The sequence below is a fragment of the Ciconia boyciana genome, chromosome 3 (genome assembly GCF_034638445.1).
Source record: "Ciconia boyciana chromosome 3, ASM3463844v1, whole genome shotgun sequence".
NCBI lineage: Eukaryota > Metazoa > Chordata > Aves > Ciconiiformes > Ciconiidae > Ciconia > Ciconia boyciana.
This window is the reverse complement of record NC_132936.1, coordinates 10,424,580-10,485,527: the sequence shown is the minus strand read 5'-3', so window position 1 is coordinate 10,485,527 and position 60,948 is coordinate 10,424,580. Positions and strand designations below refer to the sequence as shown.

The window sequence follows — 60,948 nt, the reverse complement described above, 5'->3', positions numbered from 1 at the left end:
GTTTCCAGGACCCGAGCTAGCACCTTTGCATGGTGCTGCTCTGTGCTGTCAAAGTGTATCTGCTGCCACAAAACTTGTTTGGGTATTTGTAAACTGGTACTCCACTGCTTCGTGTATGTAACCAATCATACCATGGGATGAAACCAGACTCTCTGTTTTCCCATTAATGAACAAGTGACAACCATATTACAGAGTGAACTGATTGTATCAAAACAGACATGTACACAAAAGTTCTAGTGTCGTTTGTTAAAGTTTATTCTCAAAGAGGCAACATTATTTCAGCATGAGCATGCCTTTCTCAAGGACTATCTATATAGTATTTCAACAGCTGAAAATAAACCATAACAGGTCCACACATTTTCCACTCAAAAGTAGTCCTATTTTGTGAGTGAATTCTTCAACATTATTTAAATTCATCTTTAAATCGAGTATTCATTTAAATGAGGTCTAGGCTTCAGCCTAGGAGACTGAGAGGAAAACTTTTTGACTCCCATCATATACAGTGATGTCAGTGAAACTTCAACAGTTAACTAAATTCATGATAAGTAAAAGTCAGACAATTTGATGTGAAACCAGAAATATAATGGGGAAACAGGTAAGAAAACCCTGTATTTCTGAATCATAAATTAGCCAGGAGAAAGAAAACCCATCTAAAATTCTTGGCATAGTTTTCTGAAAACTGATACATGCATAAATTTATTTTTCTTAACAGAACATTGATATTATTATCTGCAGTTTTCCAGGAGTCAGATTTCTATATATGTTTATATTTCTATGTTCTTTTTCACTTTTTGATGTTATTTCCAGAATTCATTATTTTTTTTCTTCGTATTTTTGTACATTATTTTTTCCTCTTCTTTTTCTCCCAAACTTATCTATATGGAGGTATTTCTATGCTGGGAAATAGATGTGTTTCCAAGTCATTCTTCAACTGGCTTATGAATGTGACCTTTATCTTAAAACCTGTTTATTCTATGTATTCCATAGCTTTTGTGACTATTTACAATATGTATTGCACATTATTGGCTTGATCCAACATACAGTGAAATCAAAGCAAAGACTTCCCATTGACCTTGACAATTGTTGGATTAAGCCCTATGGTCCAAGTAAAAGTAGCTGTAATGAATGACACAAAAATGTAATAAAGAACTCATTTATTGGGTTATTAAGCTATTAAAATAACCTACTGTAGATTATTCAGTTTTCATTTACAAATTCAAACAGTATCTACCTGAAGCTCCAGTATGCCAATTGCTGTTATTTTTAAATACATTGTGGTACAAACTTATTACTTCTCCTCTTCTGCATGTCCATTTAGGTCTTCACGCGCTGCTGTATATTTTCCATAATCTGCTGAAGACTCAGTTGTTCAGTGGCAAGTTGTTCATCAATGAATCTTTGCATTTCTTCCCATTTCCTGGAGCCTTGCTCAATGCCTTGCTGAATCAGTGTGCGTGTTAGTTCCACTTTTTTTCTGAGTGCCTCTCTGCTTTTTTGGGGCATTTGGTAAATGGACTGCCAGTCAAATGGCTTGGGCACATCTATTCTAAGCTCTCCTTGACGAACAGCTATATACGGCTTTATGCTCTCAGCTGTTATTTGCTCAAACCAACGAAGAAGCTCTGAGATATACTGCAGGAATGCAGAGTAATTTTCTATAGTTAGATCAAGTAACCTTTTGGCCTCACTGATTAGCTTTTCTTGGGAATGACTAAGCTGCCCATAGATTTCCTGGAGTTTTTCTTTGACTTGCTTGTTATGTTCATCAATTTTCCTTTTAGCAGCTGCAGACCAATATCGGATTTTTTCCTGAGCAGCAGATGAGAGCTCCATGACCTTCTCTCTTCCTTTTCCTTCAACATCAGTTATAAGGTCATAATATTCCTGGCTGTAGTTTTCCACCAGTTCTCTTACTTGGTCTGTCAGGTGTGTAACCGAGTCAGCAAGATCTCCAACATACTTGTTGTGCCAGTCCACTAGTGTATCTATTAGATTCTTCAGCCATCCTAGTACCTTGTCTTCCACCTCATAGTATTTCACTGACCATCCAAGTGTAGTTGGATCAAAATATTCCTCCCGCAATGCCTTTACATAGAGGAGCAGCTGGTGCAGCTTTTCTGACAGGTCCTGGAATATCTTCTGGCTAAAATCTTTAAACTGAGAAATGTATTTTTTAACATATTCTGCCAAGGATCTCAGTTTCTGTGCATAGTCTGAAGCCATTGCATCTTTGTACAGCTGTTGTGTTTGGACTTTGATGTCTTCAAAATTTTTGGATTGCAAGCTTCTAACCATTTCTTCTACCTTCTGAAAAACTTGTTGCACTACTTGTTTCAGTTGCTTAAGCCTTCCTGCAAAGTCAGCTTCCTGGAGAGTAGCAAATGTCTGCCTGATTTTTTCCTGCAAATGTTTCAGCATTGCTTTAATTTGATCAAGTACATTACGACCTCTAAGAATTGTTTCAGAAGCAGGAACTCTGACTTCCAGCTCATTGATAGCTGCAATCAAGGCATCAAAGTACTCCTGAAGTTTTAAAAGGCATAAATCAGCATTTTTTGCTACCTTCTCTGTAGTCATAAGGTATATTTCTTCACCAGTGTACTTTTCAGATAGCCCAGGGACCTGGAATTTTGTGGTCTTCAGGAATTCAATGGCTGAGTCAATTAGGTGTTTTATTCTCTTGTGATACTCTTCTATTATGTCAATTGTAGCATCCAAAAGCTTTGCTTTTATTCTTTGATAGTCAAACTGTTCAGCTTGATCTGCTGCTTTTTGATATAGCTGTTTAGCTTTGACCTTCATCTCCTGGTATTTGCCAGAGGCCTCATTGGTGGCTGTGCGAAGCTGAGCATCTATTTGATCTATTTGTTTTACAGCAAATGTGTATGCTTTGTCAGCATTATTCTGCATAATATTCTTCATCTTTAAGGTGGCAGCACTAATTTCCAGTCCCATATGCTCCTTATGATACCGATTAACATACCTATAGACTGCGTTTGTCATTTTAGGTACTTTTTCTTTCAGACTCAACAGCAAGTCTTTGGCAGCATCCTCTTTCCAGTTGAATTTCATTTGAATCAGGTCAGGTTTCTTGAAGGATATCTCACTTTTTAATATGTCAATGTCCTTCTGAGGAGCAGACTGAAAATATAGAACAGGATAAGAAAAAGGTAGCTTGTATATAAAACAAATCCGATATTATTTATGAGTGTATTTCAACATTCACATTTTGCATCTTTAATTTTATTATATATTAGGACAAATACACTACAATTTTTTGTCTACTTTGCTCTCATCTTGAAAGGTTATTTTGGAGGAAATTATATTGTATCAAGGTACTTTGTGCCTCTTCAAACAGTAGGACCAGAACATAACTTAGTCTGGTCTTTTTTAAAATTTGACTGCAAATAAGGTTTTTCCTTCCTTTGTATTAAATGCCTACCATGTCTCATAAGGCATGTGAATTACTTGGGAAAATGAGCCTTCTACTCATTCTTGAAATCATTTAAAATGAATTCAAAAAGCATTTTCTTCGTATGAAAATATTAGAGGATTTCATTTTGTAATCATTTAAATCAATGAGACAATTTAGAGAGTTACTCAGAGTGAAAGACCCTCGAATGAGAATCTATTTACATAAACAAATTTTCCAGTTTTCAGTAGTAAATAGTGAATTATGAGTTGCTTGCGATTCCTAAATTAGTATATAATTTTGGAAGGTAAGATTTTAAATTTGAAATTGTTGTAATAGGCCAATAATAATAGCATGTTTTGTTAGCAAATCTAGTAAGGTTTTTAATTCTTATAATGTATTGTGATATATCAATGGATTAAAAAAGACACTCTAAAGATGGTCTGACCTCTTCCAGTGGCCTGAGTCATATAATAGCCACTTTTGTAGTAATTGTAAGTAGCCTGATGGCTATACACTAAACCTGATGGGTGGCTTATCTAAAACTGGCTTTGTACTTTCTTCACTTTCAGTGGGTGTGCCTTCTTGATCATAGGAGAGGGCAATATTAACTGCGTGGAGGAGCTGAAACAGCCTCTTCACACAGATGCTACTTTTAGTATTGGAAAGGCCAGTGTAGGAAACAAAAACTTTAATTACTGATAATATACTTTTTCTTTGGACAAAGTGTGGTTAATTTATGTCTTAACAGAAACACACACAAACTTTAAAAGGGAACTTTTCCTCTGACCACACCCAACCTTTTTGCTTTTTATTGCTTGTATTAAGCTTACCCGAGTTCGGTAGTAAACTTTTGCCGTGAGAATGTCAGTGTCCAGTTCAATGACATAGCCCAAGGTCCCAGCAGAGGGTGAAGATACTGAGCTGGATAAGGTCCTGTCAGTCTTTTGATAACGCATATGAATGTCTGTAAAAGTTGGGCTGATGATATCTAGGGATGCAGTGTTGCCCATGACTCTACAACAACAGTGAATACACAGCTATGAAGGAATCCACAAAGCACAAGCCTAATGCAATATGTCTAAATACAATGTCACTTATTATTTTAAATATATATGTATGTACACAATGCCTTTGTCATGAAAAGAAAATGTAGGGTTTTACTATCCACATTTCTTAGGATTTAGCCTAACAGTCAAAACTTCATGTCACTCCAATTTTCCTGTTTTAGATAAAACTATATTGAGCTCTCTTGAGAATTTTCATTAAATTAGGGCAGCAAAACAAAACCTGTAGCTGTACCACTGTCAGCTTTCTACAGACTTCTACAAGCTGACTGCAATTTTTTCCACCAACACAAGTATAGGCAGTATTTTTTATCTGCATTTGTACTTGCCTTCATAGACTCTGTCCCTTGCATATATCAACATAACACTTTCAGATCAAAACAGGCAGTTAGAAGGCCAACTCTGTAATCCCAAATACTTGTGAATAAAAATTACTCTTTAATGGCTGGTGACAGAGGCATCCAGTGAAAAGAAAAAAACTATGTTGATGGTCAGATCTAGAACTGCTCTGATTATAGAATACTGTGTTTATATCTCAGCAGTCTTCTGAAATGGGGCTGCTGAGAAAAGCTATTCTAGAAATGCTGAGAGTAAACAGCTTTCCAGCTATCTTGAGAGGGAAAAATGCACAGCCGATAATGACGCAGTAGCTACATAGGTTCTTATTAATTACAGCAAAGCACTCTGGGGCATCACAGATCAAAGCAACAATACATCATTGGCAATTTTGTCTATTATAAATTATATTAGAGCAAATCTTTACCTAATTCCAGAAACAGTAAGATCTTCCTTGTAGTTTGCGCTCATGTCACGATGTGAAAAGCTGCCAGTTGTCTTCATAACAAACATGCCTTTGTCATATTTGTAGTTTGAAACAACTGTGAAAAAGATTTCAAATGTGTGCATTTCCAGAACTTACCAGCAAGCAATACAAAATACATATCCAGTTGTATGTTAGATGGCCAGTTGTGGGGTGTTTCAGTAGGATGTAAAATTATGCATCAGGAAACTGAATGCCCATAATGCCCCAAATAAAAAGATATGAAAATATTTGTTAAACCAGAGTATTTTAAAATTCAATTTTTCTCTAGATTTAGAACAACATGGATATAACATTTTGCATTCAGGCAGATCATAAATGGGGATTCTAATTTCTTGACAGTAGAATTTTATTCTGATGTATATTTTTAGTATTATTATAAAGAAAGAAACTCAGTGCTATATGGGACTCCAGAGTTTTCTGAGTTGAAATAATTTTTGAAAACAAATATGCTTAGTTCCTAAGGAAAAAGATAGGTATTTCTTTTATCTGAACTGAATCAGATAAAAAGTCATCCTGCGTTCTCTCCTTTACATGTATTACTGTAAGTAATGGGGGAATGTTATGTTGTTCACAATTTAAAGTAAGAAACTGCTACACAGAAAAGAGATCTTTTCCATTTTTTTCACAGTATGCCATTAGTTATACATATATCTAGTCATTAACCTTCAGGGTGACTGAGACTGATAATAATTTATGAAAAAATGGTGCTGATGATAAAAGAAGTATAATTTAATGTCAATGCGAAATAGACAGCAACATCTTCATATGCAAAGTCCTGGAAAAAAAAAATCTGAAAAAACCTGGTATACAGTATTTCCCCCAAAATTGTGGCATATGGAATTTTAATGTCTTACCATTCAAGTCATATTCCAGGAACTGCAATGTTGAGCTGCAGGTAGAGTCAATGGATTGTTCAAAAGAGTCCTTTTTGTTTGTTAAGTCTGTCCTCCAGGTGACATTGTACAAAGGGGAAGCAACTTTGAAAGATCCAGTCAAGGCACCAAACGATGGGATGTAAATTCCAGCAGGCAAGGATATTTTGAGAGGGGGGATCTCAATTTTTTGTTCAGGAATTGTAATTGTAGGCAGATCAAAATCTGCAATCTTATTAGCTACTTCATCCAGATCTACATGGAAACTGCCAAGAGAAATACTCTTTGGAAGAGTGAATTGAGACACAGTTATTTGGTATTCAGGTATTGTCACCTCAAAATATGGTATTTTATATTCTTCTAATGTAATATAATTGGCTCCTACATCCACTTTGGGGAATCTTAGTTTTGGCAGTGTGGGAAAATTGACATCAAATGGCATTGTGTTTAGTGTCTCTGGAATTTTTATGTTGCGCAAGTCAATGGTATATGCTGGGACCTGGAGAGTGGTGAAAGGAACTCTGAACTCTGGAGTGCTGAGAACAGGGCTTGGAGCCTTTAGGTGTAACTCAGGAATACTGAAAGTGAAGCCATCGGTCAGCTTATTCACAGGAATGGGGAAAAAGTAACCATCATCACTCTTTGTATACACAAGGGATGCTGAGCCATTTAAGTACTGTTTTCTGTCAGCACTGGTAGTGACATCCAACTTCAAGATATCCCATAAGCTTTTCTCAGCAATGGGACACTTTATGTTTTTGAGGAAGTCCACGTATCCTTCCAAAGATCCAGAAATATCAAACTTTGCCTTTGATTTTTCATTTGATAACTGCATATCATGACTGAGAGATAATGACTGAATTTGGCCTTCACCCTTCCAGCCAACTTTCTGGTTTGCAGTACTGATTTTCACTATGACAACTTGGTTAACTGAGGCTGTGTCCAGGAAGGAATTTGGCTGAGTGGCTTGAATCTGAAGATCTGCTGATACACCCCAAGGAGCCAGCTCTAAAGTTGCTTTGCATCTCTGAGTCCCTGTTGTTGTGAAAAGAGGTGTATATCGTGCATAGTTCTTCCCATTGTGCTCCCAGACTGCATAAACACGACGGGTAGATGCTTCAACTGCAAGTATTTCTTTCATTTCACTGTTCCAGAGTCCATCTACTTTGGAGTGGGCCTCAAGCTTGAGAGATGACCGAGCTCCATTAGCATTCAGATAGGTGTTTGCCTCATGGTCTAGACTTCCAGAAAATGCATTTCCAGTGTAAAATACTCCATCAATATTCCCATTTGTAGAAGTTTCTACTGATATATAAGATGTAAGGCTCTCTAAAGCAAGTTTGTGAGCAATTCCTCCCTTAGCACTGGTGCCATATTGAGGAATATTAAAATCATACATTAATTTTAGCCCTGAGGAAAGAGTGGGTTTAGACTTAGTATTTCCAGAAAGTTCTTGGCTGAAATTAATTTTCAAATCTGGTGTGTTGATTTCTGCACTTGTTGCCACTGAAGCTTCCAGGTTCCTCTTTGTAAGACTAATAGTGCTGTCATGATTTCCTCCTAGATATTTGTTATTACTCAGGGACAATGCTGTGGCCAGCTTCAACCCCCTTTTTCTTGTCAAACTTGTTGAACCATCCACCCTAAATTGCAGTGCATCAATGACAGAAGAGGATGAGACACTGAGTTGCCCAGCAATATCTGACTGATTGAACAGCCCAGCATTTGCAGTTAAAGTGATCACACTGGATTTAAATGAGAAATCGTAAGTAATGTTTCCCATGGCAGGAATTAAGATGTGGTTTGATGGGCTGTTGATTCTGAATCTAGGAAGCTTTAGAGTGCGTAGATCCTGTGGGACATGAAGGACTGGAAGCTCCAGAGAAGGTAAGACTAGTGTGTAAGATGGTACTGAAAAGCCAATAAATGGGACTGTGAATCCTGTTGTGCTTATTTCTTTTGGGAGCATGTAACCAAAGGCTGGCATCTCAGCAGTAAAAGGAGAAACCTCAATATTCACAATTGGAATGGTGTACCCTGGAATCCTGAAGGTCCGGGGTAGTTTGTTCAGTGATGTCTGTATTCTGTACTTGTCAAATTTTGTTTTGGCTTCATTATATGACTTTGTGAGAAAATCTAAAGCGGTGTTTCTTCCTCTCTCAAAATGCTTGTTGAAGACAATGATGTATTTATTAAGTGCTTCATGCACTGCTGCTAAAGGAAGTGGGATTACATGCATGTCTTTGTTTTTCTCATACCGAGCATTCAAATTTAAATCAAAGGATTGTCTTGTTGTCTTCAATAAATCCTTCAGGCCAACCTGTTCCCACAGTGAATAATCTTTTAGCTGAGGAGTTCTGATTCCAGTGTAGGGAACCTGAAGCTGAGGAATGGTTAGAGGAATATTTAGGAAGTCCAGGTTGGCATCTCCATTCATTTCAACATGAGCTTCAATTCTGTCATCGTTGTTGCCAGCAGACATATTATGGGAATATCTGTACTGATTGAACCTGCCAGTAGCTTGCCAGTTGACCTGCTGAACAGAGGAACTGAGTGCAAAACCATAGTTATTCAGGAAGTCAATTTTGCCAGTCAGTTTCATTGGGAAGCTGATTTTCACATTTCCATCATTGTTTGTTAATAGACGAATTTCAAAAGGCTGTGCCGAGAAGGAAACCTCATTATTTACAGTTCCAGTAATTCGTCCATTGAGCCGCGCATTGTGAGAACCCGTTAATTCTATTTTCATTCCTCCAAGCTGTCCTGTGCCTTTTACATTCAGAACGCTACGTCCCACACGCTGTGACTCAATTTCAGACTGAATCTGAAGTGTTGCATAATTTAGGAAACCACATTCATATCTCATAGCTTGATTGACTTTCAGGTATTTATCGTTTATTCTGTTGTTGGCTGAAAATGTAATAATGGGGCCCTCAACCCTGAAAGTGGCATGTGAATCATGAGTGCCTTCATCGGAGAAATTAGGAGAAGCCCATTTCCAGTTTCCTTTACCAGTGGAGGTAAATAATATGTGTCCTGCTTCTACCTCTGTTGTCATATTATTGACCAGATCAGCCTGGCTGGAGAAATCAGCTTGTGGAATATTCAGTCTGTGGGAATATGCCGTTCCACTCTGCATCCAAATTTTTCGTTGCAGCTTGACCATTAAATTATTCTTTAGTTCTACTGAATTTTTCGTTGTATATAAGTTTGCTCTAGTTTCAGCTTCACCTTCTACTGAAGTCCCTAGAAATACTACTTCATTGGTGTGATCAACTTTAAGGAACCTGTGGTTGACCTTCATAGAATTTTTGAGGTTCAACTGCTTCATCTCAGGGGCCAAGAGACGTGAATCTGCAATAACACTAAAAACTAGGAAATCTAATTTGGACGTTGTTTGAGCTGAAAGGGAGGTCACAAATTCTGGACTGTTTGGAGATGTTGTAGTATTATGAACCTCAGCTTGTGTAGACAATGTAAAGAATGGAGAGGTGACTCTGAAAGCACCAGACAATTTGCCAAATGTAGGGACAGTCACAGTATGTGGGATACGTGGAAGCTGGAACTCTGGTATCTTCATGTTAGGAATCTGGAGCTCGTTTAGATTTAGCTTTGGAACCAATAATTCTGGTATTTGAAACTGAGGCATTTGTATTTCTGGGAAAGAAATGTCGGAAAAAGGCATATCTCTCATCTTCAGATCTTTAAAATACAAATCAATTGCTGGCAACTGAAATTCACCAGACATGAGTTTGTCTATTGTTCTCACAATCTGAAGTTTAATCTCATTCAAGTCAATCGTATAGGGAGGAACTTTAAAGGTATTTAGAACTGTAAATTCTGGGGTAGTAAATTTCATTGGGATTTTCATGTCCTTTAGTCTCTTAATATTTATCTCATAGGAGGGGATATGCAGATCAGTCAGTGGAACAATGAAGTCTGGTGTTCGAAATGTTGCTTCCCGAAGACTTCGGAGACTAACCTCAAAGGCAGGTATAGTGACTATAACAGTTCTGATCTCAGGGACTTTAAATCCTGTTTCAACAAACTGGTTTAAATTTTCAGCCCAATGTTTTAGATCATACTCTTCAGCCAAAGCAACAATTTTCTTAAAAGCTATGTTCCACTGGTCAGAAATGTATATGACAACAGAACTGTAGAATTGGCTTATCTTCTGAAGATACCACTGGAATTCCTGGGAAATATCCATTTCAGAAATCCTCTCTCGCAGGTCTTCCAGATGTTCATTTACCTTGGCTTTCAGATTAGCAAATGTTGTTGAGTTTATGAGCTCCTTGAACCAGTTAATTATTGCAGCAAGCTTGGTGTCCCTTAGTTGTTCCATGTATTTTGAAACCACAGCTCTAAAATCTCTCATATACTGTTTCAGTGCTTCTGCTTTCTGTGGAAGTTCTAGATTTCTGAGTTCCTCATTTATTTTCTGGGTCATTTCTCGGATTTTGTTATTTGTGTCATCAACAAACTGGTTATAGTCAAAAGACTTGAGCTTTTTAATAACCATGTCAAGGAACTTGTTGACTTCCTTTATCATCATTTCATAATCAAAGGTTTGCACATTCTTGACAGCATCATCAATAAAAGCAATAACTTTATCAAACCATGACTTCACATCAATATTTTTCAGGTAGATGGTCAGTTTCTGGACAGTTTCTTTTATTCTGTACTGGTTAAGCAGTTCTATCATTCTGTCCATTAAAAAATATACCTGCTTATCAATTTCATATTTTACAATCAGTTTGTGCATATGACCTCGGAAAGCGCTGATCTTCTCAGACACTTCATACTCCTCCATCCAATTTAGAATAAAGTATTTGATTTGTTCAAGAACTTCATTAATTTTTTCAATTGGTAATGAATGCTTCAATTTTTCTAAAACTTCTTTAGCATCAAACATTTTAATCTGCTGTTTCAAATTTTCTGCAATGCGTCTGACATCAATATTCTGAATTTGAATCTTGAGTTGTTCTAGGTTTTCCTGTATCCTAGCTGTAATCCGGTATTCATCATCTACATTTTTAATCCAAGCCAAAGTGCTGCTTCCAATTTTGCTGGGATAATATTGGTGAAAAAAAAATTGCAATTTTTGAATAGTGTCAATCACAGTCATTCGTATCTTATATTTGTTATCTAGAGCTGTCATTGTTTCAACTATTTGGTCAAGAAGCTGTGCAATAAGAGCTTTAATGTCGTACTGCTCATAATGATCTTTGATGTATTGCTCAATTTGTATCAGACAGACCTGCAGCTGAGACAGTATTTCTTGAAGATGGTCCATGGCTTTTTCCAGCATAATTTGGAGATCATCAGAAGTTATTCTGTAGTCCTTTGTGAAAGCAACCAAATTATTTTTCATGCTGCTAACTCTGCCTTTCATATCTAATTTGTCCATGTAATCATTAATGTGCTGTGGGAGTTTATCCAAAGTTGCCTTGTATTTTCTCATATGTTGTTCTATGTTAATATTCTTCAGGTAACTTTGTATGGCCTGCAGTGTGGATAGAATGGTGCCTCTGATTTGTTCAAAGTAAACTGGCAAATGTTCCAAGAATGGTAGGTTAATAACATGCATATCTTTATTTTTGTCATACTTCACAAAGCCAGTGATGCTGAATTCTTGAGGCTCTGACACACTGTCCCTGAGGCCCAATACATCAATTAAATTAACTTCTTCAGATGTGAATGGTAGTATGACTGATGTATCCATTACAGAGAGATCTGCTAAAGCTCTTCCACTAAGTTCCACACCACTCTTTTCTGCATCATTGTAAGCACTGAGATCTTGTGAATATACATTATTGTTTAGCTGACTTTTCAATTTCCAAGCACTTGACTGCTCTGATGGAGTAAAAAGCATATGAACTTTGTTATCAAGCAGGGTAGTGTATCTTCCTCTAGACTTCAAGCTATGACTGGTAGATCCTCTGTAATCATGGGAGAAAGTGAAAGCAAGAGGCTCTGCTTTAAACAGGAATTTGCTGTAAAGGTCTCCTGTGTGTTCACCCATAGCAATCAGCTTTCCATTACCATTGGTATGTATGTCAGCAGTGATAGCAAATGGGGCCATAGTGGAACGCACCGCATTGCTGAAACGGAGAGATTTGGAATCACAGTTTGTGTTCATAGTAACTGAGGAAGCAAGTCCTGCCACATTCAGATTAACTCTGTGACTCACTGCTGTGCCTTGAACATTTGCAACTGTATCTGTTTTAAAGTTTGCAGCTAGATCAGCATATGTAATGGTGTAGGTATGCCTTATTTCATCTGCCCCGTAGGCTCCTCTGACATTGCCACCCAAGTTCAGCTTCAGAGGCTCGAGAAGCAGTTCTGCCTTGTTGGAAACTTCTGTTTTAGTGTATTTAATATTATTGCTCAGTTTAGCTGTAAGTGAGCTAGGCTGCAGTTGTAGGTCAAAAACATGCTTGTGGAACTTGTCAAAGCTGAAGCTGTTGTCTAACTTCGAAGCAAATGTTAAGGATAAACCAGGAATATTCAAGTCATTTGTGTACTCCAACTTAATCTCTTTGAACGATCCTTGCAAATTATTTGAAAACTTGAGTCCTTCTCCATTAACTCTGAAGTTTAAAACATGTTTGTTGTCCATACCCAGAACTGTACTCTGATATTCACTTCCTAGTGTTATTTCTGCTAGGCTCACTCTTCCACCTAGATTGAATTTTGCATTGTTTTTACCATAGCGCCCAGAAGAGGATAGTGACATGGAGCCTCCAGCAGTATCAAGTTTGGCATTCATTTCACTCTGCATTGTCAATGGACTAAACTGTACATTTGTGGTTGCGCTGCTGGCTAGACCGTACTGATTTATATTGAGTGATGACTTATGTGCAGCTCGATTCCTTTGATCAGTCATAGAGATATCAGTGTTGAAAACAAGATCCTGGGGATTGAGAGAACCTGCAAACAAGGCATAATACTGGGTTTGCTTGTAAGTGGCTTGGTACTCAGACCGAAGCGCTGCCATCTTCTTTGACAAAATTAATTCAAGCTTATTGACACCTGCAATATGTCGATACCTCCCATTTGTTTCAGATGTCATTTTCACCTGGCTGTTTTCATACTTCAGTGAAGCTGTGTTCTTTAGTAGTCCACTTTGTACATCAGAAACTGAAGTAATGGAAAATAAATCATCACTGTATCTGCCAGATATCTGATTGGTAGCCTGAAGGTAAGAAGAATCCAACTTCAGATTTGATTTTCCTTCTAAAACGCGTCTCTTTTCATTGTATGAGCTCGACAGAGTGTAAATGCTTCTTGCAAAGACAGAAGCCACTTCCAGCTGCCCTTCCATCTTGACGTTATTGATATTCACATTATTTGTCTTTTCAGAGACAATATCACCGGAAAATGAAAGGTGAGGACCCAGAGTACTGGATGCCGTAAGTGAGATGGTGCAGTTTGCAACTGGAGTAGGTTCATAAGTCTTTGTCCTGGCCAACTTAAAAACTGATGTTAAGAGTCTGTGCTTCAGGTGATTTTCATATGCACAGGTGAATCCATTTCTATTATATGATGCTTCTCCAGAACCTGAAATAGGAAAAAGGAGACAAAAGATAATGGTGTAATTTATATCTTTTTGGTTTTAAGACTTTGTCTAATGCCACTAAGCTTTTATGTTACTGCTTGAATTGAAATCACTGTTATTATATAATTTTTCTTTAAAGGCCAAAATGTTTTGGTAAATCCTGAATATTTCTGTAAAAATTGTTATTATTTTGATATTTGGTGCTAAAGTTTTGAACTATGAAGAAATTAAATCTCTACACTACTCTACTAAATAGAATTATGTGAAACTATAACTACCTGAAGTTATGTCATTATTTAAACTTAAATTAAGAAGATGGACTCTCAAGAATAACCCATATCTAACATTCCTGTTTTTTTATGTTTTCTTTATCATGCTTCATTTATGGTGGGGAGTTTAGAAAAGACTGAAGTCAGCTTGTCCTTTTGCAGTTTGAGAACTCAAACTGCCATTTTAGAGGAACTAACTTAAAAATACCAGCCTTAAGACCTATCCAGTCTGAGTCTGGGATAACTGCTATGTAGTTATGGCAGTATATGGGCATATATAAATGATAACAAAATTATATATCCATATATATATTAAAATAGAGCAAGAAATAAACTGTGGGCATACCTACACATACACCTGCACACCTGATTTTGAAAACACTTGACTTGTCAGATACACAAGTGTTTGTAGAATCATGCCTTCATTTTTGAAGGACATTTTCTTCAGTAGGGAATATCTAGGATAATATGGACCTTGAAAGTCTTTATTGAATTAAACTGACTTCACCGTTAGTGCCTGAATAAACAGACTCACATAATATCTTTAAAAAGAAAGAGAAAGTTATTTGAGATTATACAACACCTTTCTTTAAATAAGCAACAGGAAAATGAATGTGCTGTACCTGATACATGGAAAATAAAGTAATTAAAATAGTTTTGCCAACATTGCAGTATTAGCACACATTCTTACCTTTCACACTGTAGGAAAGTAGCTCAAAAACTGAATCGGTGTTCATGGCATAAGTAGTTCTCATGCTGGATGCTTTCTCTGTGGTGCTATTAGCCAAAGTGTACGCTGCTGTCCAGTTGTAATAGTTGCTGTACACGTTAGCAGAGACCTCTAAAGTGCCAAGTAAAGGCACACGAAGAGGATAGGATTCTGGAACAGTAAATGTTGGGATTCTGTATTCCTGAGACGGCACACTTATTCCCATTGACTCCATTACCAGAGGAGGTGTTTTAACAGTCTGTGGCACCCTTATGTCATGGGATGATCTTCCACCAAATGGCAACGGGATATTAATTAGAAAACTGTTTTTATTTAAGCTGTATCTGATCCGTCCTTCACTAGAAAATAAAAGTGACTCTGTTAGAAACTGTAAGTCCATGAAGCATATACAGAAATTTCCATGATTCCTACTATTCCCATGATTCTGAGCTTACTTAAATGCTTATATCAATGTCCTGACTTTAGGTTTAGAGAGAAATGTAATGATCATCTATTATTATCAGCATTTTTTAAGCACTCATCTGTCAGAATTTACTGAAACCACTTTCGATATCAGTGAATTCTGTCAATGTTTTTTCCCCCTATTTCATAATCAGGAGACTCATAGGTCAAGTACTCCAGAAACACATTCTTTTTGTAAGACCTTGCATTAGAATTCAGGGGTTCCTGATTCTTTGTTCAGAGCTTAACTAACTTTAGCTTATAGGTGGAGAGTGTAATTCAAGGGGCTAAATACACAACTGTTATGAATCTTGCATTTGATTTTCTACTCTGAGAATCCAAATCTGCTTTATGAACATTAGTGAAAAGATGTATTGGCATGAAAATGATCCCAAAATGAAGGAATTGGAATGAAAATAGCTGACATATAGGAAAAAAAATCCTCCAGAAACACTGCTGCACTTGTTGAATATGGCATGCTGAGTCCCAGAAAAAGGCGATTATATTCGTCTTAAAAAAGTGATGTATTCTTATAGAAATGCATGAAAATTCTTATTATCATTAGAAGTTGTAAGAACCTAAATTATAAAGAATGTATCTTTCTGATGATAAGCGTTTCAAAAGTCTCATCCAAATATTCAGCATTTATTTTATTCTGAATAAAAATAAATAAAAACCTAACCATTTGACCAGGAGCTAGGACTGGAAAAAATGGATCATCAGCTGAAAAGCTTGTGGGGAAGAAGTGTCTTTATGAAAAGGGAAAACAGGAGGAAACTTGGCCTTAATTTGTGCATGAACAATAAGCTGGCAGAGGCTTTTCTTGTTTCCCTAACTGGTCTTTTATATTACAAAATCGTCTTTTTTTAAACTTAAAGTTACATCCTAAGATGAAAATTAAGGAAACATTTTTGAAATTTGTTCCTTTACATCAAATGGTTAAAAAAGCAACATCACAGAGCAGTAGAAATTCCTATTATTATTATTATTATGTGCACTGCTGATAAGAACATAGGAGAAAAACCAGTTTTTTCCTTGCTTATGCTTAGCTTGGGAACACAATGAAAGCAACAGAGATGTGTGTCATTAACACACAGTTTCATATTACCACAGGGAAAGATAGTACATGGAAAAATAGCGCTAAGAGAGATAAAATGCAAGACTGTTCTCTGTCTGTTTTTGTCATCCAATCTTACACTAGCTTCTGTTGTCCTTTACATTCATTTCAGCCATCAGTATTTCCCTAGCTCATGGGAAAAATATACAGACATGTTTCTATTTATCACAGTGGTAGCTGTGGGTGTATTCTGAAGGTACTACCAATCAACACTGTTCCTTGAATTCTTATGCACAGGCAGAGCAGCAATGTGATATGAACACTAAATGGCAAGAACCATATGTGCTAGGAACTGTAATGAGAGCAAATTCTGGCAGGTGCATGAGCATTTTAAAGTCTAGATCCACTCTGCCTGACTTACAGTCTAATTTCCTAGAAACAGAAGAAATATACTATTTATCTGCCTTCCAGTCTTTCTTTTTGTTTGTCAAACCCTACTTTTTAGAAATTTTTAACATATTGGATGATTTCTATCAAATTTGACAGAAGGATAAAAGCCTCAAGGGTAATTACATTCATGCAAGTTCTGTGAAACTCTCTATTAGGTGGAGGAGATGGGCCCAAACCAGTTCAAGCATCCAGTCCATATGTGTACAACCATGGCCTCTGAGCAAGTGACAGATGGAGTCAGACATGGGAAGAGGTCAGGGTACTATACTGGTGGAGGTCAACCAGTACGTGCAGGGGAATGGGAAGAACTGTCCAATAGGACTGCACAGGAAAAAGTAGAGATATTACAGTTATGGCCAAAGACAAAGGGTCTGTAGGGATGCAGGACACAAATCTATGGGAAACCTGGCTTCATTAGTTCTGTGGCTTAGAGTAAAGATTGTTGAATGCTGTATTTTTGTTCAGTTTTCATTACTATATAACACAATACTTCAGGATATATTAATATACTGCAGGAGTGATTGCTTTAAAGTCAAATCTGTATTAAAGACATGCATCATTTCCTCCATATAATTTCATCTCTTTTGTCTTAAAATTCTTTGTTATGATTCCAATTTTATGCTAATGTTTACAGCAATTCCATGCTGTTTTATAAAACAAAGTAAAATAAAATAACACATAAATATGAACAAATACCTATTTTCAGTTTTCTGTGTGAGTATCCTAATTTCTCTCCCTACCTTTTCAGGAAAAGTTCTTCAGGAATGGTGATAACAGGCAGGCTAATTTTCTGAATGTTCAGTTCCTGCAGCCCACTTAGTTTGTCTTGCAAAGTCTGGGCATACGGGACATCTTTTGATGCCTTCTGCAGCCAGGTGTTGGTCGCCTGCAATGAAGAGACAAGTTTTTCAAAGTAAATAACAAGTTTTAGGATTTCCCAGTAAGTTATCTGAAAGCCATTGTAACTATCCACATAATGAGCCCTAGGCATCTGATAAAGTGACTGGTTCGATCAAAGTTGGAAATACACATCTCATTCAATCTGATGAGTGCTTTTACAAGTAGTTCCCATTTTGGCTTCCATGGGGGAGGCAAGAATTCACCAGGGCTATGTGGTCAAGCTGTAATATCTACTGCAGGTTGAAACATACCACAATAAATTGTGACACAATATGTCGCAGTGTCATATCTGTATGAGCCACTTTCCGATCCAGCAGTTCATTGGCATGCTTCTCTAAAGTTTTTGGGTAGTCTGAGAAGTCAAGTGGGAAGCCAGAAGACATTTTTTTCACAGCAGCACTGGCACCTGAATTCCACTCTAGCTCAACTTTCTCAGAATCTGAAAATCATTAATTTAAAAGAAAAGGGTAAAATTAGTAATATTCTTATTCTCTTTAGGGATATACTATAAACTAATGTAGCAAGATGTTTAAATTTATAGGTTGTACACATGGATCATGGTTTTGCCCCTACCATATCTGAAAAGAACTCTTTCTGAAATTGAGTTTCCATGAGTTGTTGCAGCTGAGCTTATCTGAAGATATCCTTTGGTTGGTGAATAATTAACCAATGCTTCAGTTCTAAGTTCAGTTTGCAGGCGAGGAACAGAAATGGTGCCTCTTAACATTGCCTCTTCCATTCCAGCATATCTGTGAAAGCAAAAAGTAAATGTGAATATAAAACATTTCACTCTACTTTTTCACTTATGTTTCAGGAGCAATTTCAGCATTTAAATCTACAGTAAAGGCATAATAGGTGTTATAAAAAATAGATTGAATCAAACTTGTAAACTCTGTTCCAATTCAATGAATGTTTTCAGCTTCTGCTAGTTACTTTGGGAAATCTATGGTAAATTATTATAATGCTACTGTGCAGATACACACAATAATAATTCCATATTAATTTCATAACACTGAAATGGATGGAAAAATGTACCTGTCTTGGTAAAGTTGTACCTGAACCAAAGTCTGAACTCCTTACTCAAGCTGAATGCTCTACTAAGGATACAGACTGTGGCCATGAATCACATAGAAACAAAACACTTGACAAAATATATTATGCCACTGGGCTTCATTTTCCTTTTTTCACATTTATTTTATATCTCTGTAACTTTGTTGACTTGAGCAAACTTCTAATATTATGTTAGTGCAAATGAAAGGGAATTGAGGTCCCTGACATCCATCCAAAGCTCCCACTGATATCAGAGGCAATTCTGCATGAACAGCAAAGACAAAGACTCCCCGGGGCACCATCAAGATCACAGAATTCCATGGAAGATTGAGGTTTATTAAAGAATGTGATCAGCTCATTTCACTATGGGCTTGTGAGGCAGACAATTTTAGAAACCCTGGCAGGCTGAACATTTTTGTTAGCTCCCCTGTAGATGTTCCCGGAAATATTCTCATCGTGAAGCGTGGGAATTTTTACAGGAAGCTCTCAGTTATTTTTGGTTTGTTGGTTATTGAGTACCATTAGATTTCTTCATGGGGAGATGTAATAACTTTTTTTAAAGCCGAACATATCCAGTAAAAGATAATACCTCTCTGAACAAACCTTGCCTTGTTTATATCCTTCGATTATCACACCTGCAATAACACTAGTACAATGTCATTCTTGTAGTCATGTGTGTGCAAACATGGAAGAACTAGCTCAAGGAACTTGTAACACAAATTACATATATACATATAGTAGGAAAGATCAGTTGGTGTATTAGATGTATTTATTTGATGTATACATTATGGATTATAAATAAAATACTTCAAGGGTTTTTAAAGAGGGTTTGAATGACAAGTTTGTATGTCACTATATATAAGCAATGTCTCCAAAATGGGATAAAATTTCCCAAAATTTTCTACCTTCAATAAAACCTTCAGCTATCTTATTCAAAGGTACCTGTAAAAGTCTAAGTGGTTTTCTGAGTTACCTTATCTGGCCAGTAAGAGTAACTTCAGAAATCTTCTTGTTGTTAAAATCTAAGACAAAGGTATACACTTTCTTCCCAGGAATGGATTCATCAGTAATTCTGAAGTTTGTACCAAAGTCAACATCAACATCTGGAATGTGGACATCACTGGTCAAAATCTTTCTGTCTCTGTTGTACCTGAAGGTCAATGTGGCCTCATGCTGCTTTACACCTGGAAAATACAAGGTACTTTGGTTATTTGCAGCTATGGAATCTCTTTGGTCTTTTCTTAAAAGGAGAATAAAAAAGGATCAACTGGAAATTATATCACCCTGAAGATCTAATGCAACCTTTGATGAATATGAATCAGAAACTGGGTCAACTTTTTTCTCCTCATTTTCTAAACCCACCATGGGCTGATCCACTAATCCTGTCAGTACTTTTGTTACGTAAACCTGCCATCCTACAGATTCTCCCTTTGAAAAATTTGCTGTTTATGCAGTTCTTCTCAATTGGTATGCTTTACTTCCATATTTCATCAGAAATGGTATTTTTCTCTTGCATATATAGAACCCATTAACTTCTCCTCTTCCTTGCTTCCATTCACCAACATCATACTTTTATTTAAATCATGGGCTTTGTATCCAACAAAGCATTTTTTGGATATAAAATCAGCCTTTGATCATGAAAATCTTGCACTGGGATTGCATACATAAAATGAAATGCAAGTTAAAGTGTTGGCCTGTTTGGGTGTAGAAATGGTATTCTATTTCATACTGTAAAGAATTCTATTATGATTTATTCATGCAAATCTTTTTCCCATTAAATGACACAGTTCAAAACTGAGCTAAACCATATTGGTTTTTCAGACTCTTACCTTCTGCCTGGACAGCAAACTTTAAGGTGTCTATCAGGTCATTTCCCTCTCTCTGCAGGTCATAGTTTGCACTTGCAGAGTATTGCTTCACTTCAGCTGTGGACACTAATTCAACTTCAAATCTAAAGGAGTAAACAAATGCGTTGTAAATAACTATTTTGTCCATGACCACAAACAGAGGAAATCATACAGTTCTCAACAGCTCTCTTTCTTTGCTGCTCCTACTAGTCTGTTTTTAAAGATTTTTAAAGGTAAGCTTTATGTGAGAGTGTGCTGTAGATACTAAGCCCTAAGAGGGAAGGTTAGTTAACACAAAATAATCATAGTTAAAGCTGATATGACTTACCTGGATTCTCCAGTCAAGGGATAATATGGAGCTGCCTCTGTGGCACTGGCATTAGAGTACAATAATTTGGTGCAGAAATTTAGACCAGCAATGAAAGGCTTGCAAGAAGTCCAGGTTTCTCGGTTCTCGATCAGAGGTGGAATCTCTTCAGTTTTGGCTGGAGACACCAAATACAGTGTATTGCTGGAACAGAAAAGTGAGCCATTTATTCCCAGGACAGGTGTTCAGACAGTGTCCTATTAACAAGGTTATCTTCTGAATAAAAATCACTTATTAAGGTAGGGGCTTAATGAAGTAACATTTGGTGGTTAAATGATCAAGTGGTTTATCATTATAAGTATTATTATTGATAATTATAATTCTATGTATTGAGCCATTTACTCTCTCTAAAATTAATGTAAGTAGTTCATTTAAATTAAATCTAAAAATAGGCATTGCTATTATAATATTTTTATGTGAAAGAAAACAAAATAATAGAAATGGTAAGAGTCCTGTTGAAAAGTTCAGAAAATAGTGATAAATTAAAGAATCTGTAAGCCATGACTCCTAGTCGCCACTTATCTGGGCTATTTGCTTACCTTACAAAAAAAGTTATTCCAGTTTTTTTTTTTTTTTCTGAACTGAAAATTTCTGCATGCCTGCCCTAGCCTCTCAATTCCATCACAATAAAAACCAAGAAGAGAAGGGAAGAGCATAGCCTTGAAAGTTCTCATTCAGTTATCATTACCTGATACTGAGGAGCTTTGTTGGAGTCTTTGGAGCAGGAATGCTGAATTTCAGCTGTCCAGCTTTCATACTAACATGTGCTTCAATTCCAGACTCATGGAATATATTAGAATTCATCTCAATGCCACTTCTAGCAAATTCAGGCATGTTTATTCCCAGGTGTGTTACAAACTCAATTGCTACTGAAGGTTTAGCAATGAGTTCTGCTTGCATCTATTTGATAAAAACACAATGGTGTATTTATTTGCCCAATACATTTCTTGCTGGTTTTATAAAGCAAATGTAATATTCTTGATAATCTAGAGGTAAGTTTTATATAATTGATTTTTCTATTCAAAAAATTTGATTCCTAAGTCACATAAGCAGAGGGACCACATAAGTGGTAACTGTAACATAACAAATACAGAGGATAACACCAAGGAACCTTACCTACTTTAATGTAAAAATACTCATGCTTCAGATTTTGTACATGGAACTACTTGCATGTATTTTTAAATCTGAAGACAAGAGCCAGTTTTCCATTGTAAAAAAAAAAAAAAAAAGGGCAATTAAAAAAAAAAATGAGCAAACTATTTGACAAAAAAAGAAATGGATCCAAGATTTGAATTTCTTTCAACAGAAAACAGCTTATTTTCAAGCTTTTGGTTTGGCCATTACAGAAAGAAGAGACAGAATGCAAAATTCTGGAAAAGATTCCAAAGGTAACTAGAAGGCAACCAGTACTAAATTTGAGGACTTATTTTTTTATTTTTACTTAAATCGTGTATATGGTGGAAAATTAAAAATTTAGATGAACTGAAACTATTGAGAAATGTATATAAAATATTTACTAAATTACAGCAAAATAGTTATTAAAACTGTAAAAAAAGAGGAAATATTTAATTGTTTTTTTTTAAACTGGATAATTAATTTTGTGTCACATGCTCTTTAATTGTTATGATTTTAAAATGTTTCCTTTCAGATCAAAAAATGTTTCCTTTAACTTAATTTTCAATATTTCTTTTAACTGAAAATCAAAATTTTCACTTTGAATTGGCCACATCAGAATTTTTTATTAACTGTTTGGTTTGAACAGCAAATTCACATGCTGTAGCTTTTGTACGAGCAGGGAGAGATAAATAAACAGAGTTTAAAAGGATTATTTTTGAAAGGGTGATTAAAATACTTTTAATTCATAAATTTTATTAGGTCTCATACTTAATTTATTATATGTATTACTTCTTACTTTAATGTAAATGTCATCCACAAATTAACTGGAGACCTCTAATAAGTAACTTGCTTTTTCATTTCAAGAGTATTTTGTAGTCTTTAAAATTCTTCTGGTGTTACAGTTTTATCCCTAAATGAGACTATAGATTATTAGGAGGAGACAAAATATAGACAGCTGTTGAGACTTACGCTTTTTTGGTGAAGCTTCACAGCTACTTTGGCCCCAGGTGTTGCTATTCCAGACAAGGCAAACTTCAGTTGCAAACCTGCTCCAGTTGGGAGCTCAAACTCATTGTCCATGAACATGTAGTGGACAAATAAATCCCTGTCAACACCTTTTGAGATGGCTTGTGCAATCTGTGAATCAAACAAGGAAATGAACACTAACAAATCTACACTTTGGAATACAACATTTTGTACTTTAAAAATTTATCATGGAATGATTGTAACTGTATAATCCAAAAATTAATTTCATATAGAGTACAGAATCTAATTTCTGCAGATTCCTTGCTTCAATAAATGTACTAAAGACTGTTTATCAAAATCTCAGCTTTAAACGAATACTAGATTTTATCACCTGCCTTGATACACACAGATCATCTGCCTTGACATAGACATACCAATGTGAACTGGTTTAGTTAACATTTAACATTCTGACTTCCTCAAAGTCAATGGCAAAGCTTTCTTTTACTTCAATGAAAGAAGGGTTTTGCCAAATATTCCTAAACTGTACTACATCTTCTTTTCTTTTTAACATGATGAATTATTGCTTAATATTAATATACATTTTCATAATTAGAAATTTAGTAATATAACATAATGGCCAACACTAAGATTTTGGGCATTGTTCCAGTAGATATCTCAATCATACAATAAGATCTGAACCTTTCCTTTTTCCTTCCTATCACCCATCTTCCAGGAGGACTCCACTTGGTTATTGAGGAGTCTTCATGGATTTCTCAGAGTCCTTCAGACTAAACGTGGATATTTTTTTTTAAAAAAATTTATTTTCATGCTGGTATCAAATGCCCATTCTTTACATAATAGATAAACACAACCTAAATCTTTAAAAAATCTTGTAGAAAAAAAAAATTAATAATACACATCGGTGCATCAGAAACATACCATTTCGGGAATAGTCTGAAGAGTTTTAACACTCTTTAAAATCATGTTTCCCAGCAATTTGAAATCATTGAGTTTCATGTACCCAAGTTCTTCTCCCAGGATTCTCAGATATGCTCTTCCTTCAGGAGCTTCCTTGTTGCTCAATTCTTTTATCAGTTTTTCAAGGTTAAGTATTATTCCTTTCATGACATCCTGAAAATTCAGTCAGAAAGTAGTAGAACAGATTTATGAGAAATCTGTAAGATAATATATCTAGAACAGTTACTTAGTGAATGTCAGCTAATCTGCACATACACTTCTTAGAGATTTGTCTCCAAAGGCCCCTCCCACATACAATTAAGAAAAAAACACTGTTAAATAGCATTAAGGATTTCTATTTTAGCTTACCAGAAGAGGAGAAGGCTCATATACAATAAAGAGGGAAGTGCTGTAATTATTGTGTAAAGATAGGAAAGCTGTGCTGCGCAGAGAATGTTTTCAAGCAGTACCTGATCCTGCTTGCCATCCTGGGAGTAACCAAAATAGTCAAAAAGCGCCTTGGAAACCTGCTCTGGCACTCTGCCATCAACCCAGTACAAGGCCTTGCTTGCAGTGTCTGGGAAAAATCCCTTCTCTCCAAACAAAGCTTCCAGTGTTGGTTCAAACCCCTTTCCATCCAAGCCAAGCTGAAATGAACAGGACAATGCAATAATTGAGCCAGTTTCTCCACTTCTTGGGAGCTTTAGAACAAACAGACTTTCTGGGGGACAAACAATGCATTTAAAGTGTATCCTACAAGTCTATGATTCTTAAGGGAAGATACAAAATACTAGGTCTTAACAATTAATTTTATCTCTGTGGTGAGGTCCAACAAAAAGCTTACACATAGGCTGTATCTCACTTAAAATCTACTATGAGTACTTCAGCGTGCCAGTAATGATTCATTAGCATGAAGTCAATTTGTTACAGATGGGTTCATTTTACCCTAGCTGAGGCCTTTAGTAACTCCAACAGGGTCGTCCATCCAGTCAGTGGCAAGTGACATCACATAATGGATGGCTTGTTCTAAAGCCCATTGAGATCAAATGAAAGTCCCCTTGTAAGCATAGTGATCTTTAGATTTCTCCCAAAGCTTGTAAAAACAATACATTATTCAGAGAAAGTTGTTATAAGAAAACAGAAATGAGAAGGAAAACAGATGAATACTAGCAAAAGTTTTTGATACCTCAAAGATATCGCTTGGGCCAAATCCATACACATTCAGAGTGGTTTTTAGCATAGTCTCTTTAGGAACATAGCTGTTTGGATCAAATACCACATTTCCTTCTACTTTGGCAGAGATGGGATCAACTCCAGGTACAGAAACTCTTTTGGAAATCTGATAATTTTGTGAGAATTTTCTGAAATCTTTGGCTGTTGGAACCTGGCTTCCTTTCAGAGCTTCTTCAACTCGGCTTTTTAGACTAGGAAAGAGGATAGCAATGCAAATATGATTAGTATAAATTCCAAAACCTCATTTAGTCTTAGTTGAGGGATTTCTTGTGTCACTTGCAGACATTCATACAGCTGCGGTGATTGTAAATGGCTAGCTCTCTGCACATATTAACAGTAAAAATAAGACTTAAGGGAAAGACTGTAAGCTGGCACTGCTCTGACAAAGCCATAGATTTACTCAGCTGATGTGCTTGTTCAAACAAAGAAAACAAACAAGCAAACAAAAAACCAAGCAAAAAATGCACTGCTAAATAACTACCACTGCAATTATGGTTAGAATTTTGTTCCTCCTAGGAGCCAGTATATAACTAAATTTTACTTACTCTTCAATGCCTACTTCTTCAGAGTCTAGGATGTTGGCAATGTGTGAGGCAATAAAGCTTTTCACTTGCTCGTTCTTCTCCTTTGTGAGGACTCTCAAAATCTTTGTGAGATCACTTGGGGAAGCATTTTTCATCAGTATGAGGTAGGCTGCTAGACGTTTGTCTGTAGGTGCATCCCCTTCTTGGAATGCTTTCAGAAGTGCTGAACGGTCCTATATAAATAGAGAAAGGTTTGCACTGATGAGCTGGCTAGTAGATGATATTGCTAAACTCTTTTGGGAATATATAGGGTGAAATAATTTCCAGGACGTAATTTTTTCAGGACCACATCACTATTTCTATACCTTATTTCTATAACTGACCAAAAATGTTTCATTGAAGCTATTTTGATAACATTTCTTTTGATAGAAAATGTCATAGAAATTATGGTTTTACTAAAACTGATTTTATTATCCTGTATCTGGCAGGTTACTTTTTTGTTTAGAATACTGAGTTTTGATTGTTGGGAATCAGAAGTGTTCTGGTCTGCAGACAAATTCTCAAATTTTGGAAAAAAGATCATTCAACTTAGGAAAAGAAGGTGATCAAAATCTGCTGCAGGAAAATGAAAAACATAGTTTGAAAATAAATAATAGTAAAAAAAATTAAATGCTTTAAATTAAACTGAATCTGAGGATGTGAGCTCCAGGTGTTTCCAGGCTCCCAGACTCGTTAAGCCTTGACCGGAAACAAGAGCATGTCTCTTAGAGTAGAAACTTGTTGATATTGAAACTATTTCACTATACTAAGCTGAAGTGCTCTGTATAATGACATCCATTCATGTAGCAGGTGCTTTAATGTCACTGTAATGTAAACATAAATCTAACCAGTGCTATTAATAACAATGACAACAAAATGCCCGTATAAAATAGGGACCTGATTTTTTCTTAGTTAAATCCATTTAAATCTGGAGTAATTTTTAACTTAAAACCACCTTTAAATAAGTAGAACCCCATTTAAGTCACTCCAACAGGAACAGATCCAAACTTCCCATTTAAACTGAGACTATCTATACAAAGCAACTGCATCTCAAAAGACTAACACCCAGTAAGTCAGAAGTCTGCAGAACTTCTCAGATGTGTATAGAAACTGAACTAACTAAAGGATTTCTAAAAAAGCTGGAGAAGCTAAAAGTGAGATAGCAAAACTATGAAATAATGGGAATGTTTTTGCATATTCAATAACTTCTGTGAACAGTCAAAGTGAAATTAAGACAGTTTATGCTGGTTCTTGTGACACAATTTACCTCTTCAGTAACAGTCATTTTCCTGAATGCCTGGATGGCTGCTTTCTGAACTGAAAGTGATGCAGCTTCGTTTCTGATACATGTCTTAAGAAAAGATTTCAGGTTGGGTTTAGCTTTCTCCATTACTGCACCCATGTTTCCAATAGCCTGTCAGTGATGAAAGACAGAAAGATGATAAACATTTTTTCTCCACCAAGAGAAGTAGAGTAATATATGAGCTACAATTTAAAATAATAGCCTGCATAAGGGAAGAGGGAAATAAAAATACCCGAAGTGTGAGGTATGTGAGTTCATCTTCCCCAGAACAATCAATGCCAAGCAGTGATACCATGAAGTCTGCAACATCTGTTATTTCCTCTGTCACAATCATCTTCTCATTGTAGAACCTAAAGAAATAAACACATTAGAAACAAAAGGAGAAAATGGGAAATGTCTATTTATTTTTTATTCCCAAAGAGCAAATTCATGAGAATAACAAAAAATCCTCAAAAAATGACTACTCTTAGGGTTTACTCTAAGCATTGTAATGTTTTCTTGAGGTTATTTTGTACAATTACATGCTATCATTACTTACTTAGTAACAGAATGACTCAAGCCGTAAAAAGAAGCTCTACTTGGCTGATACTGGGCCATGTTAAGAATTTCCCGTATTCTTTTTGGAGTTGGAGAAGGCAATAGTCCCAGGGTATATGTGACCAGGTCTACCACAAGCGGATTCACGTTTCCAGTTCTCAGTATTTGAAGGACTGCACTGTAGCACTCTGGAGTCCCACACTGAGTCAGGGCCTGAACTGTGATGGAACTAAAAGGAAAAGAGATGACTTTGATTAATTAATTCCCTGTTTGCAGTTATCACTGCATGTTGCATGTTTGAAATAAACATTTGACAGGTTTATTAAGGTGTTTTAATATAAATGACATCTCCTTATGTGTGACTGGAAGCAAATCACACAATTGCTTATCAAAAAGAAGTTTCTTAGTTTTACAAGTTATACTAATAACATGATTAGCTATGAACAACAAGACAGTATTAACAATAATATCATGACACAGACATATCTTTTTTTTCTCCACAACAGACTTTCCTCCAAGTATTATAATATAATATATTGAACCAGACTGAGGCTCTAGTCCCTCTAGAGACTGAGGACATAAAGTATGTGTAAACTGACTCAAGTCCAGCCAGGACAGAAGAGTAAGGGTGGGGAGGGGAGGGCAAGGCCAGACCAAAGAATTGTGCCCTTCCATGTCTCCAAAAATCTCATTTTCAAAACTGTGTTCTTTGCTATAAGTCAGACTTGGGAGTTTGGAATTACAGTCATTGTCCTTGAGCAAAACTGCATTAAACATATTTGGCTATAATAACATCCACAGGACTGCATCTGGCATACACGCTTGGGATGGTGGTGGGGAGAAAAACCCTGTACTGGGCTGTGTTATACTCTAATTTATAGTCCAGCTTCTCCAATAAGTTTGGAATATTTGATGGGGGAATGATCAAAACAATACTAGTTCTTCATAGAAGGCTACAACTTTCAGATCTATTTGAATTCTTATACTGTTCTCATACATTTAATGTTCAAGTTCCAATTAACAACTGAGCATTTTTGATGGAAAAATGTGAAATCCACAATACACAGATAATACACAAAATACACAGATAATTTTGATGATACTTATCTTTCTAAAAGACACTCTTTACATCTAATTCACCTCTAATTTAAAACTACTTGCATCAAATGATCAACTTTAGAATGGATTTGCTATGGCATTGACATGTGGTGTACTTGCACAATGAACTGTTATAACATACCTTGAAGTTTCCATCATCTTTGGTACAAGAGAGCCAAGAGTGGTGTTTTGTAAACTTCTAAGTCCAGAAACAAATTTGTAAAAGAGTCTTGCTCTCTGCTGGTTCTGCTGGGAAGCTGTAAGTTTCTGCAGTTCCTGAAGGATTTTCAGAACAGCATCCCCCTGCCTGGGAAATTTGGCATCTGTACTTTCCAGTGCAAGTCCCTTCTCTTCCAGTTCATCTACCAATTTAAAAAATTGCATTCTTTATGTCTTTATCAAGGACCTATGTTCATTTTTATCTTCTGTCATACATTCAGTATAAATATAAACTCCGTAGATTATTTTATGTGATAACTGTTGAAGTTTAACAGCTAAACAGTTTCTAAAAATAATGGAGTGGAATTTAAATGTAATTCTCTCAAAAGTTGAATAATACCTGTTTGCATAAATTCTTTTAAATTTTCATGAAGATGATTCCTTAACACCTTTTATATTAGCATAGTTTGATTTTTCAACTTTTAATAAACATATCTTAGGAGAAATATGTTATGACTAGGAATAACAACTGCATATCAAAAAAGTGTGTTTCAGAACCAAGTATATAGTAACCATGGACTGTTTACATTTGGCAGCTGAAGCTAAAAGTTGCATAAGAAAGTATGGGTAGCTAAAAAGGGTGCATTAAACTAATGTTTAGACTAGGACTATATTTAGACTAGGACTATATTTTAAACTAAAATAAGATTAAAATTACTTTCCAAGCAAATTATATTTTTTTAATTATAAAGAATAATTTCAAAATTAAAATGAAAACACAAAGGTTATTTAAAATGACCATGTTTTTAAACTTTTCAGGTTTTCCCATTTTAGACCCCAACTTTTTTCCTGACTAAATTGATCAAATTTCTTTAAAAATTATGAATTGTTTTGGTCCTCTCAACTGCATCTTTAATTAATTCACTGTTTAAAAAAAAGTTGTCCCTGTATTTAACCTGTATTTATATTTTGTCCCTGTATTTGTATTATTGAAAATTGCAGCTATACCTCCATCAAAATTTCTGTTATTGATCTTTGGGGTATCTTCAAGCTTCAGTGTCTGGTTGATCTCTGTCATCATACCATAGCGATTTCTAGCAAACAAAGAAAAATTCAGTGCTTTAGTTGAGTCTAAGTACGTTTGAGGGGTCTTGCTATGCCTCCTGCCTTCTTGAGAACAAAATGCATATTTGGGGATGAAGTCAGGGCAGAATGTGATACATCACCATTTAAAAGTGAATATTTATAAATAAAGGGTAAACATAAATAGTGAGCAACTTACTTGTATGAAGAAGGTAGAAACAGGTGTTTTTCACTGCAGACAGCATCTCTTATATGCCTTTTCTTTGCATCAATATTGTAATGACAGAATTGAGTGCTCCTCAGAAGGGTAGATAACGGGATGTTCTGTTAAATAAATAGTTTGGCAGTCACTTTACTGAATAGTATAGAAAACAAACATAGTTTTAAAGTTTGCCACAGTTTTACTGTAATATTAACAGTTACAGCATATTGGAAACAAAGGTGCATAACTGGAACCATTCTCCCACAAAGACAAAATTGCGCCAGTATCAATCTTTAGTCTTAAGTCTCTTCACAGGCAAAAATCCCACTGAAATTTTCCCTCAGGCCTTACTGAGGTGTTTGGCTTAGTAGTTACTTCATGATTGATCCCCTGCTGCCTACAACAAAGGGCTCCTTCACAGAAACCAGTCTGTAATTTTTAAAGTAGTTCAGGCCCCTCGTAACAGCTGATGCTCTTTTTAATTTCACTCTTATTATACAAATTTTAAAGATTTCTACAACAAGCTGTAAAGGTGGCAGAAATTATAAAATGTGTTTTTAGCATGATATGATTTTTTTTTTTTTTTGAGGGAAAACACTCAAACGCACAGATGCCATGATACCAGGAAGAAATCTGCCAATATTCATGCAAGCAACTACATTTGAACATTGTGGATTAACAAGTAGCCTGAACAGGATGTCAAACCATTTACTTTGGGGCATTAAGAGCCCTCTCCTCCTGCACATCATATACACATCAGGGTTGTGGTGGACTACATGTTTTACATGAAATTGGAAAGTTGAAAATTTTGACCCACAAAACTAAAAATTTGGATATGATCTGACAGGTTATCGTATAATCAATAGTACTAACTCTGCCTGTGAAAAGCTCTCCTTTAAAAAATAATGAAAAGAACATGAAAGAAGGTAATTACACTCTTTCTCTATATCTGTTTTTCTCTACTGACTGCCAACAAAACCACAGTCTGATCTAATGCGAGGGTGCAGAAAACTTATTTAAGATTTTAGAAGATAAATACAAAATTTAGTTGTTGTAGTAGCTGTTTATCATTTTAAGTGATGTAGTGAAGAATGTTATATCATATAATTTTTAATGGTATACTTACTAGTCCCTTTACAATGGCAATAGGGCTGACATAATCTCTGATGGGACTGAAGTTGTCACAGGCTTTCAGGTCCCTGTTAATTGAAATATCTTCTGCAACATTTCCTTTTCTAGATTTGAATTCAACTTCACTGTCACACTTTCCATATACAGTATCCTGGAAAGAAGAAAGAAATCAGTGTCTTTGTTCATGCTCTCAGAGATTTTCTGATCTAGCCGAAAGGCACCCTTTCTCATCTGAATTTCCAGGTCTTTTGAAAATGATGTTCAGGAGTAACTCTACTAGGTGAGGTTTCTTCCATTTGTTAAGGAAATAAAGTGAATGCTTTCAAAACACCTACCATTGAAATTGTTTTTACATTTTCTACTGTTTCTGTTGGCACAAGTAGAGCTGAGATGATCCCTCTCTTGAGATTGAGTACATTCAGAGGTTCATCCTTCTCTGGATACAGTTTGACCTTTGTTCCATCCTGAATGATGAATTTTAGCTCATGCCTGCCCAAAAAAACCCCAACATTAGTATGAAATCGCATTAAAGCCACCCAGTGAAGAACATGTTATCAATAAACTGCTGGGATAAATAAACATCATAAAGCATCAAGTTTATCTTGGTCTATCATCATTTACTATTCACTGTTTTTACTATTAGAGAGTATTATTATTAAAGCAGCAAAATTCTAACTAAGGACATTCTGATATCACCGGACTACGAGGACAAGCAAGTATCAAGAGCAATGGCTGGAAGTTGGAATTGCACAAATTCAGAGAGAAGATAAGTAAATTTTTAGAATGAGGTAATTATTAACTACTGAAATAGGCTACAAAATGATGGGAAGGATTCTCTACTAGTTGCAGTCTTTAAATAAGTCCTTGCTTGTTTTCTGAAAAATATATTTTAACACTGTCTCAAGTTGTTTTGAGATATATGGCTTGTGAAACAAGATGGAGGGGATACTGAGGCACTGAAACAAGCATCAAGGTGCACGAGTAAAACGTGCAGTGACAAGCACTAGAGACTAGTTGGGTGGAGGGAGTAGTAGTATTAAGTTACGAAAGCAGATAAGTAAGGAAAAGATAAGTTGCACAGGTCATTAAAGATCGTGATAGGAAATCTGGACTTCAGTCTCAAATGCCTTTCTATTGCACAGTCTTTGTACCATGTCAGCAAAGTAAAATTATCTTAAAATGGCTGCACACAGCCATTTGAGAATTTGCTTACAAGAAGGAAGATTGCACTTGCAATAATCTTTTAGGGGACTACTCAACAGTTTCCTGATGTAGATGGTACAAATGACAAAAACATTTCAGGTGAAAATTCTGGATGGAAAAAACCCTTCTCTACTAGCAATTGAGAACTGTGCCAAGTTAGCCCTAAATTATATCAGGGAGAGTTTTGCTGTGGAATCAGCTTATAAATCTACCAGGTTATCATAAAATGTGTTCTATGCCTGGAAAAACATAGTCAGGGTGGACTGTAACATTGCAGCCTCTTCTACACCAAGGCTACAAGCATTGATGATAATTGATATTGCTTACTTGGACATGGCATTTGCAAAGTCCTCAGAGTTCTTTGATTTTTTCAGCATGGCCCTTCCCTCAGTGTCAACACCAAATGTCTCCCTCAGGGAGCAATGCATTGTCCTCAGGATGAAGTGGCACAGCTGTGGTACCTCCAGTTCAACCTGAAAACACAAATATGATGTGTTTATCCTTTTTTCATTACCACGTTTCCAGGATCATCCAGTTACAGTTTTGAAAATATGGTATTTCTTGGGTTTTGTAAAGTGCCAGAATCACCCTGCTAGCAGCTGTTGGGAAAGATTCCAAAGTACTCTAAATAGCTTAAGGTAACCTGAGGGAGAAGATATGAAAGCAGGTATTTGTTTGGCTAATGGCATGGAGTATACTATATACATGGTAAACAAGCAACTTAGGTTCTGAAAATTTATAGTACTAGAAGAACTTTATGAAAACTTGAGTACTGATTGATTGATTGATTGACAGTACTGATAACTTGATTACACTGACCAATCTTTAGACTCTGTCAGAACAGTATGTGTTAAATAAAAAATATTTTCCCTATTTACTCTGTTTCAGAAAAAAATGTGATGGGAAAGTTTTGGGCAAGATGCAGGGACATTGAGTAGTTTAATGGCCTAAGGGACCTTTTACTCCTACAGCTCTGATCCTGGCTTGACTGTTACTATCAAAAGGCTATCAAGTGGTCTTCATGGCATCAATGAGCTGTTTTAGTTCAACTTCTAGAACTGTTTGATGGACATTGGTAGACTGAGCCTGGGAGCTAAGGAAAACTGAACTACCAGGTCTTCCCCCTCTCTCGTGTAAAAGTACAGCCAGATCAGGATTGAAATGCACAGACACAGTGGTATGAAGGACTTCTGCCATCCTCAGGGCCTTCTGTCTAGGACAGGGAGGGCTTAGTCTTCAGGACTCTCAACATGAGCCTTTCAAAAGAATGATCTTGTTTAGAAAAACATTGAAGGATGCTCCCCAGCTGCCAGCTCCTATGTTATTCAGTATATACAGTCCCAATCAGTCATATTTACTCCTCTTTCCCTACCTTGCAAGTGATCTTTGAACCGCTTCGAGAATCTGCTGTTCCCGTGATCCCATTTGATGTTTCTGCTTCATATAAGTAAACATATTTTCTGAGGTGTTTAAATCTGGTTGCATCTTCTGCAATTGGGAAAACAAGAGTGCTTTTATGACTTGGGTAGGATATGCATATGTAGATCCTTACAATACATGCTTAGTGTTATGTAACTAAAATGAATGCCACATATAAAGGCAGCATGAGGACCGTCCCACTATTTCCTTTTAAAGAATAGCTTTCAGACAAAGAAGTAATGCCTTCGTATCAGCTGGATACTTTCTGACGCATAAGAAAAAACTTGTGGGGGAAGCATAAATTTTGGGGTCTACTGCTCTGTTTGATGAGATCTGACAATATGACGCCATCTGGCCTTCAAATCATGCCCCATTAAACTTAATGACAAAAGTGGAAGAAAACTTAAGATGTGGAACTGTTTTAAAAATTACTCTATTGCTTCTAAATTAAACCAATCAAATGGTAGTTTTCAAATTGGTAATAAAATTATTCACTTCAGCTCAGATTTTTCCATCATAATTCAAATGCAAGGAGCTGCTTTATCTAAGTGACATGACTGAGACTGAAAGCACATAAACACAGAAAGGGATAGAACACCAAACCTAGCGTTCCTCAATACCACTTCACCTGAATTTACAGAGTATCTTTCTGCCCCAGACTCTCCTGAAACATGATCTGCTCTAATTCACTTACTAGATCAGCAAATTTTACTAGAGTAGACTATTTTTAATGGAGATAAACTTTAGTTACATGAAGAGCATCCAGAACAAGGCAAAAGCACTAAGCTATGCATGAGAATAAGGCAAGAGGAAGTATTTGCAGAGGTGTTTCTCTTTTTATCAAAGGAAGCTCCAAAACCTAATGGGCTTCCTCAAAGGGATGAATTTCACCTGTGTTTAATCTGTCCCTGTTCCTTTCAGAGGCAATTAATCTGTAATTTTAAATTCTACAAGCAGGAATGAATGTGGTAATAGAGACATAAAGAAAAAAATATTTTGTCTTAGTGTAAAATACAGTGATATAAGATCTTCTTTTGGTGTCTGGAATGCATAACGTAGGCCAAACAATGTTCTCAATTACAATTCACTCCCATTATAACTGCAGGCATCATTTTAAACTAAACATATGATGATCAGGCATTTTAAGTGACTGTGTTAGAGCAATTTAGGTCTATCTGAACCAGAAGTTACTGTTCCCTCTGTTTAGACTGAGCAACTCACTGGGATTGTGACGCTGTTGTGATGCTGAGTGAAAAGCAATTTCCTAAATTGCTCCTCTCTGGTTATTTGTGACTGTCTGAACATATTAGAATCCTGATCTACTTTTATAGAAAAAAAAAGGTGAAGTCATCACGTTGTAAACCCACACGCTCACCATCAAATCTGTATGATTTTGCCTGCCTATACCTGCCATGGATGTAGCTTACTCTTCCTCTTTTATAAAATATTTGTCATGTCAGAGGCCAATGGCAATGTTATCTTGCCCTTTATGTCACAGAATTGCATACTTAGGGAGGAGAACAGAATAGTACTGTAAATGTCGTATTTCCTCCTTGGACTATCGCTTTTATAAGCCTTACATATGTTAATAGTGTTTTAACTGAGATTACTTTCATGTAATTGCTAAACAGAATTAATATACTTAATACTAGCTATCATACAGTAATCAGCATCTTACAAACATTTGAAAACTGAACTAAATTATCTAATTAACCTTAAAATCAACTGCTATAGAAAAATTCAACACTATCCCTGTGATTTTTGGCTATCCTGGAGTATAACTTTGCTGAACTGTACATTCTCAGAAATTTTCGCAACACCAGTACCTACTATGCTAAAGCCAAAAGGCTAATTATTGCTTCATTTCCTGCTTTTAAATAGAAATAAACGGAAAAGGAATAGGGAAATGATAAGATTAGAAACGCAAATGCTAAATAATTTATTGTATCAAAAATACATAAGAAATTGGCAATGAAGGCCAGAAGTCTTTGAGTTGGTTCAGGCAGCTGAAATAAACCCAATTGCCTGGAGATGGTGCTAAAGCATCCAACAAGGGAAAAAAAAAACCCTGAAGATCCGAAAGGACAAAGAACAAAATGACTCATTCAGTACTTTGACCCTATGGTGGAACATTATGTATCTAACCAAGCAGTCAGGGCCAGTCAGAGTTCATTATAAGATAGGGCATAAAGTCAGCATTTCCTGAGTCTTGACTTGTTTAAAGAAATTGCTGTCCTTGCTGACAGAGTAGATGGTTTATTCTACAGGTATTTAGTTACATATCCAAGTGCAATTCTGTGGGTTTAGCAGGCACTGTGAAGGGTAAATGAGAAGTGAGATTCAGCCCACCGTAAAGTATAATGGACATAACCTCACTGCTAAAGCTTCACATCTGATAAACAGGGATTTCTAAATTAAGGAATTTGCACCCGACAATTAAGAAATCAACAAAACAATGGAAAGTAGTTTCTTAATGGGAGCTTTTTAAAAGTTTAGAAACTCAATCTCAGCTTCTCTGATGTTAGGAAACTTTTGAAATTCTTTAAGCCAAGCCTTATAGATAATTAAATACCTAAAATAAACAGCAATAAAGACTTCAGAATATTGCCATCACTTTTGTTTCAGTTATTTCAGAGGAAGAGATTTATGGAATATGAAAAGTCAAGCTTTGAAAGATGTATTCAGTTAATATAGTGACATAAGATAACAAAAGCAGATGCAAGAAATCAGTTACTTGAACATCCTGGATTTCCATTTTCAGGCGTTTCTTCTTCTGTAAAGAATAAAAACAAGAATTAAAAGCTGGAAAAACAGTTTACAGCTATAAAACAAGGGCTATGGAAATATAAATGGAAATACTACGTTTTCATTGTAAGACCTTTTTAATTCATACCAACTTTTGATGTAGTTTGGCACACTGATGTAAATAACAAAGCTACTATTAACATTGACAGTACAGAGTCAAATCTAAACAGAGTTACAGTAGTTGCCTTGATTTTGTGAACTAAGACCTCAGAATAGGATCTTTAAGTCACTGAATTAAATTATATTAAATTATAATATATTTTTAAAAGCCCTATGTTATGTGAAATAGAAAGTTCGTAAATGATGAGCACAAAATGTAGAGGTAGACAGATGAAATGTACCATCTAACAGTTTACTCTAAAATTTTAGTCTATTTGAGCAAACAAAAATGCTGCATAATGAATGAATGGCTATATTTTGCTTTTGTACATTTAAAAAAGGACAAATTTGATGATTAATACCACAATTCTCTGCTATTAAATCTTTTCTGAATATTAAGAGTTCATTCTCTGGGGAAAAGAACACTGACTGAAAGCCTATTCAAGTTAAGAAGAATCATTTGCTCCAATCTGTCTTAGGTATGTCCCAGATGACTTTATTTAAAATAAAGTAAAATAAAATAAAAAAAAATAAAATAAAATAAAATAAAATAAATTATAATATAATAAAATAAAATAAATTATAATATAATATAATATAATATAATATAATATAATATAATATAGTAAATCTGCTGCATTCATTTGATGCTATGTCATTCTTTGGGACATCACACATGAATGCCAGCACTTTTCATAATATTCTCTGCACACTTTCCAAGTTTTCATTCTGGGAATTCTAAGGTTGAGCACTCTATAGAAATAGAGTGTAACATTAGCTACAGTAACAGCAATAGCAAAAGTAATACTACTATTACTATTACAATAGTAACAGTAATAACATTATTTATAACCATTAGAAACAAGTACATCCTTTAAAATTGTATAACATCAGTCAACAACAGAATATTAGTTCAACAAAGGCGTATTTATGATTAATTCGATCTGCATATAAAACCAGATCTCACTTTCCCAGACTCACTTTCCTCCTTAAGGTTCCTGAAATCTTAAGTAACACTACAGTGTCATATTCTAAAAAGCCACTTCTTGGGAAGCAAGGCTAGCTCACAATCCACAGCACCATATTGGTCTAGGCTGTCTTTTCTGATCTTAGGAAAAAAAACTCTACTGGCCTACTTCTTTTACTATTACTACTGATGACTATGTCCCCTTAACACAAAATTTCAAGTGTCAGTATTGCCTGCCAAATACATTTTGCTTTCTTGCTCTCCGTCTTCACATTTGCTGCAAAATAGGCTAGCAACAACTGGGATAAGTCTGTATGGTATCTCCAAGCTACAGTATCTCCATGGGGGTTTAAAAAGACAGCATTACAGAAGAACAATTAGACCACAATAAATTATGTGAATTCCTTACAAGTTGAAAAATACATTAAATCTGATCAAAAGACACCAGGTAACATTTGTGACTTCTTCTACTTTGGGATCCTCCTATGATTGCCCAGTCTAACAAAGAGAAGAGATGATATCTTTGCCACACTTACCCTCTCTAATTCTATAAGCCATTGTCCTGTTGATTTTTGCATTACTGTTGTTTTAACGGGTTCATAAATAAAGCAGCAAAAAGCACTAACATAAAAGGCAGTACTTACGTGTGAGAACACCACTGCTGAGCAGCAGGAAGAGCAGCAAGAGCTGCACAGGGCCCATGGTGAGCCCCGAACCCTCTTGCTGCTCTTTATTTTCCTCTGTTTTTCCTTCCCTCCCCTCTTTACCCCTTCCCTACTGCCTCCGAGGGAGAATGAGCCTTCTGACTTGGACCTCCATTTATATAGTCTGTAGCAAGCAGCTGAGGCAAACGGTTTAGAAAGCTCAGAGCAAATTGCCAAAGGTCCAAAGGTGAGAGTCCCAGATCCTCACTGAGCTCCAGACAATGCTCTGCTTTGGTTGCTGGGAGTCCCTGAAGGCAGAGGACTGAGCATATACTGGAGATAAGTCACTCTTCCAGTTCATTGGTTTTTTTCTTTAACAGAATTTTAAAAGCAAAATCCCTCAGCTACAGACTAACAATGTATTCAAATAAATTTCCCACGTCTACATAGGGACAATTGCAATGCATAAATTACAGCTGGAAGAAATGACCACTGCAGCATGCTTTCAGTATAGATGTTGAGAGGCTTAAGGGTATGAGTACTTGACAAAATGAGAGTATTGTGCAATTTCGACATCTTCCCTTTACAGGCAGGAGAATGAAATGTCTAAGATTTTTTTCCTTTGTTGTACCTAAATTTGTCATATACCTTTCTAAAAATAATTTTACATTTACTTGCAATATTCTGGTAAATCAGGCCATGTTCATGTTGAAAGTAAGCTCTGCATAATTCCTTTGTTTCCTTCTTTTTAGATTCAGTTTCTTTTGTTTGCGAATAATAGCAAAAATATGAAAATAAGATGATCAAATTTATCTGAATGAAGAAGATAAACCTATGAAGAAGATAAACCTGATTAAAATACAAACAAACAAACAACCTTTTAATGAATATGTATGTTGGTAAAAAGACTGGGTTTATGTCATGAGAAATTCTAGTAGTTGGAATTCTTTCTTTACTCATATCTACCAAAGCTAACTGCAGTAAAAAAAATTTACTATGGAAATAGTTAAGAACATTTTGTTCAGTAAATTTAATTTTCATATATCTGATCAAATGGAAATGTTTTGACATTCCCAAATCAAAATATTTCCTCTTAGCTTGTTGAATCAAAAATCAAATTTTGGCTTAGCTAAGTGGTGATTTCTTTTCCCTTGAAATGTTACCATGTTAGCATGCATCACGGTAGTTATCTTTAAAGTCTCTTATTTCTTCATACCCTTTCTCTCTTGGACTTCATAGTTGGGTTACACTTCCCAGGATGCACTATGTAACTCGCAACGTCAGTTCAACCAAATGGTAAGCACTGATATACAATGGGGCGTACTTTCCAATAAGGGAGACATCTTCCTTGTAATCAGGATTTTGTCTGATGACATTAATAAGAGCATGCCATTTCAGAGAGATTTCTTGTAGAAATTTCTTTCGTGGATTCCTCAGTATTGGAGGCATCACGAAGAAAGCATTTCTTAGATTTTTCCATTTCAGTTTCTCTCCTTGGCTTATACCAATCACAGATACAATAAAGCAACCAATAGGTTATTATTTTTTACTTCCAAAAAGCAACATAGGTTTTTGTTTACTTTTGTGTCCACAGCTGCCTCAACATCTGTTGTGATATGTAACAATGATTTTACTTTGTAGTATGATTCTACCAAAGAGACTGTACAAAAATATCATATTTTTTCCCATAGCATTTGATCCCTTTCTGCATTCAAACATCCAGAGGTTTTGACTATTACTTCAAATCTATTTAGTTGTTCACTTTAGCACTGCAGATAAATAAGAGCTCTGGAGTGCCCAGCATTCAGAGACTGGTTAGCTATTTCCCTGTTTTGCCTGTGTCTCCTCACTGCCTTCAGGTGGTTATTTGGGCTCAAGCTGAGGCTGACTATTAATATGATATTGCACAGACATAAACAGATTACAGAAGTTATGACTCATCCCATAAGCATGCAGGTAACATAGGTGCACCACTCCACTGTGACCGGTTTATATTGCTGTATTACCTAGTCAAGGGACAGCATTTTTTTCACAACAGGTGCCACAAAATGCCACACTCTACTTTTATCTATTCAATCATCAAGGAATCCCCATGCTTTCAGCTCATTGGAAGAAGTCAATATTCACATGGAGTTAGACACCATAAAGTTCTTATTTCAGCTATTTCTGTGAAATTGTGGGCTTTGACCTCAGAACACAGTTTATCTTCCAGACCAAATCAATTTTAAATCGTATTATCTCATTTCATTCTTCGTGCTTCTCAATTACTTTTGGCTAAGTCCCACTCTCCTCTGAGTGCATCTCTTGGAAGTGAAATGAAGGCTTGGAGATGGAACCATTCTGAAGCCCAGTCACTGTATCGCAGGTCTTACATCTTTGCATCTTTTGCACTCTATATGACAAAGACAGGCAGAGGGTATTGGTGCAGATTTGAAAAGAGAAAGGATGACAGAAACATCAAATGCTACTCCCTGATGTTCTACACTGCAAGTAGCTCCAATCTTTGGCATACGCTGTATGTCTCTAATCTGCACAGATTTGGTCCTGATCTAATAACCAAACACCTAAATGGAAGTTCTCCAACTGTCTTTGGATAAAGCCATCTGAGGTGAGTGCTGTGTTCCATGTTTCTTTTCCCTTAAGAATGTCTTTTTCCTTTAGTCCACATTACTTGGAAATAGGGACATTTTGGACCTTGGTGCTCACCATGGTAAGGCAGCATTGTTGAAGCACTAGGTACTGCCAGAGAACATTAAGTTTGTTCACCATTCCCTTCAAAATACTTAAATACCAATATTAAAAATTATTAAAAAACAATGATGAAATTATATTTAGAAAGGAACTATTTCTGGACATTTCACATCTTTTTTCTTAGGAGAACCTAGTAAGGGGAAAATTCCCTAAAGGAGATAAAAATGTCATCAGCATCTTGTAACTAACCATTACCGAAATGTAGTTTCATGGCTTATTGAGGAAAATGCAGGGCATTTATTAATGCTGATGAAATAAGCTAGCTGGAGCTGTCATACATTTAATGAATTTTGCCAATTATGTCTTCTTTCCTAAAAATCTTGCCATTGGTTTAGGATGTTCTGCATATTCATACATTGGTACTACCTAAAAATGAAAAACATAGATCACACACAGATTCTTTGTAAAACACAGAGTAAGTGCAGTTCATATATGTAAAGAATGACTGATAAACTGAAGGTGTCACACATACATGCACGGACTGGGTGTTCACAAAGTCCACTACTTAATGCATTCATCAGACATACTGTGTATGGACTGAATCAATGGTCTTCTGAAATGTAGGAAGTGTGAAAATACTTCCAATACACTGAATTAATTTTGTACAGAGAGATAATTTGTGCATGGTTATTATGGATATGGAAAATCTCTGACATGATGTGGAAGCCTTAGCAATCGTAGAATCGCAGAATAAACTTGGTTTGGAAGGGACCTCTAGAAGTCATCTAGTCCAACCCCACACTCAAACCAGATCTTACTAGATCAGGATGCTCTGCGCCTTTTACACTGGAGTCCAATCAAATGATGAAGGCATGATCATTTGATGTTCTGTCCTTCATGGACTTCAGTCTAGCTGCAGTATTAACAGGCTACTGCCTCCTCACACATATATGAAGAAGTTATGTATTTGGGTGCATTACTGTACTCTAAATGACTGGAACAGCTGCATTTCATTAGAACTACAGCACTTGCTTGAGAAGTCGATGACCAAGTTTCCTGCTTTGCCATCATGAGAGAGGGTTTGATCCTATGTATAAGTGTCCTATGTATAAGGCTACATGTAATTCTGGTTGGGAGCAGCCTTTCTGATGAACCTGGACTGCTATGTAGCCATGATTTGAAGTTTGTAGAGCCAAAAAATTGAACAAGTAAATAATGAAACAACTCCTGTGCATGTTGGGACATATACTTGGGAGTACGAAGTCCTAGCTTCAGCTATGTATGTATTGCAGATATGGATTAAATGCAAACATAATACATGTAGTAGGAAACAGGGCTCAGGACTGAGTACAGGTATTGCTTACTTTCAAACTGCTTAAACTCTCACTCATAAGCCGTGGCACATCATACACGAGTATATAACTTATAATGAAAATGGATTTGATGGTCACAGTCACCTGTAGAATCTAGAAAAGCTAAGGAAACCGAGCACAGTAAATTAATGCCAACATATAGCTGACAGTCAGCACGGGAAAGCATTTTTAATCGCTCCTATTCCATAACACATGCTATGGTGTCCTATATTTATGGTATATATGGCATGTCTTGATGGCCTCCACAGTACTGTAGAGGTACGTTCACTGATCCCTTTCTTTTCAGTATAAATGTGTGCATCTTTGTAACACTTCTGTTGTATTTAGGGATTGTCATATGAATACCATTAAACAGAAAACCCATCTAACACTCAAACTTTAACTGAGTTAAACTTTAACCTTTAATTATATATTCTCTAGTTATTGTATATATATTATATTATATTATATTATATTATATTATATTATATTATACAGTACATTATATATTATAGACTATGGTCTTTTATTCTGCTTGATGATACCGAGATTTCCTTTTTCTACCACTGGAGACTGGTCAAATGTTTTGACATTACTGTTAAGAGAGGGACGTGGTAACACCTTCACTGGACACATCCATCAGAATTTTTATCTTGTGCTTGTTGTTGCATTGTCTCAGGATAAGGCCCTCTTCAATGAACTCATTTAGATTCTTTATTAAGTTTTGCATCTCATTTTCACTCAATGACTTTTGCTAGACAACAATACAGACAGTTTATGGAAGCAATTATGCTTGGTACTAAGCTGCTTATATTCCAAAGAATCCTTGTGTACCTTCCCTTCCATCCCTCTCTCCCTTCTCTTTTTCTTTCTTTTCTTCCTTCCTTTCACCTTTCTTTCTCCCCTTTTTCTTCCTTCTTTCTTCTTTCCTTTTCTAAGAAATATACCCACTATACAGTGTTCACATTTTTTCTGTTATTACTCATTCAGGTCAAGGCCCAGCACTTCTGGTTCTTTGGGAGCTCCTTGGAAACATTGGTCTTAGTCTTCTACTGTGTTTCCCAGATCACAGTGTCATCTGTTTAGGTCTTAGCATGTCCCTCATCAGAGAAAAATGGTTGTATTTTCTGGCGAAACACCTATGGTGCTAACTATAACCCAATAGCAATTGGAGGAAACTGTGTCTCCCAAAGGAGGTGTTGGAGGTGCATAAACATACACTCTGTTTGTCTAAGAACCACTGCCAGAAGCCTGCTGAGGCATCAAGAGTAGAAAAATATTTGGCATAAGCCATCTCCTCCAGAATTTCTCTCCTTGTAGGTAGTGGAAAATGTTTCCTTTTTACATATTTATTTAGTTCTTTTGAGTATATTCCTGGGCAAAGGGTCTATCTTCTTTTTGCATGAACAAGAAACTGTACTGATTCTGTTGAACCTTTTATTCACACTCTCCTTGCAAAGTATTAAACCTCCCCAGTTCCTTCATTTTGTTTTGTCCCTAGGCAAAGAAATGTACTCTTGAACTGTGGTAGGCTGGGATCTCTCAATTCAGTTTTGAATTCTGCTGAGCGATTCCTACAAAGATGTTGCAAACCTCTACTTTATTCTCTCTTCACCATGGTGAAGTGCTCAATGTATTTCTAAAACAGCATTTTTTCAACGTTTTTTTCTCATCTTCCAATTTCTTATTTATCCATACTTTCCATTCAAATGCTCTCTTCTAAGCTCACCACTGGAAGATTGATCTTCTACTGTCTCTTTTAGTCATAAAAACACTGTTTCTGGTACAGATGTTCAGTTCCTCTGCGAAAAAGGTAAGACTAAGAAATAACCCATTTACTTTCACAATGACAATCCAGGGATTTCCTATAGAAAAATTACACGCTGCTGTTCTAGTAACTTCCATTGAAACAGTGGGATTTTTTTCATCCTTTTTGTCCAGGGTGCAATGTTCCAGTATTGCCAGCCCTGCCAAAATATCGTATTCCAGTGGAGTGTCATGACATAAGTGGTTCAGTGAACCATGGTTTTTGAGAACTCCAACTTGAAAATCTGTGCATCTTTTTGCTTCATGTCTCCCATGGTTTCAGCCCTCCATCATCTTCATACTGCCAGAGCTCATGCTGTCTCCACAGGCTTTCATGTACACAGGATGCCATCTCTGCCTGCAAAATTCCAACTGCTTTCCCAAAATTAATTCACACCACCACTGTGCTTTCTATGACCCTCTTCCTCATCTCTGCATCTGGCCACTTCTCAGAGACTCAATTTGTTTTCCAGACTTACAAGTTGAGTTCATCAACATAGAAACAGTTTCTTTCCTTTTTTTATTCTTTCTTTTCAAATATTTATCTGTCACATGTAAATTTTCTACAGAATACCATGTTCCTCAAATAGGCACACTACAGTTAAATACTTAGCCTTCTGCACTGCAATTAAATGGAAGCTCTGAATATAAGAATTATCATTTAAAGAACTACCGCCTTGCTGTTTTTCTTTTTGCTGGCTTCTGCTGCTCACAAATACACTGAGGAGTAATGTTTAAATCTTTTCCAGTTGTTTTGGGAGCTCATTTTTCCACCACTCTGAGCAGTTAACTTTTCTTTCTGCTTTTGAGAACTGTTCAATAATCACTCAAAGTCAAAGAGGTTGCCTTCACTCAGTGTTGGAGCTGATCAATCAATTTGATAGTTTTAACTGACTGGTATAGTGCAACACACATTTCTACACAATATTACATGGAATTTTACTACATCATTCCTGAGGGAAAAAAACTGTTCTCCTTAGGGAAAAAAAATCTGTCTTCACATTAGCAATAGGGAATAGAACCACAAACGGACTAACTTGCCTTACAGAGTGTTGGAAACCCTCACTACTAGCTTTCTCCTAATGTTAGATAATTAATACTGCAGAAGATGATCCCTGTGACATACTAGCTGCTTGAAGGCCACAAGGTAGTTAAGGAAGTAGTTAGGTTTACCCAATGTCTCATCTGAGGAGGAGAAAGAATTTTTTTTTTTTCATTTTACTAAGGCGCTGATGCTATACAAGGAAGAAAAAAACAAATGAGTCAGTACTTTTTGCATGACATTACCAGAAATGATAACAAAATGTATGAAGCCACAAGAGTGATAGCAGATATGGCTGTCAGGTGGGGACTGCACTTTAATCTATATATGGACCAGGTTATAAGTTTCATTACTGGATGATGAACTGCACCTGTTAGGCTTGAGGCTCTGAAAAGTTAGAAAGGAAGGGGACATGTCATTCAGCTTATTGGTACTGACATCAAAGGCTTTTCACCTTCTGGTCACCTTCGTAAATACAGCCTTAATGAGCAGTGGGTTCAGTTTCCTTCCCAGGTTAAAAATGTTTTCAAAATTAGAAACATTATTGTAGTGGTTGTGATTTTAAATTCTAGGACAGGCCAAGAGTCACAGAGATTTGAGAAAAAACCCTGCCTTTTATCCCTAAAGAGGCTTTGCGTTGTATTATTGAAATATCTTCAGCTCACCCATACACCTGAGTATTTTGCTGATTAAACAGCACAATTCTACTGATGATAACCAAAATTCTTGATTTTTAGAAAAGTCCTCTGAGAACAAAGGTCTTTTTAGCCTCTGTCTGGGTTCTTTTCTAAACTCAATATAGCAGCCTAGATTAACATACAACTGACAGAAATCAAATTCATATTTTTAAGACGGATATTTGGGATATGTTTAATTATTACATTAAATATTTATATCCTTACTTATCTGGGGCAACATTGTGGTGCAGGAAAATATTGCATGCTTCCTCTTTGCCAGTACAACTAATCTAAAATGTGCTGTCAAATCTTAAACTTTTTTAATGTATTTTTTTTTAAGTAAAGCATTTATCTGAACTTCATTAATTTTTCAGTTTACTGGTAAGTATCCTCTTTCCTGTTCTTCGTTAATTTCTTATTACTCTTCTTCTGTCCAGAAAAATTGCAGTGACAAATATTATCCTCTTCATATATTGCTTTTATTCCAGAAATCCCTGTTTGAAGTCACCTTATTTCAGTTCTACTGTATTATCTTTTTAAGGACTTTATATCCCTATAGCATAATTCAAACTTATACATGAGCTTTTATTTCTTTCTGAGTGCTCTTTCATTCCTTTCATTCAGTTAAGAATGCAACTTTTCAATACTAGCTACCTCTGTACTTGATAAGCCACTAATTGATAATGGTAAAAATACAGTATTAATAAGCAAAAGGGAAGGAAGGAGGGAAAAAAGGAGGTAAGGAGGGAGGAAGGGAGGAAGAAAGCAAAGGAAGGAAGGAGCAGGAAGAAGGGAGGAAAGAGGGAAGACTATTTTTGTCATCTGTACTTTCTGTTGTGGATCTGTGGTGGGGCAGTGAAGTATGTATTCCTAAATCCATCCCTGTACATGGCCATAATCAAAAATGAACTAATTGTTCTCAGCAGAATGAGTTCAACAGCTTACACTGGGTATATGGAAGTTATCAGTTTGGATTAAAAAAGAAAAAAAGTAGCAGTCTTCTAACTAGGATGAGACTTTTTTTTGTTATTGTATTGCTGAAGAAGGAAATGTGTCTCCTAAAATCCACATTAGTAAGAGTTATATGTTTGCAACTGAAATTCAGTTTTGATGGAATATGGCCTTGAAATATAAATCAGCACGAGAGAAGTGTATTTATTCAGAATACTAACTTGTCCCTATTTTTTCACATAGTAAATAGGAGTTCTACTGTGAACATCTGGCATGTGGAATGGTTATTTCCTCACTTGTCTATAGATACACACTTCCATGCATTGCTTAATACAGACTTCTGCCAAAATCAAGGGGTTTCCAAATCTGAAGTTTTGGTTAAAACTTATTTCCAATATTAGTACATTTTTATTAGTAAAATCATGTTATTTTTGTTAACTCCACTATACAGTCAGAAAGAATGGTGCTGGAAATAAGTATGCTACCCCTTATTGGCATCGCCTACACATTTGATGATGTCCCAGGGACTAGAGTGACATCATATCATGATTCCAGTTTTAAGTATCAAATTATGTGGTCAGATTCTCACATTGGGCACTCAATTCCTTCTGTATACAGCTCCTGTTTTGGGGTCTGAAAGTTTGAAAACCAATCCATGACATCTTTGAAAAATGTGTCTCTGGATAATAATGGGTTGCAAACAGTTGCCACTTAAGCTAAAACTCCTTTACATAAAGGGTTCAGTGAAGATGGAGCATTCTGTTTTATGTTTATCTATGACTGTCCAATTGTCTCTGCTATCAATAATGTAGTGATTCATTATGCTGATAACTCAAATGAAACCAAACCTCATTTAACACTAAGATATGGTATAAACTGCAAAAATAGGTTAAAGTTCATCTTTCAATAGCAGCTGGGGCTCAGAAAGAAAAGGGAACATCCTGTTGTTCAGGTGTTACTTAGTTCAAATGTTATTTAGTAACAGAAGGAAAACTTGCAGAAGTTAATTTTTTTTTAAGTTCTTGAAACCATGCTTAATCAAGTTAAATAAAACATCTATTTATTCGGTTAGTTGGCAAGAATGAAGATTTCTGAATTATACTTTCTGGCATAAAACCCCAACATATCAACGTGCCAATTATGACATAGTTTAATGAAAAAGGACAGGTTTCTTAGAGAAATGTAACACTAAGAGTCACTTTATCTGCAGGAATTAATTGGTTGACAATGATGCAGTTATGTTACTCTATCTGATATGAGGATTTGGCTCAGTTCTGAAGCTGCCTCTATGTTTTTATTTGATGCTCTCAGCAGCTACTTCTCTGCTGACTGCTCCACCATTTGCCTTTCTATTCCTTGACCTTTCACCATCTTTCCCCTTGTATCCGGTACCTCTGATTTTTCATTGCCACAACTGCACTTAAAGAATTTTATTTTCTAGTGTTATTCTTTCATTTCTTCTTCCTATTTTCTCTGTTTCAGCACATCACCTATACCCCACACTATCCCAATGTTACCTTTACTTCTTCCTCATAGTTAGCATTGTGCTAAGTCTTGCTTTGGTGTTAGACTGCTGAAATCTTCTCTTTATCTTCCTGTTCACTAAGCCCTTGTAATCCACTATCCTATCAAGAATTCCTCTGCGAGAACAACCTAGCAGATTCTCACACCACTTCAGCTTCTTAAAATGGCCACTTCTGTTCCATTAAACCACGCATAACTTCAGAGTGCTTTACTGTGTGGCTTCCTGAAATAATCCTCTGCACATTTCCTAAGCTCATGATGCAATGCTTGTGCACTGTTTCCTAGTCTAATGTAGACTTCAGGCCTACAATGTTTAGATGGTAAGTTTAGATAAGATGTATTCCACTGTAATGGTAAGGATTTGGTGGGCAGAGAATGTGCACGCAGTTGTGAGCAATTCGGAAATGTGGTCAATGTGTAGAAGTGGGCAAAAAAGCAAAGCAGTAACAATGAAGGAAGAGAACGGAGAACTGTGTCAAAATATTATAACAGTATTATAGTAATGCAAACAATGGTATGTTCTCAACAGTAACAATAATAATAATAGAAGCAAACAGAGCTATTACTCGGTTCCTGTGGTTCCAGTTCAAAGAACATATAGTGGAAACTGAGAAGGATCCGAGATAGGCAGGTCAGAGCCATGGAAGATATTCCAATCTGAGAGAGACTGAAGAGACTGTAATTGTTTGCTTTGAAGAGGAGATAAGAAAAGATAAGATAAAGGCACACAAACCAATTACAAATATAAAGAAAGATGAAAAGCACTGAGAGTCTCCTTTTCTTGCAGTACAAGAAGACATTTGGGGGGTGCTTGTGTGTGGAAACAGTTCCTGAGGCATAGCCATCCAATTTTATTTTCATCTCTTTGGGTATCAAGGACATTTGTATGGTGGTTAGAGATAAGACACGGATCTTACAGGAGATTTGCACCCTTCTCGGTTAGCAACTGAAGGTCAGAGAAGATAAACCACTGAGTAAAAAATGATTCTAGATGCCCAAGTCTATTTAATCTTGCTTTCAGTGAATTTGAAAGTTGGCAATACATGTGAATGTAAAACCTAAACTAACTAAATAAAAACAAGTATTAAACATGATCCACAGGTAGCTTTGGAGACCTCTGCTTTAAGTCTATTCATTTATATACCTCTTGGTTTAGCATATCTCCTGGATGTCCTATTCTAGCTGGACTGGGACCTTGTCACAGTAGTGTTTTACAAAGACAAAAAAAAAATACTTCTTTCCTTGGCTGAGTTGGTGATCTAAATACAAACAAAAGAGACTGAAACAGGTAGATACAATAACACAAGGATACAGAAAGGATGTAATTTATGTATTTGCCAAAACTTGGACACCTTCAGTCATCTCACATGCTAGAGTATCTTGCCTGGTTTTCAGCTGTCTCTCCAAAAGGGTAAGAACCTCTTGTAGATACTGTATCATAACTGCCATTACTTCAGTAACTTAAGGAATCTCATACAGTGCTGGACACTCATGATTAGGCATCTGATTAAACATGTAGACATTTAGATCACCAGCAGACACCTACATCACAGACAACATAGTTTTGAAATGATCCAAATTTTCATGCTTAAGCATGTGAGCTAAGAACTTTCCTTCAGAGGAAGGTAATTCTGTAACTCCTCCTGATAGCTTCTAGCATTTCTCTGTGAATCACCTGACACTGCTGGGGAAAGAGTGTAGCTGTTTCTGTATGTCTACTTTATATTCTATAAAAATCCATCTTTTAGTCTGAATACTAATTCATGAGGCATGATTCTAGTGGGGCTAGAAAATAAATTTCAAAGATTCAATTATGTTCTTACATAAAATTTGCTCTCAAAAGACTCTCAAATAGACATTTGTTTTCCCATATCTTAAGTAAAATAATTCCCGATGCACCCAAGTAAGAGTGTAGAATGTAGATTAAGGAAGAATGTAGTGTGTAGAATCAGGTTCCTTGGTGATGGATGGTAGACTTTGAAACAGGTAAAGCTAAGAATGTAAAGTTTGTCCAATTCTTTGAAATGGCTGTTGTACTTAGAAATTCAGATGTTAGCATTTTTATTATTCAGTTTCATGGGATTAATATCAAGCTTAATGTTGAATTTCAGTTATCTGAGATTTATGTTGGGAAAGTGTTTGAAATTTTCCCATGACTTTACACTTTGGTAAAAAATTAGTCTGAAATGAAATTACACATGGGCTTAACATTTCCATCTCAGGTCTTAGCTGAGTCTGTGCTGGAAGCTTTCTGCTTTTAATCACTGCTGATGGACATCTAACTCAGCCACGGCACAGAAGTAGGATTAGATTGAAACACCAAATGGTCAGCAGTCAAATAGACCACAAACAGGCTACTTTGGATGGGAATTTTTCCCTATTTCTTTAAAGTTAGGGTCCAGAGAGAGAAGATGATGATAGCTAGGAGAGAGTAGGTCCAGAAAGCTAGAATGTGTATTATCTTTGGATGGGGACCTGAATGAAGCTATGTATTTTAAAAAACAGAATATAAGGGGAAAAAAGTCTGAGTGGAAGGGTGGTGTTCAAATACAGATGGAACAGAGAAGTTAGAAGAGTGAATGGGCCGCTCAAATATTCACACATCTAAAGATGCCCAGAAATACAGACAGTAACTTTCATGAAGAGAAATTAAGACACTCCTTACTATAGAAAGACTGATTTGACAAACAGATTTGCTGTAGCGGAGAATAAGAAAGAGGCACAAACCAAGAATGTCTGGCACACAAGAAAAGAAATCCAGGGGAAAAGGGTGATGAGTACAAACGGGTTGGTTTGTACTACAAATTGAAATGGGCCAAGGATCACTTTCTGGCTCCGAGGCCAAGGGTCATGGTACAGTCCATGTCCATCAAGTTAAATTCTCTCATGTCACCTGACAAAGTGCTCACATGCAATATGTGTTTTGGGAATGCTTCCTGACTTCACTCTGAAGTGGTGCCTGGGCATTATTTGGGAAAGCGCTCGTCGGGCTGGGCTAAAAACATGCTGTTGACTGTGCTATTTAGCTGTGAGAAAAAGTAAGGCCCAATTGCCATAGTTCTGTTCAGTTTACTAGTATAGGTGTAGCCTGGGAGAGTAGAATCCAAGGAGACATGAAGATAATATACAAAGAACTGCAAGATTAAATGGAATGCCATGACCTGAGGACTGAAGAAAAGCAGGGACGAAAAACGCGGAGATTCCTTGCAGCTCCAGGAGAGGTCAAGTCTAAAAACCTGGGAAGCATCTTACCAAGAAATATTTAATAAGCCATCAAAGCCATCATATTTTGTCATCAAAGTGTATCCAGTGAAAAAAAGTATGCAATGTTTGCCAAAAGTAAGGATATGAGATATGAATCTAAGGAAGCTTGAAAAACTCTCTATTAATTTTTTAGGTATGCTGGAAGGCAATGATTCTGCTGGTTTCATACTGGAACAGGTCTAGATTATGTCAGTTTAGGGAAAACATTCCAGAAAGTGGTGTTATTTCCAGTGATTCTTCTAGTGGAATTACAGAGATTTTTTCTTCCAAAGGACGAGGATAAAGATTTGACAAGAGAAGGACTATAGGTAGATTATTGATTAGTATTCCTAGGAAACTGACAAATGTTCAGCCCCCGACAAGCATTTATGAAAAGAGAATTGTTCTCAGAGAAAAAACTCAAATGAAGAGCGTGATCTTAAGTACGTGGAAGAAGAATGTAACTTCTTTACTGCAATACCACTTTGGAATTTCCATATTAAACAAGGGGAAAAATCTTGAAAGGAAGAACTCCAAGCCTAACTGAATAAATATGCTTGTCAGAAGAGACTACTAAAATAAGCAGGACATGAACAATGAATAAGAAAAAGGAGCAGATCAGCAAAAAAGTCAGATCTTGGAAGGGTTAAGGGAGAACTGCCAAAACTCCAGAGGAAAAGTATGACTGCTGTAAAAAAAACAAAGCAAAGGAAGGATAGGAAGAAAGGAGTTGATAGAAAGATACTGTTAAGCTTGGTCTGAAAATTAAATTGACATCAACCTCAATTTGCACTATCAAAGCTTGGGGCATATGCAGGAACAGAATTGCTATGGAACTTTCTAGTGATACAGAGAGGTACTTAGCAACAACAATGCCATCAGAGATCACAGAATCATTAAGTTTGGAAAAGACCTCTAAGATCATCTAGTCCAACCGTCAACCCAACACCTCCATGCCTACTAAACCATGTCCTGAAGTGCCACATCTACACGTTTTTTTAACTCCTCCAGGGATGGTGACTCAACCACCTCTCTGGGCAGCCTGTTCCAATGCTTGACCACCCTTTCAGTAAATAAATTTTTCCTAATATCCAATCTAAACCTCCCCTGGTGCAACTTGAGGCCATTTCCTCTCATCCTATCGCTAGTTACTTGGGAGAAGAGACTGACACCTATATCACTGCAACCTCCTTTGAGGTAGTTGTAGAGAGCGATAAGGTCTCCCCTCAGGCTCCGCTTCTCCAGACTAAACAATCCCAGTTCCCTCAGCCGCTCCTCATCAGACTTGTGCTCCAGACCCTTCACCAGCTTCGCTGCCCTTCTCTGGACACGATCCAGCACCTCAATGTCTCTCTTGTAGTGAGGGGCCCAAAACTGAACACAGTAGTTGAGGTGTGGCCTCACCAGTGCCGAGTACAGGGGCATGATCACTTCCTACTAGATAGTGAGCTACTCAGCAAAAACAGTGAACCTAAAAATTTGACTGAATCCTACTATATCCTTCTGTGGATCTAGCCTATAGTCAACACAGAAGACATTAGAAGGTCACCCAGGAAGGAACTAAATGATCTTAAGAACTAGAACATCAGGAATAGCACGAATTTCAGTAGTACAAAGAGAAAGGTCATTCATTTAAGAACAGATAGGAGGAACTTCTGCTTTAAGCTAGAAACTTGTCTATTGGGGAAAAAAAAGAGAGGAAGGAAAGGATTTATATGTATCATTTATGGGCAGGATAACTGAATAGTGAGCTGTGGCATAACTGGAGAGCAGCTGCCATCTTAGGCTCTATCAGTGAAAGTATTTGCACCAGTGATAGGGATGTATTACCTATTACTCATCAGAATATAACAGTAATTACTGATTATTTTCCCTGGTACTGCTGGGACCTCACGTAGAACATTCTAAGCACTTCTTGTTACCCATATTCAGCAAACATGAATTCAAACTAGATGGGAACAGAAGGACTATTCGAATCAATATGGAAACAAAAAGTGTTTTTTAAGAGGGGACAAAGCAGCCTGACGCTTCTATCCTAGAAAAGTCTGAGAGGACTATGACTGATCCCTGTAAATCCACAGGAAGAGAGAAGAGCCATACAAGCTTAAGGATGATGTTGTTACAGGCCCAAAATAAAGCAGTCAAAGGTACATCAAGGATGAAGACTGGAAATTATGCATCAGTCTACGAGCCTTTGCAGAGGACTGGTGGTATCTAAGAGGACAAAACTAAACATTTTTAGAGCCTAGTTTAATACATTTATGACTAGCATAAGAAAACAGATTTGCTTGTGATAATAGGCAGGACTCTGGTCCTAAGGATTTCAATAGTCCTTTCCAGTTTTATGCTTCAGAAATGCTGCAGAACTTTCCTAAGCAGAAATGAATTAAGAGAATGATGAAAATACACAGCGGTTACTTCTTTGACAAGATCAGTAGATTAAATCTACAGAGACCTTACAGAAAAACTTTTCTGTTTGCGTACATTTACACCTAAGGTTAAACATTACCCTGAAAGGTGAAGCCCCTCATTGCAACATCAGATGGTATTTTTCCTCAAACACTAATGGGTTTTTAAAAAACAAAAAGACAAAAAATCCCACTAAAAATGTACACCAGAGATTTCAGGAATGTTTCAGAAAATTTCTAAAATAAGAACTGGGTCTAGTGTCAATGGCTGACAACTATGCAGAAAAACACAGATTATTAAACTGTTATGATATTGAAATACCCAGGTCCAGTATTGCACTTTTAATGTTTTATTAGATGCATGATTATGTCAGGGAATGCATAAACAGAGAGGAAGACAAAAAGCAAGATTTTCAAAGGCACCAAGAACAGTTTATCAATGGAAATTAGGTGCCTAAGGGGTATTACCCCTTTGCATATAGATTCCATAATCTCTGCAATTAATAATGTACATAGGGTTACCAGTATATGCAAAAATGCATGCAATCATAGTAATAAATCTGGGAGTTCTGCCAGAGCGACTGCTCTACAATTGGATACATTCTTTCTCGCAGAGATTCTTTCCCTTAAAATCTTCAGTCAAATTTTGCCTTGACTAAAGAAATTTGCCTTATCGCACCTGAGACAAAAATCCATGCTTTTATAATCCAAAGAATGTTAAAACAGACCTGGTTTTCCACAATGACTGGAACTGCTAGAAAACATCAGTTTTCAAGGAGGTATCTAGTTTAGTGTGACAAAGTTATTCTTCTAAACTATCTGATAAACCCAAGTTAGTCAGCCTGCTCCCAAGCAGCCTGCCTATATAAAACGCTGTTTTTATTAAACACTCCATAGTATTAATTAACGTAGGGCAATAATGTTTAAAATAATTTCCCCTAAACTATATAATAAGGTCTGGAGTAAATGCTTGAAACCTACATCCGTGGGAATGACTCTCCTTAAATCCTGGTCTGGACAGGATTTAAGGAGAGTCATTCCCACAGATGTAGATTACAACACTGTAAGAAGCCACCCATGGATGATCGCAGCTTTCTTTATCAGGAGGGTTAACCACCTCTATTGACAGTCACACCTTGCCAGGTCTCATTTTGCCTTTCACTGGCTTTTCTCCCAAAATGCTTATAAAAATTTTTTCCTACAGTGAGGCTTCTTATTAAGAAAACCAACCTTTTAGATCACTGTTTATTAGAACATGATTGATAATTTGTACCATTCTGTGGCAAGAAAATAATTATCAGGAACAGAAGGCATTTCAACGAACTGCTGAATGACAGCAGAACTCATCAAACTCTCTTTGAACTTTATCTTTCTGTTATAATTCAGGCAATGTGATCACCATGCAAAGAGTTTCATAAAGCACTTAATGTTGTAAATTAATGTTGACACTTTACTGCTAGAAAGTAGCAACTATTCTCATATTTGCAGGGGGAGTGTACTAATCTATTATGTTGTCATTAGCCATGATAATTCTTACGAATATTTTAAAGATTTATTTCCATTGGCTTACAGTTAGCTACTTATGTCAGCCAAGGAATGATTTCCAAGTGATGTGGGGGGACAACATGTACTTTGTGTTTCACTAGCACAGGCATAAATTCAACAGTGAAAAACTCATGATGTCATGAACATAGTTAAAAGAGGGACATTCTTAAGTTACATATTTATTAGTGTTTGATATAGATAGAGTCATAAAAGTTAATGATGGAAAAGATCTGAGCCAAGGTTTTGAAAAATGGCAATAATTAAAATGAGGCTGCTAACTGTGCTAAATATGAGTGGATATTTAACCAATTAAAATAAACACCATGGAGATTTTTTCAGAATCTAGTAGCCTCCATTAAATTTTAAAAGTTAGTTGCAATGAAAATTAGGCTACTAGTTTCAATACTAAATACAGACTTGGGAGCCTAACATTTTAAAAACATTTGGCCTTGTTAGACTAACAACTTATTGCCACTCAGTGGTAGCCTTTCATTCTTTTTTTGTGGTGGATTTTTAAAGGCACTAGTGAGATGCTTTGTGTTCACTAATGTAATTGGAAAACTGTGGTGTAAATTAGTTCTTAGAGTTCTTGGCCACAACAGTGAAATTTCCTCAAGTATCTGAAATTACTTAAAGGTAATAATTCTTGACATGCCATTTCACTGCATGTGAAATGTGTGCCCTGTGTTGACTGGGAATTCATAGGAAACCCTGGAGAGAGGCAGAGGCTCAAAACAATTGCTTCTGGGACAGAGTAGTAGCTGCTTCCATGGAGTATCTCCAAGAAAGTAAGCAGTGCCATCAAAAATTCTTAGTCTTTGAATTTGCATTCATTTCAGTACAATGTATTTCTGCAATTATAGACATTAAAAATATGCACAGCATCAATTATTTCTGCATCAGTAAAGCTGCTAAGATAACAATTTTGTAGTGTCTTGTTACAATCCAAGTACCAATGTTGATTTTTAACAGTAAAATAGAGGGAAGGGCAATTTTAGATTGTTATCAGTCATGATAAAAAAGCTGAGAGAAAGCAGCAAAACCCACCTCAGAAGCTAGGTGAATGATTGGGCAGCAAAGTTGCACTGATCTCTGCCCTGCTCTGGCTCTGCTTGAGAGCAGAACCCCTATTACCTAAGTTCAAGATCATCTCCATGCACTGCTGTCTTTACTATACAGATATCTGCCAAGCCAAGCTCAGTCTGAGGAAGGGGTCAAGGAGCAAAGTGCATGGGATAAAAAGAAGAAAGATCAAAGTAAAGAAACTTGGCATAACTTGTTAACCTAATAGATAATGAAGGCGTTAAAAAAGAAGAAACTAAATAAATCATATTTTGGTATGAGACAGTTTGCCATGATATGGTTGATTGACAAAAGCTATTTTACTAGATAAAAAAGAGCTAGACCTGATGGAAAGAACTTCAAGGGATATCAGGGCAGGCTCCGTTACAGCTGACATCTCATCACCCTTATATGGCACCACCAGTCTGTTCCATGGAAGTAGACAAGGATGTTTTGTGTCCTAAAAAAATTGGATAACTAAATGCCTTATTATAGTTCTTCCTATACTAATTTTTGTCAAATGTGCAGCAAGCATTACTGAAGTCTCTGGACATTGTTGGCTTTCTGAACTATAGGGTTGTCATTTGACAAAAGCATAACCTGAGGACATAGACATATCAAAGCCAATGAATGTGACTGCTGCTTCCATGCCAATTCTTTGTTTGGTAGCCCAGCTGAAGACAGCAGATGATGTTTCCAGAGCTGAGGAGTAAGCAAATAGTCGTTTGAGGAAATGATGTTCAGCATCTTGAAAAATGAGGACAGGCACACAAAAATGCACAGAAGATTACAGCCTGTTTTTTATAAGTATGTGTGAGTCAGGGGGGCTGCACTGGGCCCATAGTGAAATAACCTGACATGGAGCCAAAGTATTCTTAATTGTTCAATTCAGTAAAACCAATGCAAGATTTCTGTACCACACCTCTTCTATCAGGGTAAGGTTTGCAAGCTGTGTTATATCAGAATTTCCATTCTTTTTGCCTTCCTTTTTATTCTTTTCTCATTTTTAAAGTATATATTTCCTCAGTTTCCTCAGTGCCTTGAGTCCTTGTGGTCTTCTGGTTAGGGTAAAAGTAGATCTCCCACAGGGTTCCAAATACAGCCAGAGTTCATCAACAGCTAACCAGTTACTGGCAGTCCAGTCCCATTATGCACCTTATGGCCAGAGAAAATGCTGAATTATCAGAAATTCATATAGAAGGAACAAAATGAAGATTCCCATTTTTAAATGACTCTCTTCCTCATGATGAGCACACAAAATGGAACAGGCGCAAATTAAAGGATTAAAATAGATGTGCTGCATAAGCCTGTTGGTTCCTCTGACAAGTACTAGTATGATTTTTTTATCCTTTTATGTGCAGAGAAGGGAACTGAATGTTTATTTCCCACAAACCAAGTAGATGCTCTCATCACAGTGTTACAAGTAGAAAAAGGAGTAAAGCAAAGCACAGAAAAAATTCTATGGGAAATTACTGATTTACCCACCTCATGCCAAAAAACATTTAGGTGTACACTAGATATTAAATTTTGTCCTTGTCTGTAAAGTCTGCTCCTGTTCAACCTGGGAGGGTATTTTGCTACTGAAGAGTGAGTATTTTACTTTCAACTACTTGAAACTTCCTAGGCTCGTAGAGGAACACCCTACACAAGAAGATTCCACATTATAGCAAGATGCTTTATGTTAAAACACCTCCAGTTTGCTGTTGGTTTTGTTTTCTCCTCTTGATTTACATCCTCAGGCAACACTTTAATGGCATTTAGTTACCTACAGGTATGGAATTAAAGTGGGATTATTTTCACCTACTGCGGGTATCTATAATCTTAAATTCACCATCTAGACCAAACATCTCTAATACAAATATATGTATTTCATCTAGAACCTAGGTACCTTCCATAACTAATGGCAGAAAGAGGGACCTCCATGCAGAACTCATCTCCTCCTAAAGTTAAATCTAAAATAGAGCAGGTGATGTGTGCTAAACATGCCTACTTTTTTCCACTGAATATAAAGGTATCTTGGGTAACTGGTTCAGATTTTAATGCTACACACTAAATATTTACAAGATGCACTCCGCTAAATTCCAAAGCATAAAGAGATTCTATAAAATCTCAGAAAGTGCTTATTTTCTCATTTTGGTGTCTAAGAATTTTTATAATACATCCCTCAGGAGTCTTAAGTCTTGCTGAAATTAAATGAGATTATAAATACCTTAATTACCTAGGAATTATTTCATGTAACTTTGTGAATCTAACCTAGTCTAACTTTGATGAGTCACTTAAAATAGATGCCTAATGATTGTGTGTTTACAGTTACATAAACTGAGCTGAATTTCACCCTCTGGGTGTTCTTAAATGGTCTAAACTTTTATTCCTCTTCTTCCTTGTAAGAAAGACTATGGAACATGAGATTAAATTACTGCTCCACAGATAATCTAAGTTGTTTTCGTATATGCTTTCTATGTTTATGTCACCATTCCCAGTTCTTTCTAAACCAATAATAAAACATTTAGCACTTGGGAGACTGAATAAAATATAAATTGTCTTTTATAATCTGAAATAGAATCCTTTACCCATTCCTTCAGGAAAGCAATGTAAGGGAAATTGCACTGCTTTATCAAGGACAATGAATTCACTGTAAACAACTATTCAGTTCATGTGTAAAGTTCCCGCCTCTTAACATAAATTATAAAAGAGAGGATGTCAGCATTTGCTCATTTTGATACCTACAGTATAGAAATAAGCACTGCTCCAAGCTCAGTGTCACAAGCAGACATGTGAATTTCAAGTGGCAGTCTTATACATATGTATGATATGTCTTCTTACAGCTGTACAAACTGGGAAAAATAGTTTTGTTAATCTAAAAATCATGTAGTCATGAGTGCAAAGAAAATTTTTTTACTGAGTACCTCCCTTCCTGACTTGTAAATGCTTTCAGTATAAGACACGGCAGTGGAAATGATTAGACAAAGGTGATTACTTCACAGGCTTATCAGACCTCTGTTAAAAGGTTGTTGCTGCAACCCCTGGTTAGGGTCACCAGTCCCCCAAAGATAGGATTAAAAAAAACAGAAAAAACAACTTACATAAAAGACCTCTCTCTCTCTCTCTCCTCTCCCTCCCTCTCTTTTAAGGCATGAAGAATCTTTTCTGTGGCCCTTACAGGCAGGTAGAATGATTTCAAGACTTCTCTTTGATAAGAGACACTGAAAAGTAACATGCAAATTTAACTATTAGATAAGACAATTTTCTCATTTGCATCAAGTTAATTAGCAGAGGTGTTCCTCTGCAGAACAGAGAAAATGAACGGATCACTGCACTCAGCCATAGTTACACTGCATACAGGAAAGATGTCCCCATACTAAATCAAATCTACAAAACACTTATTACTTGTTTCTTCGTAGAAAGCAGTCAATAGTGGGATACTCATCTCTAACTCAAACATATACACAAATGCCAACTAATTTGTAGAGATAGCTATAAAATGGAAAGCAATTAATTTAAAATCTTCACCTTCTCGCATGTTTTTAAATCACAATTTCAAAATTTCCTGACACTTCCATATGCACTCTTAACTCCAGTTGTTATTTTTCACTTTCTCTTGGAAAAAGGTGGAATAAGGACTGTACAAAAAGAATCCAGCTCTCACTTACTTAAACATTAAAAAATAGCTCATAATCACTATAAAGTCCTGTGCCATTACATATATAGCACCACTCTGCCACTTTTTCTTTATTAATTATTTCCTTTTGAATAGCAATCAGTGAATCCAGATGTCTGAACGTGAGAGATCTTAGCTGTGGCATCTGGATCCTTCACAGATTCCAAAAGTAAGTCTGCTATTGGCATTTAAACTGAATCACACTCCCTTTAAGTATTTATACTGCCTTTGGCTTGCTGTGTTATTGTGCATTTATTAATAAACCGGTGTGCTTACATTTTGACTTGGGAATACTCTGTGCACTTTGGAAGAAATCCTATCCCCACTGAAGTCAATGGGAGTTTTGCCATCAACTACAAGAGCCAGGATTTCACCCTTTGAGTTTTTGTTCACAGAGAGGAATAGAGCTCGCCTTAGGCAAGCTCTTCAAAAATCTTTCAGTCCTGTAAGCCTTCATTACTTATCCATTAAAAAAATCTGCTAAGGGAAGAGGTTAAGCTAAAAAATCCCAGTTGCTCTGTCTTTATATTATCAGCAAACTCATAGCTATCCAAGTTGGACAAACGTTGGCACACTTGAGCGATTCTCAAACCGCTCACAGAATGGGTGACAGCAGGTAAAGGCTACTGAAATAGAAAGATTTTGGCCCAAAGTTACA

At 36.3% G+C, this 60,948-nt stretch overlaps 1 protein-coding gene across 1 annotated transcript; it reads right to left on the bottom strand.

Moving 5' to 3' along the window:
- Positions 1-1,314: 1,314 nt before the first annotated feature.
- APOB (apolipoprotein B) lies at positions 1,315-38,389 on the bottom strand. Its single transcript, XM_072857773.1, has 29 exons — positions 38,332-38,389; positions 36,551-36,589; positions 33,770-33,885; positions 32,725-32,870; positions 31,530-31,683; positions 31,190-31,345; positions 30,061-30,185; positions 29,787-29,872; positions 28,762-28,981; positions 27,523-27,750; positions 27,217-27,334; positions 26,949-27,095; positions 25,664-25,875; positions 25,072-25,309; positions 24,356-24,532; positions 23,868-24,059; positions 22,932-23,099; positions 21,535-21,746; positions 20,808-20,990; positions 20,462-20,583; positions 19,606-19,816; positions 18,156-18,331; positions 17,834-18,021; positions 17,423-17,568; positions 14,696-15,072; positions 6,157-13,737; positions 5,243-5,357; positions 4,246-4,429; positions 1,315-3,141 (listed from the first exon to the last, which is right to left on the bottom strand). Exons 1-29 carry the CDS (start codon positions 38,387-38,389, stop codon positions 1,315-1,317), a joined length of 13,902 nt encoding a protein of 4,633 aa, XP_072713874.1.
- Between the last annotated feature and the right edge of the window lie 22,559 nt (positions 38,390-60,948).

What these genes read in the sequence shown, in the direction of transcription:
- APOB (XM_072857773.1), bottom strand. Translation starts at nt 38,389, where the DNA reads ATGGGCCCTGTGCAGCTCTTGCTGCTCTTCCTGCTGCTCAGCAGTGGT. An exon ending in TTTGCAAATGCCATGTCCAA is followed by an intron (nt 31,684 to 32,724) that starts GTAAGCAATATC and finishes TTTTTTGGGCAG; the next exon opens with GCATGAGCTAAAATTCATCA. An exon ending in TAACAGAAATTTTGATGGAG is followed by an intron (nt 28,982 to 29,786) that starts GTATAGCTGCAA and finishes TTAAATTGGTAG; the next exon opens with ATGAACTGGAAGAGAAGGGA.